Source organism: Lupinus angustifolius, chromosome LG14 (genome assembly GCF_001865875.1).
Source record: "Lupinus angustifolius cultivar Tanjil chromosome LG14, LupAngTanjil_v1.0, whole genome shotgun sequence".
In the NCBI taxonomy this organism is placed as follows: domain Eukaryota; kingdom Viridiplantae; phylum Streptophyta; class Magnoliopsida; order Fabales; family Fabaceae; genus Lupinus; species Lupinus angustifolius.
In genome coordinates, this window is record NC_032022.1 from 9320557 (window position 1) to 9392645 (window position 72089).

General features: G+C 32.3%; 4 protein-coding genes across 6 annotated transcripts; 3 read left to right on the forward strand and 1 right to left on the reverse strand.

Moving 5' to 3' along the window:
* On the forward strand, window positions 13274–13594 carry LOC109326363 (auxin-induced protein 6B-like). The gene has a single exon (XM_019559052.1). It carries the CDS (start codon window positions 13274–13276, stop codon window positions 13592–13594), a length of 321 nt encoding a protein of 106 aa, XP_019414597.1.
* On the forward strand, window positions 25939–34570 carry LOC109326965 (protein HESO1-like). The gene is made up of 10 exons (XM_019559916.1): window positions 25939–26044; window positions 26341–26379; window positions 28201–28401; window positions 28764–28937; window positions 29498–29682; window positions 30291–30386; window positions 31279–31324; window positions 32196–32302; window positions 33134–33235; window positions 33317–34570. The coding sequence occupies exons 2-10, from the start codon at window positions 26355–26357 to the stop codon at window positions 34016–34018; spliced, it is 1638 nt and encodes a 545-aa protein (XP_019415461.1). The 5' UTR covers window positions 25939–26044; window positions 26341–26354; the 3' UTR covers window positions 34019–34570.
* LOC109326966 (trafficking protein particle complex subunit 2-like) lies at window positions 61998–64731 on the forward strand. Of its 2 annotated transcripts, XM_019559918.1 has the most exons (6): window positions 61998–62016; window positions 62174–62276; window positions 63035–63120; window positions 63252–63313; window positions 63598–63683; window positions 64260–64731. In XM_019559918.1, exons 2-6 carry the CDS (start codon window positions 62196–62198, stop codon window positions 64350–64352), a joined length of 408 nt encoding a protein of 135 aa, XP_019415463.1. In that variant the 5' UTR covers window positions 61998–62016; window positions 62174–62195; the 3' UTR covers window positions 64353–64731. The 2 variants fall into 2 exon arrangements, with proteins under 2 accessions (XP_019415463.1, XP_019415462.1); XM_019559917.1 differs by lacking the exon at window positions 61998–62016 and having other exon boundaries at window positions 62123–62276.
* LOC109327055 (fatty acid amide hydrolase-like) lies at window positions 65418–71683 on the reverse strand. 2 transcript variants are annotated; one of them, XM_019560045.1, is made up of 20 exons: window positions 71306–71679; window positions 70855–70964; window positions 70599–70659; window positions 70259–70446; window positions 69964–70093; window positions 69580–69657; window positions 69328–69475; window positions 69112–69224; window positions 68892–68967; window positions 68738–68809; window positions 68600–68651; window positions 68348–68419; window positions 67853–67933; window positions 67371–67471; window positions 67187–67279; window positions 66661–66729; window positions 66502–66566; window positions 66360–66421; window positions 66134–66229; window positions 65418–65759 (listed from the first exon to the last, which is right to left on the reverse strand). In XM_019560045.1, the coding sequence occupies exons 1-20, from the start codon at window positions 71403–71405 to the stop codon at window positions 65688–65690; spliced, it is 1839 nt and encodes a 612-aa protein (XP_019415590.1). In that variant the 5' UTR covers window positions 71406–71679; the 3' UTR covers window positions 65418–65687. The 2 variants fall into 2 exon arrangements, with proteins under 2 accessions (XP_019415590.1, XP_019415591.1); XM_019560046.1 differs by lacking the exons at window positions 65418–65759; window positions 66134–66229; window positions 66360–66421 and having other exon boundaries at window positions 66501–66583; window positions 71306–71683.

Genomic DNA, 72089 nt, shown 5'->3' on the forward strand with positions numbered 1-72089 from the left:
ATATGACGGTTCAGGTGAACAACGTCCAGGGCCTTTTGCCAAATACCTAGAGGAATGTGGTATAGTCCCACAGTACACCATGCCAGGATCGCCTAGCATGAATGGTGTGTCTGAAAGACGAAACCGGACTCTTAAGGACATGGTAAGGAGTATGATTTGTCACTCTACCTTACCAGAGTCACTCTGGGGAGAGGCACTTAAGACAGCAGCTTATATTCTTAATAGGGTACCAACTAAGGCAACTGCTAAAACACCTTATGAGCATTGGACTGGGCGAAAGCCAAGTCTGAAGCATTTTCATGTGTGGGGATGTCCAGCTGAGGCAAGGCCTTATAGGCCTTATGAGAAGAAATTGGACTCCCGTACAGTAAGCAGTTACTTTATTGGTTACTCTGAAAAATCAAGGGGCTATAAATTTTATGACCCAAATTTAAAATCTATATTTGAGACGGGTTCAGCCACGTTCTTTGAGGATATTGAGTTTGAGGGGGAAGATAAGGTTAGAAACTTTGTCTTAGCGGAAGAATTTGTATCTATTCCAGATACGATTCATATGGCTGCTTTTGATGAGTGTCTTAGAGGAAGAATCTGTATCTATTCCAGATGCGATTCATATGGTTGCTTTTGAAGAAGCAAATTTGGAACCTCCTCAGGACATAGTTGATGAAACCTTCCCTGCTCAAGGTGAGTTAGTAATTCATGAAGGACAAACTCAAAACCCTCAGGAACATGGACAAGAGGTGCAAGAGCCTATAGCTTTGCGTAGATCCACTAGAGAAAGGAGAAATGCAATTCCGGATGATTACATTTGCTTTCTCCTGGAACATGAGGGTGATGGCTTAATGGACAATGATCCATTAAACGTTCGTGAAGCCATCCAAAGTTCCAATTCGGAAAAGTGGATTGAAGCAATGAAAGAGGAGTATAAATCCATGCAAGACAATAAAGTTTGGGAACTTGTCCCATTACCAGAAGGTAAGAAACCCATTGGTTGCAAATGGATTTTTAAGACCAAGCGGGATTCTAATGGTAATGTGGAGAGGTATAAGGCACGTCTTGTAGCTAAGGGTTTTACTCAGAAGGAAGGGATTGACTATAAAGAGACTTTCTCTTCGGTTTCATCGAAAGACTCTCTTAGGACAATCATGGCTCTTGTAGCACATTATGATTTGGAGCTTCATCAGATGGATGTCAAAACAGCTTTTCTAAATGGAAACATTAATGAAAAGATTTATATGGTGCAACCAGAACACTTTGTAACGGGAGACCGAAAGAATATGGTTTGCAAATTGACAAAATCCATCTATGGGCTAAAACAGGCGTCTCGTCAGTGGTACCACAAATTTCATGAGGTGATTCTCTCTTTTGGTTTTGAGATGAATTCAGTTGAAGATTGTGTGTATCACAAGTTCAGTGGGAGCAAGTATATTTTCTTGCTCTTGTATGTGGATGATATACTGCTTGCCACTAATGATGTGGGTACCTTGTTAGAAACCAAGACATTTCTATCCAGTAATTTTGAAATGAAGGATCTTGGTGAAGCTTCGTTTGTATTAGGAATCCAGATACACTGAGACAGATCTCAGGGTATTCTTGGATTATCACAAAAAAGCTATATAGAAAAGTTACTTGAAAGATATGGCATGCAGGACTGTAAAGTAATGGATACTCCAGTTGCTAAGGGAGACAAATTTAGTCTCAATCAGTGCCCTAAAGGAAATCTGGAAATTCAGGAAATGCAAAAAATCCCTTATGCATCAGCTGTAGGGAGTCTTATGTATGCTCAAGTATGTACGCGTCCGGATATAGCGTTCATAGTTGGGGTTTTAGGCAGATATATGAGTAATCCAGGAATGGACCATTGGAAAGCAGCCAAAAGGGTCATGAGGTACTTAAAGAGAACAAAAGACTATATGCTCACATATAGGAGATCAGACCAATTAGAGATCATTGGGTATTCTGACTCCGATTTTGCGGGATGCCAAGATAGTAGACGATCTACTTCAGGCTATGTTTTTCTGTTAGCTGGTGGTGCGGTTTCTTGGCGTTCTGCCAAGCAAAACCTTGTAGCTTCATCCACCATGGCAGCAGAGTATATAGCATGTTATGAGGCATCACTTCAGTCATCATGGTTGAGAAATTTTGTCACTGGGCTGCGGATTGTGGAAAGGATTGAAAGACCACTAAAGTTATACTGTGACAATAAGTCAAACGTGATGTTCTCCAACAACAATAGGAGTTCGGCAAAGTCGAAATACATCGACATTAAGTTCCTAGTTGTTAAGGAGAAGGTACAAAGTGGACAGCTTTCCATAGAACACTTAGGCACTAACTCCATGATTGCGGATCTTCTTACAAAGGCTATCACACCCAAGGTCTTTCATGAGCATACTACTCACATGGGTGTTCTACAGTGTGAGGATTCTTTGGTTTAGTGGGAGTTAGAAAGTGCACACTTTTATTATGTTCTATGTAATTTCAGTACTATGTATGGATACTTTGTATTCAGACTTCAGTTGATTAATCATTCAGTTTGGTATTCTGTCATTATAATTTGTACAATAAGATTTTATGTTATTGTTAAGGATCTCACTAAAGTTAAGTAGGACCAGTTGAAAATTGACATGTACAGATCATATTCATGTAATTTTCATGCTACACATTTCATGATGTATCTATGTCATTTAGTTGTGTCAATGTTGGTGATCATTGTTGAATTAGCCATGATTGATATGGCGAAGTTCACTGTGGTTCGATATGGAGACAGGACTAATGGACGGGATAATTTGGATATGCCTAAGTCATAATGGCAATTAAGCGCGCAATAAGGATAACACGTACGGAGAATCATATGTGTGACCAGTGGGAGATTGTTGGAATTTCTGACAATTTATGGGTCACAAATATAATTCTATAATTGTGTTATGGCCATTATGTAATTAGCCAAAATATAAAATGATCTTAAGTAATTAATTTGGTGGCTAAGGGCATATGTGTCATGAAATAATAATAAGTGTAGATACCTTCAGGCAATTTCTGATTTGATGAAGGGACTGAATCAGAATTATTGCAACTAAAGTAGTAACCACTACGGGGTTACTTTTATGGGTTATGGTCCCCATTTGTAGAGCAACAGGTTTTCAAGTGTAAAGGTGGAGGAGAATAAGGTAGGATGAGAATAGTGTTATCCAGGATAGGATAACACTATCCACTCATCCATAAGGGCTTATAAGGCATAAGGATAAGCCTCCTCCAACTAACCTCAACACAACACTTTTAAGAAACTAAGGTATTCTCTCATTCCCCTCTAGAGAGAACTAAAGGAAAACCATTCAGCGCTCTATCATCTGGAAGATCACTCATACCTTCGAGATTCCGGAAATGGCTCAACAAGGTATGTTTTTCATCTTCATCATGAACTCATTTGGGGTTTCTTCGGTCTGGACTATGGTTGTTCCATCTGGGTTTATGTATGGGCATAAACATTAGGTTGTGGGAACAAAGTCATGATCATAAGGATTTTCGCGTTTAATCTATGGATTTCGGATGGAGATATTCTCCAACATCCTACTCTATCAACTCATAAAGTGTTGTCATTTATAAATTAAAAAAGAACTGGTAGGATAAAATGGATGCAAAACCATGGAATGCCTAGATTAGTTATATGTCACCGAAGTAGTTTATTAACTATATATGAGCTTAAAAGCTAATATCTTACTAAATAAGATTCTTAATCGAACTTATCATGTAGCATATTTTTTGGTTAAATAGATTAATTGAATCGATGCCAAACACATTCAACATTATTAATTTGATTTTCGATTGATGATTATCCTGTTTGTGTTGGATGAAAAGAAGTCAATGTGTACTTTGGCTATCAACAATGTGTTTTTAGAATAGACGTTGACATTAATTGTTGACCCTTCTATTTTTGTGATATATATTTTAGATGCATGTTTTAGAAAAATAAGTTGAAGAAACAAATAAATGTATATAAAATTAAATATGATATTAAAAAATATACGTTCTAGAAAAATGATAAGTAGACATTTAATAATAGATTTTGATTTATTGTTGTGTAATGTAGGTTAAAAGGTTAATTTAAATTCACATTTATAATATATATGCCAATTGTCATCTTCATAAGTTCATATAACTTTCTCTAGAGATCCTTTTATTTATTATATAGAGAACATATTACAAGTTTTTAGTTTTATAATATATAGCATGCATTATTTATTTTATTGTTTTGAAAAGAAATAGATGGCATAGTGCCTTAGGATTTCATGTTGAGGTATTTAAATGTCAAATCCTTATTATTGATTCTTTGATGGAACACTATCAAAATAAGATTGCCTTGAAGTGTAACTTGCTATATATAAATCGTGATTTATATTGATAATCAAATAATAAAAACTATATATAAATCGTGATTTATATTGATAATCAAATAATTAAAACTATATATAAATCGTGATTTATATTGATAATCAAATAATTAAAACTTTTACTTTTAGTACAATTATGATTTAAATATTTAAAAGAATAAAGAATAACACTTTAAATCAACATACATTTTTTATTTTAATTATTTCATTGTTAACTTGAAAATTTGATACAATTATATATATTTTCTTATATTTTATATTTTATTGTTATTTAATGAACTTTGATTATAAATTTTAATTAAATTTAGTTGTATGAAGAAAATATGACATTACTTGATACCTAACTCACCAAGTTTTTACTCTTTTATTTTACCTTACAGTTTCTTAAACAAGAGGTATGTATAATCTCCAAGAGAAAATAAAATATCTTGTGTTTTATTGATGTACCCAAATACTATTCTTTTTATTTACTGACCACTATCACTCATATTTTATGAGTACTTTAAGTTTAAATAAGACTAGAATTATATAATGACTAAATGGCATCAGAATATTTAAAAATAAAAATAATTACAAAAGTTAAATGTTAAATTTAGAATTAAAATTAAAATTTTAATTAATAATAAGACATTTTTAATTTTTTCTTCAAAGAGGTTAAATAAGATTCTAAGCAAAATAATAGGTTAAAATATATTTTATATTTTGGGTTAATATTATATTGGGCTAATAATTAGTTTAAATGCAGTTACTTTTTAGTTGATTAGTTAGTTTTGATTGTTAGGTTAGTTAATTTTTCTTCCGGTTCATTCTCATTCATTCAATATCATTCTATTAATTGAATTCATTCAATAAATGAAATATACAATTCTTTTCCTCCTCTTATTGATTTCTAATATGATACGAGAGCAAAGTAATTATGTCTTCCATACTATGGTGTATTCTTTATCCATCAAGCTTTCAATATCCAAGTCAATGATGTTTGAAGCTTCACCACCTTAACATCATTTAAGTAACAACATCGACCTCCTCTTCTTCATCAACAACCACATTTCAATGTATTTTTCTCTTATTATTCATGAACAAAAATTACTCATATTTTATCATTTTTTTTTGTTATTCTTGAGCAAAACAAATTATCATATTTCATCAAATTCTTCTTGTATTATTCCTGAGCAAAAATTGCTCATATTTCGTCATATTTTTTCCCAATAAACCAACATAATATTCTTGAGCATTGTTATTCTTAAACAAATATTGTTCATATTTTATCACATTATAGATATCTCTCATTTTTTGACGAAGAAATTAGGATGATATTCTTGAGCCATGATATTATTTGATCTTCTTTCAATTGTGTTGGTTCTAGATAAGTAACATTATTACTTTCAGTTTTAGTTCATTTTCTTTCAAGAATTTCCATATATCTTCTATTAATTCTCTTAGCACAACCTTGCTAATTTCATGTACTATATTTTGAAGAATTTTTCTTTCTCTTAAAATTTCTTCTATTCAAAAGTTTTCTTTGATTATCATTCACTTGCATATAAAAAAAGTATTGCATTCTTGGAGTGAAAGAAAATGTAGAGACTGCATCAGGTGTTGTACAATGCCAAATGATGGACATGACATTTCCTTAGGTTGTTCCAATGCACAAGACCTTGGAAGAAAGGTTTTAGAGTCTTCTCTATTTAATTATCTTTTGTTCAAGTTGAAAGTTGTCAATATTCACTCTTCAGTTTGAGGAGATGTTAAAATATATTTTGATATTTATGTTAATATTATATTGAACTAGTGATTAGTTTAAACACACTTTATCTTTTTAGTTAATAAATTAGTTTTGATTGTTAGGTTAATTAGTTAATTTTTCTTCTATTTATATAAAGCCTTTATTATAACCGTTATTCATTCTATTCATTGGATTGATTCAATCAATCAAATATACAATTCTTTGTTTAATCATTGATCTCTAAAAAAAATATTATATTGTTTTCTGAAGCCATTTTAATTTGTAAAATATACATTGCCTTACATGTTACAATGCTGTCCTCATTTGAAATGCTAGTTGAGTGTTTGAAACAAACATATCTAATCATACATAATCATATCAAAAACGATAAGTCATACCATCATTTCATCACGAATATTACTCTTAGAACCCTTTTCCAGTGCATGACTTGATGGATTTGGCAAGCATGTTTAATTGTGTGGTGTTTGTGTCAGAACTTTCAGAAAATCATTTCTAGCTTTTTGACTAACGTGTAACTGAATGACACATATATTACTGAATAAGCAGTTTTGAAAATCGTGCCGCACACTATCATTTAAAGCTTAACGGGTTATATCAGAAAAAGAGAACCAACTGGTATCACTCCATTATTTACCACTCATTTTTAATTATATTTGATTTTTCACAAAAAAAATAATCCAAATTAATGGTGAATGATACATTGATTGTACATAATTCTTTACACTGTCAATACATCAATATTACACTCATCAGAAAATTCATTTTCTCATTATTCAACTTTTTGATGCAACTAATCAGTGATCACTTTGTTACAACAAACAGTTGATAGTGCCCAAATATGGTTGTTTCGCCCCTGGTGCAATATCACAATATAATTGTGTTGTGATTATGTATTACGTGATGCAGTCTTTAATTTATAATAATTGTGAGGATGGATATATTATATCGGAGATGAGAAAACATTTGAGGAAGTAGAGGAAAATTCTGGTAGGTGGTTTCTAATTTGAAAATGGACAAAAGAAAAACAAGAAGGGTAAGTGAAAAGAAAAAGAAAATCTAACTCCATTGATCTGTGTCATATATGAAAATAACGTAGTCACAAAAATAAGGATTGTCCTAAGACCAAGAAGAAAGGTTAAGATATACACTAGATTTTGGTTGCTCTTATCATATGTGACTAAACAGAAGTTGGTGAGGGATAAAGTAAATGTTTTATTTTGGGTAATAATGGGCCTTGAAAAATAGTTGGAGTGGGATCTATACAGAAATTAGTGGAATTATGGGGTAGTCTATATCTTACAGATGTCCACCACATATAGATTTGAAAAAGAATGTGATTTTGTGGGAATCATGGACTTCAAAGGTTTTGATTTTACTATTCATGATGGAGTTATGTAGATTAAAAAGGGTGCTTCTATTGTGATGAGGAGAAAGAAGAGGGGAAATTTTTACTTCCTACTTGGATTCGGAGTAGTAAATGTTGTTTCATTGACATCTTAGATGGAGCAGACGGTAGGAGATGACCTAAGTTATGGCCTATGCACTTATAAGTTATAGGATTTTGAAACAAGTTTAATCATATATCACATAAGATTAATTTTTAGTGTAGAATTTAAGAAATGAGTCGATTTGAAATAGGTCCATAAAATTGGTTTTAGGGTTTTTGTAGTGTTGATTTAGATAGTCGTCATTAATCGTCTTCTTCAAGATAAGAAAGTTGTGTTTTCTTCCACAACAACAAAAAATTTCATTTCAACAAACGTTACTCCTTATTCTTCCTCTTCAACCATCACCATCTATTACCATTTTATGGGTTTTCCATTGACATGTGAACATATATACTGTAAATCGTGAATCGATACATGTGAACATGTTCGTAATTTGTATGAGGAAAGTGAATTTTGTGATTATGATATCATGAGATCATTGCATGAGGAATAATGTCGAATCACCACCAAATTGGTGAGTTACTCAAACAAAACTTGAGAAGATCCAAAACCTGATGCAAGATAGAAAGGTGATAAAGCGCAAATCAGTGACATGAATGTTGAAATGTTAAATTTAACATTTTAAATAATGATTTTGGAAACTTTTAAAACCTTAAAATTTCAGACAATTGAGAATGATGCGGTCATAGTTGTGACTATGATATGATTTCAACTGTTAAAACTTTAGCATATCTACATATTTAGTGGTTGGAAACCCAAAATTAAGACCCTGATTAAAGTTGAAGATAATAAAAAGGGAATTTCAAAATTGAGTTGGGGATATAATGAGGATATTAAAAGTAAAGCATCACTCAGTATCAAACACAAATTCATGAGTCAGTATACTATCCAACGGCATAGTTTTTATGAAAACCATGGGTAGCGTAACATGAACTCCGCATGAAATCAAAAGTGAGCGCAACTAACCATCTCAATGGTCCACTGTCGTTAAGGGTAATGCTAGTTTGAAAAAAGTGGTGATTATGAAAAGAATCAAAGTATCAATGGAATAGTACAAATGGTACAAACCATATCTTCACCGACTTCATCATCTCAACCTGACACACTTCTTTTTTAATGCCTTCCCAAATGACTCACCCTGCTTTATATTCTTCAAAATATTTTATTACTCCAATAGTTGGATGCTTGGGTGGGACATTTGAGATGTCGCATGTGTCTCATTTTATTATCATTTAGAATGTTATTTTTTATTTTTTATTTTTATTTTAAATATTTCTTTTCATTCATATGATAATATTTGATTAGCTTAAGATAAGAATGTGATATCCTTAAAAATAGGTGAATTCTCTTTTATTTAGATACTTGACTATTTTCTAAATTATACTTTTGCCATTAAAGTTTTGTTAAAAAATAATTATTCAATTTTCTGATATCATGATGGTAGTAGTTAATTATTATTTTTGGTGATATCAAAGATATAATCAACAGAAATTTAAGACTAATTTATTTTGAGACATATAAAGTTCAATGGTGTAGGCTGTAGTTAATATAATTCAAGCTTATAGGATTATGATAAGGATGACTAGCTTTTCCCACCAAATATTTCAAGTTGTTATATTTCGGGACTCCAATATAATATTATATCAATATCGATCACTGTAATTAATTGAAATAAAGAGTGAAAACTAATCACTTCTATAATTCTGAGCAGTATTATTATTAGAGTTTTTGGTTTTACCTTACATGTGAAAATCCTTTATATATAATATTTTTTTGTAGACTTCCACTTAATTTTCTTTACTATATTATTTTAGATAAATGATGATGGACACATAAGGCGTGATTGTAGAAGTAAAAGCCAATCCGTGCTCATAGTACATGATACTATGATAGGATCTAGAAACTTTAATTTATGAAAAATGTGATATATAATATGTATATGGAATGTAGAGAGAATAGTAGCTTTGTTGTCCGGTTTAAATCACTCACTTTAGGTGCTACCACTTGATATGCTATGGTCAATGTTGGGTTTAAAGTTTTGGCCCAACAGAATCATTAAATTTTATTTCTTTATTAGTGAGATAAAGAAAAAATATATATGTACTCACAGCAGTGTATGAGTTTTTAAGTGTATATTATTCACCATTTATATTTAATTATTATTGTCCCTTAAACAAAAGTAATGTAAATGAATGGCGAATGATTCATTGAATGTGTATAAATCTTTTACGTGCATAAATATTACCTTATAAAGAAAATACGCATGTATTGATAGTGTAATATTTTTTATATTGTAAGTGTATTATCTACCATCAAAATTTAATTATCATTGCCTATTAATTATAATTAATATAAAGAATGATAGATAGTATACAACTATATATAAATCTTTACACGCACAACTAAACTATATATAAATATTGCACTAAAAAATCATTTACATACATGTATAATGAGGAAATGACCTAAGTGATGTCAATTTTATCCTCCGGTCCATAAGTTGTGTGACATGAATCATGAGTGAGAGAAAGTTCAAACCTCTCGTAGTAGACTTCCTACCCCTCCCATGAAAATGTTTGCTTAGATAACAAATTCACTTGTTTTATTGTAAGATTTGTCATTTTAGTTGTCTATATGTGTTGTAATTATCAAGGTTATGAAATTCGGATGAGACAGTCTGATTGCTCGTCTATTATTGTAATGATCTCGTTTTCAGCTGCTAATCATATTCTCGCTTAACGATTGAATTGAGTTGGACCGATGAAAACAAGAATAACAAAAAAATGGGGTGACTTCTGGTTTATTTGGGAATTGGATTTTAAAAATTGATAAGCGGAATGAGAAGACTAATATATTTGTAAGATAACTATAAATCTTCCATTTTTACTTCTTCCCTCTCAATGCAACTTGCAAACGAAAAGTACCCGTGGAGGTAATACGCATGCATGGGGCTTTGGAGTACGATGAAGGAGTGAAGACAAAGTTTTAGTGGTACCGTGGTGGTGAGAAGAATGGGGTGGCCATGCTACTAGCAGTGGAAGTGATGCAGGGCCTAAGAGATGAGAAGAGATAAAAAAGAATTTGGTACTAACAAAAATATTTCTTTTAAGGATGCAACTATGATGTTATAGGTTTTTGGCTATGGTGAACATTGGAGGATAAAGAATGAACGATTTGCGTAAGATCTCATTACTCGTATGTTATTTTATAACCAACTGTTAAGGTTGAATGTAGTTGAAGTCGTTGGTGATTTAACAAATCTATTGTAAATATGGTGGAGTTGGGCATGTTTGTCATGTGTTTGATAGAATATCTGGGAGATATATTGTTTTATTTAGAAAGTAGATATTTAATCGCGCTTGCTTCAGTGAGCACTGTTAAATGTCTACTTTCTATAGCACTACAAAAAACGTTGTTGAATATAACCTTATGTACTACTGCGCTCACATAGAAAACACCACAAAAGCACTATTAAATGACAAATTTTAAGCGTTGTTGTTTTGCTATTCTGACGTAATGTGGACAATTAAGGATATGCAAGTTATTAATTATATATCTCTTCTCTATTTTGTGTAGCTCATCACTTTAAATTTTTCTATTTGGGTGGCCCATTTTTTCAAATTTCTTTTTCTCTACGGAATTGATACATAATTATTAATTATATATATAGTCTTATAAGGCCAAATAATTTTACTAGTTAGATCTTATATAACATCCAAATAAATTTGTTAGTGTTAGGGAGCTTTAAAGCCAAATATAACTTGTTAGGGTTAGAGAGATATGAACAAATAGGTTAAAGAATAAAGAATAATCATTATAAGTGGATTATACACTATTTATATTAATTTAAAATCTGAAGTCATTAGATTTATAGGTCTACCAACTTACTTCCAAACTAGTTAAACTAAATCAATGTATGCGTCTATATCACATCCAACTAGGGATGGCAACCGGTACGGGCAGGCACGGGTAGTAGTTATCCGTTACCCATTTCAAAATATATTTGTTCGTATCTGTATGGGTACTCGTGTGCAGGTATTTGTGGGTATTTCTAGGTACCTGTGGGTTTCCTATATTATAAATGAATTTTTAATTTTTTACTTCTATTATGTTTCAAATGAGATGAAACTTAATTATTTTTTTACCTTTTCATTGAATATTTGGCAAAATTGCTAAATTTATTGGTGTTTTCTATTTGTGTGATTTTTTATTCTCATTTCCTTAACAAAAAGTATATATTTTCTTTGTAAAACATGTGTGTTTCTACACATGTAATAATATTTGTAGGGTGTTTCACCACCAAACTCAATAAAATATGTAAACAAAGTAAAAGGAAAAAATATACATAGTGTAATGCATGGTAGAATAATGTACTTTTTATTTTAATTAAATATAATATATTAATCATATAAATAACGGGTACCCGCGGGCACGTGTACCATAATACCCGTACCCGCCTGTATGTACTACGAATATTTTTAAAAACTCATTTATAATACCCGCAGGTACCCGTTTGTGACTCGTGCCCGTACGGGTTTTACCCGCGGGTATCCACGGGTACGGATTTTTTTGCCATCCCTACATCCAACTCACACTTTGAATTGCCAATAATCTTCATGACAAGTAGGTCTTTCACAAACGAACACCTCTCGACTAGAAACATTTTCAACTATTTGACAATAGTAAAGAGCCATGTCATACTGACTATCCCAAGAGCTTAACAAACCAAAGACAACACTACCGAATTGGGTCACAAATGCTCTTGTTCAAAGGTCTATTATTAGGGTGGACATCTGCTGTCCCATAAAAGTGTACCACACCATGTGTCATTATTATTGTCAATCATCTCCAACATTATATGCCATGTATCCTCAATATCTCATTAGAAAGATTTTTAACACAAGGGATCACACATATAGATTCTCAAACAATGAGTGAAAGAATAAAGATGGAGAACTATAAGCAGACCAAACATTATATCTTTACCCAAAACATTAAGATATGATGTTTACTAATTCATTCACTTATAAGGCTGTGAAATACTCAAGGTGGCCCAATATGAAACTTCTCAACCACATTTTACCCACTTGGAACTTCCAATATATTAAGTATATATGAAGAATATTTAATGTGATTTTTCCTAATCAATATGATATTCACGCTGAATAATCTAAGTTAATGCAAAAAACTCTCCCCCTACGCTCTCAACATGTAAAATCTACAAGATACTCACCATTTCCCTATTCCAATCTGGCCTACATGATTAATCTCTGTTTCCATCTCACACCTATTGAGTAGATTGATTTCTATATCTTTCTTTTCCTATTGTCCTACCAATTATTCGATCTTCCACACTTACAAAAGGGTCATTACAACCACACGTAAGTAGTGTCCACTCTACCCTAGCCCCACCACCACCATTCGATTCCGTATTGCAAACAAACTACACACGCACACACATTATTACATATCTTCTATACCAAAAAGAAAATATAAGCCATTATTAGTTACCCTCTTACCCACCACCTCTTCCTTTGAATCCTAATTTCCATATAAATATATATATAGGCCTTTCACTTAGCCAACATAGTCATGCACATTTAATCAACGACCAATAGTTTTTTTTAAACTATCCCCTCATTTGAGAAGTATAAGACTAATCTCTCGCATCGCGTGCTGCGACAAGAAACATGCAAGAGGAGAAGAAGATGAAGGTGAAGAAGGGTTGGCTTGTAGTTCAGGTAGGTTTAGAAGATGACCAATTTGAAGAAGGTGATTCTACTACTCAAAGATTTGTCATCCCTATCTCATATCTTTATCATCCACTATTCAAGCATCTTCTAGACAAAGCTTATGAGGTTTATGGGTACCACACTGATGGTCCACTCAAGCTACCTTGTTCTGTGGATGACTTTCTTCATCTTCGATGGAGAATTGAGAAAGAATCTGGTCACTATCGACATAACCATCATCATTCACTTCATCATGCTTTGTACTTCCACTCTTGTTAATTATTCTCTCATGTTCTCGATGCTCCAATATTGGAGAAGATCCTAACTGATAGTAGTTGGCTACTTTGGTATAGAGAATTGTCACCACTATGTATTTTGTGTGGAAACTTTGAAAAGGAGAAATACTATGCTTAGAAGACAAATATTTTTACGCTGAAAACTTGTCTAGTCTTGTGTGTTTTGTGCTTTGTGCTTTGATTGAGAGAATATTGGAATCAACAATTTTCTCTTTTTCATTTTTTTTACATATATGCCATCTGAATTCTACATTTTTTCTCCCCCACAATTTATGGAAGAGGTAAATAATTGTTTTTACTCACATTTTCAATGACAAAAAAGTGATCTTATAATAAGCAAAATGATAAAAGTGTTATTAGATATTACATTTTGTATATTAATATGTAACATTTGCCTCTCCATTAATAAAGAATATCCCTATTCCATTTTATGTGTATCAAAGTTGTTGTCCAATTAATAACTAACATTATAGGCCACAGAAAAAAAGTACATGAAGTTGGTTTTTAATCCATTTTGGGGTAGGCTTATTACTGATATTCTGATATCCCGCTTGAGAAAGGCAACATGGTTCATGCACTGTGTCTATGTGCATCAAATTCTAACTAGAGTTCTTTTATTTTCACATCAATTTTTAAATATTATATGTATCTATCTTTGATTCTTATTTGCTTTATATATTATATCTCTAATATTAGAAAGTGCAGTATTTTATTTTATTTTTTATTAAAAATTAACTTAAAATTATGGTCGTTAAATAATTTTTTTTAACATATCACAATCACATCTAATGTTAAAATATTCCCGAGAGGATCCCATCCATTATATGTACTTTGTCAACTCATCTAGTGGGTTAAGGATTGATCATTTTATATAATATATATATATATATGACAAGTTAACAACACTGTTTTCTCTTTAATAATTTCAGTGTAATGCATCCATCAAGCTACAATTGGTATCGGTGAATGTGTTGCTCCTGTTATCTGGAGAGCAATTCCAAGTGGCAACAAGTATTTAGTAGTGTGGTTGGTATTATTGTCTGGAAACAAAAGTCCGATGCAAAATGGAGATTAAAATATATAATTAAATGAACGAGAGAATACAAGTATAATTCAATCATAAGGCCTATTGAATTTCAAGGTATGATGTATAATGTAGGTAAATTGAATATATTATTCTTTAGATTTTTCCAATACATATCTCGTTAGACTTTATTATTAAATATGTTTTTTTAGGAGTCAAAAAAACTGTAAATTCATTTGTTTCTTTCAGCCAGTCTCTATTAACCACTATACCAAATATATAACCTTCATGATTGACGTGCCATCATAAAACTAAATTGTTTTTTTAGTGATACTTATCTTCTGTTTCAGTTATTGCTCAATTATCTTATCTCATAGCTCTGTGGTATACCTCATAAGTTTAATCTCCTTATAATTTGCACAATTTGTATGTAGTCCTTCTTCTAACAAAATATGGATTAAAATCATTCTCCTCCACTCATGTGACATCTTCTTAGACTCCATGATATATTTAAATAACTTTATAAGCCAACTAATGATCTTCTCTCCTTAAACCTTTCATACATCAATATGTATATTATTTAGCCCATTTGTTTTATAATTCTTCATCGTCTTCAAAGTTTCTTTCATCTTCAATTCCTTAATTCTACAATAAAATGTATAGATTTGATCTTCCTCTTTCATGATTAGTCTATTAGAACATAATGAATCATGTATATCATTAAAAAACTTGTGAAAAAAGTTATCTCATCTTTCTTTAACATATTTATCATTGATCAAAACATTTTCATCTCCATCTTTAATGTATTTCACTTTGTTGAAGTCTCTTGCGGTTCTTTCCCAACCATTTGCAAGCATGTAGACATTTTGTTATCCTCCCTTTGATACTTAGAGATTTTTACGACTCATTATACGCTCTAACTTTTTTGCTTTGTTCACCCTTTCTTGGTATTTTTATAAGGAGTAAGGATCTTCTCCATTAATGGAGAGACAAGTACCACAAAATAACACACAAAACATAATATGTAATGACATTTTTACCCTTTTAGTATTTTTAGACAATGGTTAAGCTTTATAACATTCCATTTTCTCTTAACTTTGTCATCGACACCTTTCTCCCACAATTATGATTCTTTACCCATAGATCCAAAGCCTCTTGATTCACCTAGTCTATGATTTGATACCTATCTAATTCCTTTGGATATCTTATCTCATATATCTTATCCCAAACCCCATTAATCGAAGCTCCTACATCCCCCCCCCCCTTCAATTTCTACAATTTCATTATTATGATTATATGTTGTTTGTGTAGCTCACAACAATTATGCACAAAATAATCTTTATTGACTGAGTCACAACCAGTCTTTATTGATTGAGTCACAACCAGATCGCTCTCTTTAAGATGTTTCGTGGTATTGCTAAATTGTGCAAGCAGACTATCAACTATGTCGTCCCCAAGATAAAACAGTTCAGTTCTCTATTATACGATTTCTTACTGCACTATAAGAATTATTCTTGAATACACCCACAATATGGCTACTAGTGTCAATTCTCAAATTCTCACCGTATGGCTACCCGTGTCAATTCTTTTCCCACAATACTGACTACTAGTGTTAGTTCTCGAAATTCTCACTTTGGCTGCTTGTGCTAAATCTCAAGTGTCACGGAAAGAAAGGGAGAGAAGGTGCCAGAAATGCATCAACATAATATTATGGGGGAGAAAGAAGAAGTTGAGAGGTAAACACCTTCAACTTGGGATGAGACTTATGAAGGGAGGAGGCCTCTATTTATAGCCTGAGGCCTCCAACAACTCCCTCATACGGCGACCCAAAAAGGTTGCCAAATCCCAAATAGCTACATAATCTATCTCTTGACCGAGATCTTCTCCCCCCACTCTCCACTCTCCAACTGTGTGGACTTAGTCTCACACGTGTGACATGTGTGTGTTGACTTGATCAACACACGGTCCAAGCCCAAAATAAAAAATAAATAAATAAAAGTTTATTTAAAAAGAATGTTGGGCCCAAGCCCGAACACAAACCGAGGGGTAAGAGGTGCGCGTGCACGTGTTTATGGAGGGGTTTTGTTTGTGTGAGTCCTCACCCACTCACAAAACCCATTTACCCATTGGGGCACACCCCAAGGTTACAACTTAAGGCTTATAAAGCCTTTTGACTTCCCTCCTTCAAGTAATATGAGACTAATGAGTTTTTCACTTTACAAACCCAAAATTAAGTCACCATAAATGACCATATTAATGTGCATTAAAACCACTTCAAAACCTTCATTTTTCAAACAATTTCCAACAATCCCTCACTTGAAATTAAAAAAAACGATTTCCGAGAATTTATGTGGTCTCAATAAGATTGTGCATAAACAAAGGTGTCATACAACTTGAATCTTTGCATGGTTAATAAGATCTAGATGTTACTAGAGTAACTCAGAGTCTTAAACTCTATCTCCGGTATCAAACCACACACAACCTTTTCAAAGGTGTATTCTCTAAAGCTTGTACGTTAAAGGTCATGCACGTCTATCCTAGTATAGTGAAAGCTTTAGAAATTTATGCCCCAAAATTTTATAGGAAGCGGCCCCCACTTCCACATTCACATATGTGAATCTATCAAGAGTACTCATGTAGCCTAGGTACTCCACTCCAATTGGAGTATAGAAATCATTAAGAGTTCAACTCATCCTTATATATGTTGCATGAATCGAGCTTCTCGAAATTTTGTAGTATGTTCATTCTCATATCAGTTCACAACTTGTTATTACCCATTGAACATATTTCTTGGGATCTTGAGTTAGTTAGGTCGAATTACCTTCACGAGTGATCCTCATTCTAAGGTCAATAGTTTCATACTCTTATAAGTATTATGGACTTTCTCTCAAGCTAGTCCTTTCATCAAAGGATCTACTAAGTTATTCTTAGTGCGTACATGATCCACTATAACAACTCCTATAGAGAGTAACTCTCTAATGGTACTATACTTACGAAGAATTTGTCGTTTCTTCCTGTTATAAAAGTGGTTTTCAATTTTTACAATAGTCGCGGTACTATCACACTGGATCAACATAGTTGGAATCAGTTTTTACCGTAGGAGAATCTCTACAAGCAAGCTTCTCAACCAACTTGTTTTTTTACTAGTTATTGGTAGTGCTATCATCTCAACTTCCATAGTGGATTGAGCCAAAAGAGTTTATTTCTTTGAATTTTAAGAAACAACCCCACCAGCTATGCTAAATATATAGCCACTGGTTGCTTTGGAATCATCTGAAAGAGTGTTCCAATCAGCATTGTTGAATCCTTCTAGGACAGCTTGAAACCTTTGGTAATATAATTCAAGATTTATTGTTTTCTTAAGGTATCTCATTACCCTTTTTATAGCATGTCAATGCTCCATACTAGGTATATTGGTAAACCTGCGTAATAATCCCACAACATAGACAATGTCGGGTCTAGTGCAATCAATGGCATATTGCATGTTGCCAATGATGCTACCATACTCAGCTTGTCTTACACCTTCACCAGTGTTCCTAAAAAGTTTTACACTTGGATCATATGGTGTGCTAGCAGGTTTACAGTCAAAGTATTTATATTTCTTTAAGATATTTTCCACATAATAAGATTGATCTAAAGAAATTCCTTCTTTTGACCTAATAATTTTTATATCAAGGATTACACTTGCCTCTCCAAAGTCTTTCATATCAAAGTTGTTACACAATAATGATTTCATATTATTCACTACATGAATGTTGGAACCAAATATGAGTAGGTCGTCTACATAAAGACATATGATAGTGCGAATGTCATTTTCTAATTTGTAATAAATGCATTTGTCACTTTCATTGACCTTAAACTCTATTGTGTGTTATTCTAGTAACATGTCAAAATGTGTCGAAGAAATCTACAATCTCCCTTTGCCTGAAACCCTTAGCTAGAAGGCGAACCTTGTATTTATCCATTATGCCATCAGATTTCAGTTTTTTTTTCAGTACCCACTTACAACCAATAGGTTTACGACCATGAGGCAAGTCAGCTAAATGTCAGGTCTTGTCAGACTCTAGAGAATTCATCTCATCATTTATGATCTCTTGTCACAAATTAACACCCAGAGAAGTCAAAGCTTCTTCAAGTGTTGACGGATCCTCTTCCAATGTATAGACCATATAATCAGATCCATACTTTCTAGCAGTCTTTACTCTCTTACTTCTTCTAGGTTCTATTTCTAACCCACTATTATTATCATTATTGTTAATCATAGATATGTGAATAGTTGATGTGCCCCCATTATTCCTCAATTTAAAAGGAAATTTTGTTTCATTGAAGTCAACATCGTTAGACTCAACGATCACTTTAGCATTAAGGTCATATAACTTGTACGCCTTGATGTTTACAACATACTCAATGAATACACATTCATAGGCTCTACTTGCAAGTTTAACTCTATTGGGATCTGGTATCCGGACATAAGCTAGACAACCTCAAATTCTCAAATAAGACAAGTTTGGTTCTCTATTCTTAAAAATTTCATAAGGTGAAAATTTTATTTTAGCATTGGGGACTCTATTTAGCACATAGTATATAGTTAATAAATTTTACCCCACCAAGATGGTGTTGCACCAAAACTTAACATAATAGCTACAACTAATTAAGTTAAAGTTCTATTTTTCTTTTAGCTTTACCATTCATTTCAGGTGAATATGATGCAATTGTTTCATGAATAATGTCATTTAATTTATAAAAATTATTAAACATGTTAGAGTCATATTCAGTGCCTCCATTGCTTCTGAGTTTCTTTATTTTCTTGTTGAGTTGATTTTCAATTTCAATTATATATAACTTAAACATTTCAAACGCTTCACTCTTATTTTTCATAAGATATGCATAAGTAAAATCAGAGCAGTCATCAATAAAAGTGATAAATAACGTTTACCATTTCTAGTTAACATTCCATCTAATTCACATAAATCTGAGTGTATTAAATCTAAAGGCTCGTATTCTCTTACTAGTAATTTATGTGTTTTTATTTTATTTTTGCGTGACTACATGATTCACAAATTTTAAAATCATTTTTAGATAACTTTGGAATTAAACCTAAGCTAACCAAATTTGGAATTGTATGTTTATTAATATGACAAAGTCTAGAATGACAAATATTAAAATCACACAACATGTAAACCGAATCATAAATTTTATTAATAGAAACATCAACATTTAATTTAAACATGTCATCAGTGGTGTACCATTTCCCAACAAATGCCATATTCCTAGTAAGAGTGTACAAATCTACTCCAATGGTTTGGGTAAAACCAACCTTATTAAGAAGAAAACCAGAAACCAAATCTTTCCTCATCTCTGGAGTGCGCATCACATCTTTGAAAATCAGAGTTACCTATATGTAAACTTCAGCTCCACATCACTAATTCCAGCAACAATAATGGTGTAGGAGTCACCCAACAACACCTTTTTTGTCGTCCGTATATGTTTTGAACATAACATGATCATAGTAGACATGGCGGGATGCACCAGTATCTACTCACCACCTATCAGTTCCTCCAATCATAGTGACCTCAGATAACAAAGCCACAAATGACTCATCAATAATATTGGCATGTGGAGGGCAGTCCATTGGTTTATTTCTACACTGCCATATGACCTAGCTTCCCATATTTGAAGTAGACGAATAGGTTACTAGAGTCATTCTTAGCGGGTGGCTTAGCATATTGGACCTTTTGGGGTTCCAATTCTTGTTGCGACTAGTATTCTTAGCCTTATTCTCACTATGGTTATGATTCTTGAAGTTAGTGCCAGAAGGCTTCAGAACCACACATGAGAATCTCTTCTTAGTGCTATTGTTAGAGACAATAAACACCTCATCTCTCTGATCTTGCTTACGAGCCTCTTCTTCAATACGAAGACGAGTGATTATAGATTCCAAAGATATTTCTTTGGTTTTATGTCTCAGAAGGTTTTTAAAGTCCTTCCAACTAGGAGGCAATTAGTCAATTATGACAACCACTTGGAATTGCTCATCTAGGGGCATACCCTTAGAAATGATCTCATGAGCAATGTTTTTTATCTCGTGGGACTAAGACTCTACTGATTTATCATCAGTCATTTGATACTTGAGGTAGCGGCTAACAACATATTTTTTAGTCTCAACTTCCTCAGTATCATATTTCTTTAAAAGTGTATACCAAATTAATTTGACAGACTTGTATGGATTATAGTAGTCATAGAGATCATGAGACAACCTATTTAGAATGATGTTCTTACATAAGTAATCACTTTCATTCCAGAGAGTTATTTCAATAGCCAGTTTATTCCTTTCCTCTTTTCAGCCTCATCTGACGCCACTAGGATGTTGGTTTTCAGAACATGGGCAACATTTCTCATAGTGAGGAAAAATTTCATCTTATATTGCTAACATTTGAAATTTGTCTCATCAAATCGAAATGGTTTGTTCAACTCATAGATGTTCGGTCCAATAATATTATCTGCGAATGTTATTGCAGTAGAAATGTCATAAAATTGTTGCTTGCATAGGTCACAAAATTTTGAATGACACGAGATAATATTTACTCACTGAGTCACAACCAAGTCATTCTCTTTGAGACGTTTCGTGGTATTGCTAAAATTGTGCAAGCAGACTATCAACTATGTCGTCCCCAGGATAAAACAGTCCAGTACTCTATTATACGATTTCTTTCTACACTGTAAGAATCATTCTTGAATACACCCACAATATGGCTACTAATGCCAATTTTCAAATTCTCATAGTATGACTACCCTTGCCAATTCTTTTCCTACAATACTGACTACCAATATCATTTCTCGGAATTCCCACTTTGGTAGCTTGTACCAATTCTCAAGTTGCATAGAAAGAAAGGGAAAGAAGGTGTAAGAATTGCGTCGGCAAAATATTATGGGGGAGAAAGAAGAAGTTGTAAGTAAACACCTTCAACTTGGGGCGAGAGTTATAAAGGGAATGAGGCCTTTATTTATAACTTGAGGGCTCCAACGGCTCCCTCATCTGATGGGTCTCTATCTCTTGAGCGAGATCTTTTCCCCCACTCTCAACTCTCCAACCGTGTGGACTTAGTCTCACACGTTGGCATGCGTGTGTTGACTTGGTCAAAACACGCACCAAGCCCAAAAACAAAAATAAATAAGTGTTGGACCCAAGCCCAACCACGAACCAAACCGATCCGGACGACCGGACGACGAAAACGGTGGTGGTGCGCACGCGCGTGTATGTGAAGGGGTTTTGTTTGTATGAGTCATCACCTACTCACAAAACTCATTATATCTCTTGGGGCATACCCCAAGGTTGCAACTTAATGCTGGTAAAGCCTTTCAACTTCACTCCTTCAAGTAATGTGTGACTAGTGAGTTTTTTCATTTCACAAACCTAAAAGTCACCATTAATGATCTTATTAATGTGCATTAAAATCACTTCAAAACCATCATTTTTTCAAACAATTTCCAACATTCTATCTTCACCTTTTCTCTCCATTGTACTCATAATTCTTGCATCCATAACAAAAACTTTATGTTCTATTGTTAAGCACAGCTCTTTCCAAGTATGATTTTGTAGTTCAAGCAAAACTTTATATCTAATTTCCTTATAAAAAAGAAATCGATTTAAGAATGTGCAACTCAACTCTTATGTGTGATAAAATACTTCTCCCCCTTCTCAAAACATGTGTTTGCTATTGCAAATCAAAAGTCGAGGAGAAATATAAAATAGTCATATCTTCCAAATTTTCTTCCCATGTGTCAACCCCCATGAAAGCCTTCAAATCTTCTAGTAATTCTCATTCTTGTTCATTAAGATACATTTTTTTGTTACAAACCTCATGATTGTGATCATATATCTTATTCTTTTTACATATATCATATCCTTCTTCCATTCTCTATGTATAATTATACACATTTTATTTATCAATCTTGTCTTATTGGTGTACCACATATAATTATTGGATCTAGAATTTCCACTGTTTATATATAAGAGTATCTATATTTCATATTTTGTTTTATATTGTTAAATATATTTTTAGCTAGTTTTAGTTAGTTAGTCTTTATTTTCCATGTATAAATAGTTTACTTTTATTGTAAACTATCATTCACATAATTCACTCAATACTCAAACCTAATTATTCAATGAATGAAATTCATATTCTCTTTAGGCTCTTGATTCTTAATACTTATCCTAGAATGTTGAACCAACATCTTTACCCGAAAATCATAGCTTATTTTTATTTACATCCACATGCCCATGCAGTTGTCATTGATCTTTTGACACTGTACTTAGACGATACATTGAATTGCTTTTAGACAACGACTTAACATTATCACATTATTGGTCCATATCATAGATATCCGACAAATTTTTATGTTGGTTGTTGACTGAATACTACAACTTTCATATTTAATTCAGGCTTAAAATTGATTATGTATAATATCGAACATGTTGGTAGATTTAAGAGATAACAATTGATTAGAACAAATTAATTGGAATTAATACTTTTCTTTGTGGGATGATAAGGACTTCAGTGTAGTGGTGAGAACCAGCCTATGCCTTGATAAATTGTACCAGAATTGGATTCACTTTTTGGAATGTTTATAACTAGAGATGCCAAAATGGGCAGCCCGGCCTATTTTGTCTGCGACCGCAAAAATTTAAGTGGGTTTGGGTATGCCTAGATTGGTTTAATGGACAAGACTCAATGCCCTCCCCATATTAAAACAGACTTGCGGGCGGCCTGTGGGCATCGATGAATAATTAAAAAAATAAAAATTCATATAATAAATAAAATTAAATAAAGTAATTGAAAATAAAAAAATTAACAAAAACTTTGATATTTTATATGAAATTTAACGAATCACATTAAATTATAATTTTTTAGGGATTAAAAATCACATTACATTATAATTTATTTAAAATTGTCTTAATTTTTCCTTAAATTATACTTGTGGGCCGCCTACATTGCCCAAAGGAAACGTTTATAGGCTTGACGAACGAAATGGACAAATGAGCAAAATTTGTATATACTACCTGCAAAAAATGTGAGCTACGTAGCGCGCTAGCTGACATTGTTCATTTTACCATCTATATTTACAACTCGTCACCGCTGCAACGAATAGAAAGTGCTTGTCTCATTTAATTATGGCCAAAATTTTTTTGGATAATATCTATATCTATACTATATATAAAGCCAAAACTTGAAATAACTTCCTTCATGGTGTAATTTTCATTTCCTATATTGCCCTTAACATTATTTAATTTTTACAAAAAAAACTATATAATCTTAAGCAACTACCACCAATATATTAATTAACCACATATCTCACCTTAAATTAAATATTATCATAAACACAAAAAAATAATATAAAAAAATTGAATATGTAGTATTACACAATATTCGCCGGCAGGCACGAAGTGCATGTACACAATAGTGTAGATAAAGTGGATTACCATTGTGGTATAGGCATATGAAAAAGTTCATGAAAATATGAGTTTTTGACATATTCAAATGAGTGTAAAATGTATACACTGACAGTGTAAAGATTTATACACATGCACTTCATCATCCACTGTTCATTTAGATTACCTTTTCTAAAAAATCAACAATAATAAAAAATCAATGGTGATGATATAATGATAGTGTATAAAATTCAATGGATATCTTTTTCTCTATTCAAATACTCAAAAGGTCTTTACAATTCAAACTTGTGAGGCGGTTATTGAGATTCCAAATGTAAGTAATGAAGGGAAGATAAACAATATTACAATATATGAAAGTATTGTAGTATTTGAATGTGAGGAATATCATTAATATAACTTATATTTGTTAGAGTATTTTAGAAATATCTTGAAATTAAGATTACCTCATTTTATTATTTATTTTATTATTTAATTAGGAATTTGTACAAATAAAGGTTAATGTTATATCTTTTTTATCAAAATAATCACAATATTACTGACATAATTTATTATTTTAATCATTTTCTTTTTCAACTTATATACATTAACCTTAATACATCCATGTGGGATGATTCAACTCATGATAAAGTTGACAGATTATGGGGTCATTTTTTCGGTCTAAACAAAATTAATAAATAAACAATGTACATCATCCAAGATATAAATAAACAATGTATATTATTTTTTACATAAATGTAAAAATCATGTTGTAGGGGTGAGCTGAACCCGATCTTATATGTTTACCTAGTTTTGTTTGATTATTATCGGCCACAAATATTCATATAAGGTTGATATATAGAAAGAGAAAATGGAATAGTTAAAATAGTAAATTGTATTAATAATATTTGAATGATGTGATTATTTTGATGTGAAAGATATGACATCAACCCTTATTTATACTCATATTAAACCCCTAATTAAACAATAAAGCAAATTATAAAATAAGATAATCTCAAATCTCAGTCCTAATAGATTTTCTAATATACTATAACAAATTTAAGATATAGTAATAATATCATATCAATATCCAAATATCTTCTACATATTCTTTATAAGATAAATTAAGATATTTTAATATACCTTCATATATTCTAATAAGTGAAAATAAATTTAATTAAATGGTTAAACTTATATAAATATGAAGTTATATGAATGTGTGTATAACATTATTCGTAATAGATTGCCTATGCATGAACAACATAGATTACTCTTGATAATATATAGTTGTAGAATTTGCTATCCCTCATATGAACTACTTTGCACATACTAGTTCATGGTACGTTGACCTCTTGGCAAAGGAAGAATAATAAAGATGACCACATTGTTGCTGCTCAATAGGAAATTTGTCTTGTTCACGAAGAAAACATAACCCTTTTTTTATATTGATGAAGACTTTTTTATATTCATGCCAACAAGAAATAATCACAAAAATCCTGTAATCCAACATTATGAGTTTATATCAAATTGTCTCATTTATTAAATTTTCCCAAAAATTAATCTTATGTGCTTATTTTAAATTGGTTTATTTATTAAAATATTTCTTAATCAATCATCTAAATATAATTATTAAATCATATTATATCATAATATCATAAACTACTCAAATCAGATATTTGATGTATTATATTGTAGAAGATGCATATTATGTTTCTATTAAGTAAGACCAAAATGATATAAAGAGGAACTAAAATATTTAAAAAAAATAGAGAAGCAAACTAAATAAATAAAAAGACAGGGTGAAACTGAAAAATCAAGTACTGAATTGTGACGATATTGAACGAAAGAAGAAAGAAGAAAGTAAGCATAATAAGGTCACGCCCAATCCAACAGTAAATTAAACCCATCATCCTACACAGTGCTTATTTACTACTCTTACTTCGACGCAAACACGCACTTCATCTCTTCTCTTCTCTTCGTAAGTATTCATTCTCTCTCACCACATATTCAATTACCTAATGTTAGGTTATTTTTCTCTGATCTGGATGTTATGAGTTCAGGTTCTGGAAATAGCATATTTGTTCCCGAGGTAAGACTTATTACATCTATCCTTTCCGAGCCTAATTGGATGTGAGTCTCGTGCACTGGGCTGCCTTTTTTGTTTTGCATCTTCAACAATCCCTATTCCTTCTCAATCTCACAACTACTCTATCCATATTAATCACTTATTCATTGAAGCTAAAACAGCTTTTTAATTCGTTGTTCTTAAATGTATTAGGTTTTGAAGCAATTATGTATTCGGCTTCGGATGTGGAAGGTATGCAAATTCCACCTACTTAACCTTCACGCTTTTTTTTCGTTATGATTTAATTTTACATGTTTGTTTCATGGCCATAGTCATTTAGAAATTTTGGAAGTACTGATTATCATTGATTCAATTTGTGTGGATTGATTGAAACAGAGTTAAATTGATGTGAATTACAGTACTGATTAGGGCATTGAAAGGGTTTTCATTGTAGTTCTTCGAGTTTGAATACATACACTTGGGTTTGAAAACTTTATACAATGGGGTTTGTTATGCTTCTTGGTACGGGGGCAGCGAGGTAGTAGTTCCGTGAGGTCGACCTTGCTTTCCCAAGCTCTAGGTATGGGTCGTTAGACCTGGTATTTGATCATTGCAGTTTACGAAAACGCCAAAAGAGCATAACTAGGTTTAAATTGTCATGCTCTCGTGTTAGGATTTTATAACGGTTATATGTATTTATCACAATGTTACACACTATGGGGAAAACAGGGTTGTCCTTCAATGTGTGTCACTCCATATGCCATTATATCTGGTTGGTAAAAATATATTATAAAATTTACATCAAGTAATTGTAAATTCAATTTTCTTGATCAGTTAGATGCAATGACACATGGGGTGATTCTATTATAGGACAGTAGATGTTTTCTCCTTTATGTGACTTTTGTGAATTATACCATCGACCATTATAGAATTCTAACATGTGAGCGCAAACATTTAAACCTTGTTCTGCTTTTGTTGTTTTCGTCAAATCCATGACTTAAGTCTATATGGTCAGAGAAGTAAATTTTTTGGGTTCAAAGACGATGCTTGGTGAGGGGAAGGCCCAAATAAGGTAATAGCACGACCATGGCTATCTATCATAGCCTGTGACCACATCTTAAAGTGGTAAAGGCGTCTTGGGTTTGATTTGCATGATTTGGGCTTGGCCATATTTGGCAAATATAGGATGAAAACAATTCTTATTCATTGAAAAAATAATTTTTCAACGTTCTGTTTCCTTTCATTATTTGTGGAAAAATAAATTAAAAGCTCATTAAGCATCATATAAATTGAAGGGAAGCCTTGGCACAACATTTGGAGTTGTCACCATGTGATTTGATGATGACGGGATTGATTCATGGAATAAACCTTTTGCAAATGCTAAGGCTGCCTACTATACACTCACATGGTGGATCCAACTTTTCTTACTCCCTGCACTTTGCTGGAGCTTTGTAGCAATAGATGGTTCCTTTTATACCTTTAACCGCTGTGAAATCCTAATTCCACCCTCTACACATTTAAACCTATTTTTGCTCCTGGCGACTTGGTCCACTGACTCCACTCCAATGCTTCAGTCGTTAGGACCTGACAACTTTGGTAAAGTTTGGTGAAATTGTGTCTGTTCTAATGACCATATGGCCATACCTGCTGTGGTAATGGCCTTTTTGGTTATACAGGTAATTGTTGGCCATGACAATCTATTTAGGTGTGACTGCTTCTTCAGTGTTTTAGGCGGCTGAATTTGCATGACTTGGGCTTGGCCATATTTGACCAATACAGTATAAAAAGAAAACTTCCTCCCCTTTTTCATTTGGACAAATGAATTGTAATATGTTTCTATTTTTTTATTGTTGGCAGAAATGTTTTAGAAGTTCATTAACTATCATTTAGATTTTTCCATTCTCTCTGCCTTGCCAGAAATTTTAGACATAACTAAATGACTGAAGAAATTACCCTTCTATGGATGTCTCACGTTCCTTTAACTTATATATATATATCTGTGTGTGTATAAAATTGGTGTCTCAAATATGCCAATTACTGCATTAATTTTTGAAGTAGTGACTTATTCTGTAGTTGCTATGCCAGACCTTCTAAAAGAGGTAGAGAAGTTCCAGGCAGAGGAATTAGCTAAGATCAAGTTTACTCCTGCATGTGTCACTGAGCTAGATGGACTCCTTTGTAATGCTTATGTTATACAATGTCCAAAACCAATTGATTATCACAATAGGAGAGATTTGATCCGCATCTTCAATGTTATAGCAAAGGAAATATATGGTAACCTTTTATTCCATGCTTCTATGAAAGTTATACTTGGAAATTTTGCATAAATAAGAATGTAAGAAGTCAGCGACACATATTTGCAAGTGACTTCATATAATGGCATTAATTATTTAGTCTTTATTTAACATTTTTATGTACTAGTTCTTTCATTAGTTGTAGAGACTAAAGTAGAGTAGGGTTTTCCCAATTCTGATTTTTTATTATAGAGACAAGTCAATACTACACTAAGAAGTTCTTTGGGTCATTTCATGGATCATTGGATCAAACTGTCACAAGTTTATACTATTTTGAATGGACTAAAGGAACATCTTGGGACTTAAACTTGCTATTTTAATCGTTTGCTATTTTGCTTACAGGCAATAATGATTCCTCCCCTGTTGTGGAAGGATATGGATCATTTGTAATGGATATGTTCAACCAAAAAAGTGATCTTGACATGTCTGTTAATTTCAATCATTCAATTGAAGTTCCTCGGATGAAGATGATTGAAACCCTTCGGAAGTTCAGTAAAAAGTTATTTAAACTTCAAAGTAAGTTTAACATTTGCATAGTCATTTCTTAGCAGTTAGCTTTTGATAGGTCGAAGTTCTGCAATGCACACATTTCAGCTTGCTCTAAAATTCTATCTGTGATATCCGATATCCTTTGCTTAGACCTGGTCAAACACTGTGATTTTTGGCACCACCTACCAACACGCTTGTTTGCAACTGATACATGGTGGAAGGATGTGATATAAATTGACAGGAACCTTGGGAGAACCACATCATAGAAATTGGCCATTGTGGTGGTAGAGCCTAAGGCCATATAAATTCATCCCATACTTCTGATGTGGGACTCAAGTCCCCTACCTTACAATTGGGGGGGTTCTAACATGGACCAACTTGATTTTTATTATTACAAAAGGATTAAGGACTTGTAGACAGAAAAGTTAGTTTTATGGCATTCTCTTTACTATAATAGTATAATATTGTTGAAATGATTGTGACATTGGAATTGATTTAGTTTCTTTTTGTGGGGCGTTGACATGTTATGAATACGTAGATTGGGTGATGTTGTTGGAATTATAACACAGATGGTGTTTGCGTTGTAGGAAGTGGACATGTTACTGGTGTACAATCTATCCTTTCTGCCAAGGTACCGATTGTCAAAGTTACGGATCGTGGTACAGGCATTGAATGTGATTTATCAGTTGATAACAGGGATGGCATTGCAAAATCCCATATTATCCATGCAGTTACTGCCATTGATGAAAGATTTCGGATGCTAAGCTTTCTGGTAATTGAAGATGCGTTTGTTGTTTTGATGAGATGTTAATGACTCTTGGCACCATGATGTGTGTTTTATTTTTAATATTTTAGCAGCATTTTATGTTATTGGCCATTTTTGCTGTGTTTTTTAGTTAATATATTATTTAAAACAAAATTGAAATGAAAACAATGCAAATGAAAAGTTGTTAGTAAATTTGAGAGTTGTCATAAGTCATCAAATCCTCTAGGTAAATATTGTTTTTAACACGATGAATTGATTGTGACAAGGCATGTGCATGGCCGTCTGCAATCGAATAGAACTTTTTTCCCTAATTTCTGGTCTGAAGTTCGTAAAGGGCGTGCTGTAGAAGAATGTGGAAGTCAAGCCAAATTTGAGCCATCATTGTTTAAATTAATTTGTTATAAAGCTTCCACAATTGGTAATTAACAATCGAGTGGGTTTCATTAAATGATGATTTTGGCCAAACCCTTCTTTGCTTGTAGGGTGGTTTGTAGTTTACTTGATTTACTTTCTCTGTTCTGAGTGTCAAAACTGAAACCTACTGTCCAGGATACCCGTTTTTGTATGATTGTTATAAGTGGTGTTCTTGTTAACATAATTTTTGCGTACTGTAGATGAAATCCTGGGCACAAGAACATAATATCAACAGTTCCAAGGACCGCACTTTGAATTCTTTATCTATTGTATCATTGGTTGCTTTTCATTTGCAGGTATTTAAACATTTAAAATATTCAGTTTTAGCCCATATCTATTATGAAGCATTGCTTTTTATATTTGAATTTGATTTGGGATTTGGAGCACATATCTGTTATGAAGCATTGCTTTTAAAAACATATGAAAAGTACTTTTTTTTTGTTAAAGGAGGGTATTCTTTTTATATTTAGTGTGTTTGCTTTATGTTTTTAGTAGCTTGAGTACTAAAAGAAGCTTATATTTTACATTTTTCTCTTGCACCTAAACTTCCGAGCTTCTTAAAAAAAACGTTCTGAGAACCTGGAGAAGTTTTCATTCTTAGTAAGTACTTTCAAATATTACATTCTTATTATGTACTTTCAAATATTGCTAAGTCCTAACTGAAAAGCTCTTTCAAACCAACCCTTTACTTATTGCTGCTTCAACTTCAGTTGTATTTATTAATTGTGACATTTTAGAAGCTATAGGACTGATTAGGACAACAGTAGTTGTAATATACTGAAGTTTTCAAGGTTTTTAAATTGATAAAATAGTGTTTGTTAAACATGATTTTAAATTGTTTGTGGCCAAATTTTTTTATAAAGATGAATCATATTTGGAAGACAATTTATGAACGATACGCCAGGAATTGTTTTTGAGATATTGCAAATTTTGCATGGTCGGAACATTTCTTGTTTAGATAAAAAGAAAATTTTGATAAGAAATGTTTAGATAAAAATAGTCAGAATATTTTCATGCAAGTTTAGAAGACTGCTTAGGAACAGATTTATTCAACTTAAAGTTGTGGCTTTGATGTTAAAAAAACAACTACTTAGTGATACTATTAGCATGTTTATGATGCCATGTCTATATGTTATTCTTTCTTTTAGTACAAGTCTAATATTTTTCTTTCCTTTATTTCTTATGCAGACATGCAACCCTCCTATATTACCTCCATTCGCTGCTTTACTTAAAGGTAAAACTGCTGATAAAAGTTTTCAGATTTTGAGCTAATCTTTTATAGGATAACCCTTTGCCTCCACAAAGGATTGGGAATTGGAGATGTTGAGAGAGTATTTAAGAGAAATGGTGTTTGTTAGGTGCTAACCGACAACACATTTTCACTAATAATCTAGGTCTATTACTGGTATGGTACAAGTAGTACGGTCCACCCTAATAAAACTACTATTACTGTAAGAATCCTAAGGTATTAAGATAACATGTCAAAACCAGGCATCCCAAAAACTGCTAGAGACATCATAAATTCATAATAAAATGACAGATTAAGTGGACAACCAGAACAGTGGTAGATGGCTGGAATGATACATTGACATGGATGCTGTAGATGGATGGGATGATGCATAGTGTATCCTCCTTGATATGGCTCAAAAAAACTTGAATTGACTCAATCTACTACTTGCGGCTCAAAGTGAGGACTCCAAACTAAGCATGAGCAATCAATACCAGTGACCTCAGTCACGTACTAGTATAGTACAACTAGAAGCCTAGCCTGATAAAACTGCTACATTACTACATTGGAAGACTTATAAAAGACTCAGAATTTCACTATAAGTACATTTGTGACATTTTGTGGCCACTCTCACATTGGATATGGTGTCTTATGCATGTGGTGCATTTGGGTTGTACATAATTGTTTTTCCCAATGACTTGTAGCGGACGTTTTGGCACCTTGCTTGGGTTATACTGTTGAATTACCAATTTAATATGCTTAATCTTCTATAGCCAGGATTTTACTAGAGTCATGACATTTTTTTCTTGTCATTTAGTTAGCCGGAAGGATTTTTTTAACTTTGACATTTGTGTCTACTCTGTATTTTATGTTCCAGAAGGAGCTGATCTTGCGTATGTGACTAACTTTGTTCAGACTTATTCCAACTATGGGAATAAGAATCAAGATTCATTGGCTAAGCTTTTCATTACACTTTTTGTCAAGGTAATTTTTATGTTTACATGAATGAGAAAACTACTTGCCAAAAATAAAACAAAAAATAAGGCAAAGAAGAATTCATCCTAATAAATGTTCAATCTAGAATAACTACATAACAATTCTATTTTGACTCAAGTCTTGACTTGTGACCGTCACAAAATGTTTTTTCTATTGTTTGAGAACTATGTTTTAATCTTATGTGTCATCTTTTTAAAGATAATAGTTACATGCTGTGCACCCTAAATTAAGGGCATGTGTCATTTTGTAGTCATACTATTAGTATGATTACGCAATATGATATCCACTCATTCATAATATTATTCAAATCTTAAGTTTTCATCATTTTCCATCTAGTTATAATCCAAAGTTCTTAACATAGCATAAGAGTGGTAACATCCTTTTGTCCTAAGACTGTTTATGATAGTAATTGTTGTTGTTAAGACACTACAGAGACCCTCACATCTGATCACCAATTCTGTACTCTGTCTTAACAATCTTTTGCTTCCAAGTCACTATTTGGCAACAGGGTTCAATGATATTATACTTTCTGGATGTATTCCGTTGCTGAAATGTAATCTTTGTAGCGTTCTTCATTGTTAATTTTGGTTCTTGTTAGAATATCTAGGTGTTTCAGAATATCTTGAACATATCTTTTGCATATAATATATTGTTGAATAAATTAGCCATCTAATTTGAGAAGCAATCCTAGGATTTGTTTCCTGTTTTCATTACGTTCCTTGATTTGCTCCTTTATTTAGTTTGGGTTAGTATTCTTATTCAATCAGTAAGATGTTTCACTTTAACTAAACTCATTTGGTAATTTCATTCCTATTGCAGCTAGCATTAGTTGAAAATTATTGGCAGAAAGGATTCTGTGCAAGCTTATATGAAGGATCGTGGATTTTAAAATCATGGGGCCGTCGTTCTTACTCTATAAGTGTAATTCTATTCATCTCTGTCATCGCCTTTTTTAATTGGATATTGGAAATGATGTTATGTTGATGATATTTTCTTTACCAGATTGAAGATTTCACAGATCGATCTGAAAATGTTGCCAGAGCAGTTGGAACTGAAGAGCAAAAAACGATCTACACATGTATCCATAACTCTCTTAACCAAATTAAAGCATTTCTAAATGGCCAGATGCAGGGAATTAAGTTGATGAGTCTTTTGTTTGGGAAGCATACTGTTTCTACTCTAGGCATTGGTAGTGCTGGCAACACCAATGAAAATATGCATAACCTTCCTATTATGCAAAATCCTCCTCTTCCTCCTCCTAAAAGGAGGCGCTTAGGGGAACGTTTTGAAGAGAGCCAGGCTCAGCAACCTAGTGAAAGAAATAATTTTGTTCAAGGTTTGCAAGGAACAGGACCACAGGGTGTAGGTGGGGTACAGCGTGAGACTCTGTTTAACACGCTTGCTTCTTTTGCTCCCTCATACATGCCTCCTACTTCTATTCCTAGTACAAATCACAGTTACGGCCCAAGGACGGTTCCTTCTCCTTATGCCATAAACCCAGTAGCTTTTGGAGGTTCTTATAATCCTTCAATACAATCTCATTTTGTTCCCTCCCGAAGTTCTCTCGGTTCCATTGGGACATCTCGTCAACAAGCAGTTGCCCCCAATATCTTTCTCGCGGATCAAGTTCATTCACAGCTTGCTCATGTAAACCACAATCAATATAGAGGAGACCCTACCTTTTACAATCATAGGAATCATTAGTTTCAACCTTCTCATACAGGTTGTTTCTTGTCTATATATTTATCTTCTCATACTAGCTTTACATTAGCAGATAATTGACATATAACCACCAATACCTTTCTCTTTTCTTTCTGCTCTTGTTCAGAATTGAAATTTCCATATTTCTTAGTTTTTTCTGGTAAAATTGGAACTTATAGAGCCAGAATAGAAAGTTCCCTTTCTTGTACTGTACAGGGCGACCGAGGAAAGCCGTAGTGTAAAGTTATGTAGCATATTTTCTGTGATGGCTGAACGTGGATTGGAAAGCAATCATTGTTGAGGTAATTTCTGGACTAGCATATGTAGAATTTATAATCCAGAGGCTAGAGATGTTAAGAATAGCTCATTGTAATTTAGTGATATATTACAATTTTTATTTGGGAAACATCAAACTGTGGAATGTAATTTAATGGTATGTTGTGGTATATTTAAAATTAAACTAGGTATTGAAACACTGAAGTGAGAACATTTTAGTCCTCATCCTCTGTCTAATGTGCGTTGTAACCATTTGAAGTTATAAACTGAGTCTCTAGTTGGTTTTTGTTCAGATGGATGAATGTGTGAACTTTGACAAAGATGATAGTTATTTTGTTCATGTGGTGTCCTAGGCTCCATGTTTGTATTAGGAGAAAAACAGTTTTTGGAAAAAGGAATGTTACATACGCTCTTGCTAAAACAACATTCATGGCTAAATTTTTGAATGATGGTTTTTCAGAAGTATGAGTTTTTGGTTGTTCAGAAATAACAAATAAGAGTTAATAGGGGTAAGACTGGAAGTGTTTTTTTTTGGGGTAAAACAGTAAATCTAATCTGTGAGAAGCTGATTCAACCCCTGGATCAATTGTACAAATTTGGTTCATAAAGGAAATATGCAAAAATTGAAAAAACAAATTACAAAAAAAAATTGAAAATTTGGCCGGTTAGTTATTCATAGAGCTAATTTGTGCTTTTAAAAATGAATAACGATATAATTAGCTTAGTTTAAAGCACAATATTTTGTTATGTATAATGTGGATGCAAATTAAAAACACAATATTGCAAATATATTGCAATAGCCTTTAGACACAATGATAATGGTGAGAGTAATATTGGCAATGGTAATGAAATGGTGATAGTGACAATGATGATGATGTGAACAATAGTTTTGGTCCATATTGATAATAGCAATGGTGTCGTTGCTGAAAGTGGTGGTGATGTTCGTGGTGGCTATAGTTATTGTGGAAATGATGATGATAGTAGTGACAATTGAAGTAATGGTGGAGCCAAAACTTAGACATTAGCAAATAGACACAAGAAAATTGTATAAACCAAAAAATATTTCATTTAAAATATATATCATTAAAAAATAAAATAATTATATTCTATGAACTATCAGTATAACGATTTATACACAATCAGTTATTCATTTATGTTAATTTTTTGAAAAGTAAAAAATTATTACATATGAATGTGAATAATACAATAACAATATATAAAATAAATTTTTGGTAACCTTAGCATAGCCAGCGAGCTCCTTTTGCCTCGGAATGGACGTGGTGGTGGCTATTAGTGGTGGTAGAGCCTAAGTTGGCAAATAGTGGTGGTAGAGCCTAAGTTGGCAAATAGTGGTGGTAATGTTGGAAAGAAAACAAGAGATAAATAATAGATTTTATATTTTTATTACCTTAGTGATATGGAGTCTGAGCAAAGTTTTGAAATCAAACAAAGATAACTTTTTTGTCGTCTTATTTTAGCGAATTAAACGCATCCTTAGGTACTAATCAAATTCAAGAAAAATTTGAAAAAATAATGCTATGGATATTGAGCTTTTGGTTTGTTGGTAATTTAAATATTTATCTTGAGACGAAATGCATTTGAATAATAAGTTTAAAAAATCTATATGTGACAATATATTTTTTTTACATGTATTTTTGTATACATCGACCATCGATTAAATTATAATGTTATTTGTACTCTGTGTATTTTCATTTTTAAAAAAATGCATTTTTAATAAACTTTTAACTTTGTTCATATTCCTTGTTTGATGTAATATATTTAATTTAAAAAAATAATCTTTTCGATCTTTGCATGTTCAATGAAATGCATCTTGTAAAAATGTTTAATTGTGAATGACAAAATGCTAACATTTTGTCTACCTTCACTCATTTATTCTGTAACGTTTAATTTTTATGAGGAAGGTAAATAAAATGTTAAGTTGTGACAAAAAGTAAAACGAGCGATTGAAAAAAAAATAAGTTATTCACTTACTCCTGACTATTAGAAATCTATAACAATGGTTTAAATTAATGAATAAATCTAAACAATTAGATATCTCTTATTTTAATTTAACATATGCTAAATTATTTACTACATGTATTAATTAGTTTATTTATGTATTAAATAGTTTAGATCATAAGAAATAAATTGCAATCTCTAAAATTGAAAAACAATTAATATAAATTAGTGGTTGAAATTGATATTAGATTTTCAACCACAAATTAGACTCTGTATTGTATAATAAGGGTCCAAAAGTTAATTTCAAATGATTAATTCTAAATTTATGTTGATGTTATTATGTTACTGCATATTGCTAAATTTATAGTATTATTATGTATACTTTATTTTTTTAAGTTACTGCTTTAATTCTTATTAAAGTAGTGTAAAATATGCTAAATTTCTTACATGTATTAATTTAATTAAGGTATATTAATTTAATTTACTATATATCATCATTTCAGAAGCCACATAGTTTTGTAGTAATTTGAAAACGAAAATCATTTCAATAAAAATTAAGAATTAAAAACTTTATTTATCATTCGATGTTATAGAACAATTTGATATATAATATCAACTTGAAAATTCAAATAATGATTTATTAAGGTATATTCATATATTGTAATTTTATGTTATTATATATGCCAAATCTCAACTAATTGTATATGGAGCAAATCTTTATACATTCATTGTGCTCGTTATTAGTCAAATCATAGTGTTCCTCCTTCTTTTTTTATATTTATGACATAATGATTTTATTATACAAATTAGATATACATGTATCTTTATTATTTGCTAATTATAGATATACATGTATATATATATTTTATTTTTTAGAATTAGAATGTATTTCTTATATTTTGTATACTTTATATTATAACTTTTTTGTATTTATGATAATGTTTACTTTAAGGTGAAAGATATGGTTAATTATTAGGTTGGTGGTGGTTATTTAAGATTATATGTTTTTTTTGTAAAAATTAAACAATGTTAAGGGTGAAATAGGAAGTAAAAGTTATACCATGGTGGAAGTTACACAATGTTTTGACTTTATATATAGTATAGATAATAGTTGTTGCGTGCATGTTTGAAATATAATTGAGGGGATTCAAAAATTACTTAGGAAGGTCAACAATGCTTATTAATTTTATTTGAAATTAAATTATAATTAACATGTATTTTATTAATTGAATTAATTTCATCAAATATTTTTCCTCTTTTTTCCATCTTCCATCTCTTACATTATCACGCCTCTTTCTCCAACTTCATAAAATTTCACACTCAATTTCTTATGCGTAAGATTTTCTAACATTTTTCCTCATTCAGTCACTTGTTTTATTAGTTGTCACAAGCAATGTTATTAAAACTGGACCGGTCGTAAAACCGGTGAATAACCAGTGGTTCAGTAATTAAACCGCATGGGACTAAACCAGTTAAACCGGTTAAACCAGACATACATGTTTATATATATGTGTAAACCTGTAACAAAAATTATCTAATATGTAGATACTCAAATTTATAATTCATATTTATAGTCAAAGTAAGAATTATCATAAACATACAACTTTAATAAATCCAAAGTCTAAATTACAATACAAATAGTAATCCACAAGTACTTGTCTTACTTAACAAACTCGAAACATATGACGCAAGTTCATAACTTAGTCTACAAAACATATTATATATTTAAAACTTTAACACCAAAGAGTCAAAGTTGTTTCTTATTGAGGTTCCATTTCTTCACCATTTAAGTCCAAAGCTTGACTAATGTTGTCTTCAACTAGGTTCACATTCTCCACATGGTTGAGTTATGCATCATCATCATCTTCTAAATTTAATTGATCTACAACAATATCATTTTTTCATACATCAATTTTCATACAAGTTAACAATAAAATAAATTAGTTATTAGAACCAAAACTGATAATGCAATAAAAAACATTACATGTATGGAAAAAATAAAAAATAAAATAGTTATTAGTTGTGTATCATCATCATCTTCTAATTCTATGTGGTATGTGCCTATGTGGGGTTTTTTAAAATTACATGTATGAACCGGCCAGTTCAATCAAATTTCGGCCGGTTCACCGGTTTAAACCGGTTTTGATGCTTAGCCGGCACAACACTTGTTTCGTACCGGTTATGGGATCGGTTGACCGGTTCTCCGGTTGAACCGCCCGGTCCGAACCGGTTTTAATAACATTGGTCACAAGGTAATATTTTATCTACTTTCGCTGCAACTTTTCCATGTTGAAATTTTCATAGGTAAATTTTTTACAAATTGAACAACTCAAGATAAGACTTTTCTAACATATTTTTATTTTAGCGGGATCCACTTACTCTAAAAGTAAGTTTTTTAAATTTATTCATAGTCATCAATTTTAGGGATATCTAATGGTTTACATCTACTCTTAATTCAAACCATTAAACTTCCCTAGAATTTTAGGGATATGGATTGGTTCGGTTCGAAACTCGACTCGAGTTCGATACGAGTTATTTTTTTAGCTCGAGTTCGGTTCGGTTAAAGTTCGCGAACTGTTCAGCTCAGTTCAATTGGTTCATTTGGACAACTTAAATAGTTAATTAATTTTTTTTTAAAATACTACAACTTTTTTTATACATATAATGTACGAGTCATAATAAACATAAAAATTAGTTTTTATTTATATATATATATATATCGAGCTAGCTCATGAACCTAACGAGTTGAACTGTATCCAACTCGAGTTTGGTTCATTAATTTAACGAGCTCAATTTCCAGCTCAAGTTTGGCTCTTTTGGTTCATGAACCAAGTTTATTGAGCTAAATAACGAATCAAATTTCGAACAAATACCGAGTTGGTTTGGTTCATTGACAAACCTAACTGTGACTATTCATAAAAATAATATAACAAATGGTACATAATATATTGAATAAGTATAAATTTTTACACTTACGACAATAATAATAATAATCATAATAATAATAATAATAATAAATGAATAAAGTAAGTCAATAAAGTAGTTAAGATATGAGATATTTATAGTTATTTTGAGTGAGACTCTCCTCCTGAATTCAAAATTTATGACAATATGACAAGTACTCTAGAAGAATATGATGCAATTATGAGAACAGAAATATCATACTATGAAGAAGAGCCACAATTACATCAGTTTTAAAGCACATGATTCATAGACCTTGCAGTATTCTCAATCCAAATGCCTCGTGTATGAAGGATGGACGCTGCAAAAAAAGTTCCAACAAAATTTACATCTCAAACATGTCAAGGTAGTGACTCTTATCCAGAGTACAAAAGACAAAGTGACGAACCTGTGACTCTCAACACACGTGTCACTATTGATAATCGTTGGGTTGTTCGTTACAACTTTTGGTTGTTGCTAAAGTATGATTGCGATATAAATGTCGAGGTGTGTAGTAGCATCAAAAACATAAAATATCTATATAAATATGTTTATAAAGGTCCAGATCGAGTAGCAATGGAAGTTCATAGAGGGATAAATACTGATGAAATACAATAATATGTTGATGCAAGATGGATTTGTAGGCCTTATGAAAAATATTTGGATTTAATCTTTACCAATTGTATCATTCGGTTATAAGATTACAAATCCACTTGCCAAATCGCCAACAAGTACGGTTTTATGATCATCAAATGATCAATGACATTCTAAATCATGATCATAACTCAAAAACACATAGTATCTCCATCAGAAGGAGATAAATTCTACCTACGTGTTTTGTTGAATCATGTTAAAGGTCCAACCTTCTGGGTAGACCTACTTACAGTAAATGGCACTTGCTTCCCTACTTTCAAGCAATCAGCTCATGAACGAGGTCTTTTAGAGGGAGACAATAGTATTCGTCAATGCTTAGTTGAAGCTTCATGCATACTTAGATTACACATTTTGGTTCCTAACATTCGTGTGTAATCTTAGTGACATTTGTGTAATCTTGGAGTGTCTGAAGATAGGATTTAGTGCAAAAATATAATATCGGTATGAGACATCTTTCACACATTGGTGTTAAATGTTAAAACTCTAAATTTATTTGTTTTGTAGAGTGAGTTGTGAACTTGTGTCATTTATTTATATTTTGCGGTTGTTAAGTTATACTTTTGGATTGATATATGTTTTGTAATTTAGACTTTGGATTTATTAAAGACTTAAAGTTGTTTGTTTATGTGAATTTTGAGTAGATTATAAATATGGATTATAAATTTGAGTATCTACCTATTTGAATTTTTTTATTATAGATTTTTATATATATAACTATAAGCAAATATATCTGGTTTAACCAGTATGTGATTTAATTGTTGAACCATTGATTGAACCAATGTACCACTATACTAATACCCTAACAGGTATGATTTTAACAAAAATATAATGAGCCTATAATTGAAAAGGTGGTCCCGACACTTGTTTATAGTGGTCCCTACACTTGTTTATAGTGGTCCCACACATTTCACTAAACCTAGTTTACACGTGCTCTTGTCCTCTCATAGGGAGGCCCACCATTCGCTGTGAGCATTCAATGGAATCACGTTGAGGTGCCTAGTGCTTACCACTTATCCTACCCACCTCAAAAATTAGATTCGATCAATATTTAAAGTTGAGTAGAGATTAAACATGATCAGTCTTAGTTCATCTCAACCTGTTTCATGGTCACACCCATATATAATGTTTGTATGTATTCAAATAAATGTGTAGAGAGTAATGTCACTTTTTTGGTCGAAAGTATCATTGATTCTCTAATTTTTTTCATCATATATACATGATTAATAATAAATACATATATCATTTTATATATCAAATTACATGTTCATAATAATAAATAATATTGAGAATGCTTTATTTAAAATGAGTATCCATTATATTTAATCAGATATAGGGTTGGATTCATGTTTAACGGTTGACCTGATCGATATTTAGGGTCGGGTTAGCTTTGGATCTAGGGTCGGATCTAGATTTAAAAAATGTTTCGTCCAACATTTAGGGTTGGGTAATGAGAAATTTTAACTCATCCTAACTTGGCCCATGCCCACCCTTACTACACCATATCATAAGAGACTCTAATATATATATATATATATATATATATATATATAAACATTTATTGTGATCGTAAAGATTTATATATAATTAGTATATCAATTAGTATTCATTCGAATTATATTTTATTAAAGTGTTAATAAAAGTTAAATATAAATAGTGAATAATATAATAATTATAATGTATAAAACTTTTATATTGTGAGTATGTTAATTTTTTTCTCATCACCTTATGAGAGGGCCATGAATGTTTAGTCCACAAAATTTTTACATTTGGTAGACCTTTAGATGAGTAGATACATAATGTTTTTTTAATAAAATTGAAGTTAAATTATATTGTTATTGTATTATCCACTATTTAAATTTAATTTTATTGACTCTCTAATAATTGCAATATAAATAAGTGGTAGATAATATAATGATTATGTATAACTATGCATAGATATTACACTAAATTATAAATCTCTTCTCTTAAAATATGAATCATGCTTGTATGTAAACTTTCAAAAATGTTATTCATTCTTAGTTCTAACTATATATTCAGCCTTCATTATTATAAATTTATAATCTCCAACATATACTCACTCTTCACTATTATCATTCTCATCATATATTAACTCTTCAACATCTAACTCCACATAACCACATGCCTTTCCATTTTTGTTTTCTTTTACATATTAGTTATTTTTTACTTTTCACTATCTTGTTACTTTATGAATAATGAACTAATTATTTTTAAGATGTGATAATACGGCTTTCAACAAGTATTATGTCTATGAATCAAATATTGCACATTTGGTCTATTATAATACTTTGAGATCAGGTAAAATCAGTTTTATATCATTATACCAATACTATATTATTAATAAGTAACAACATTAATTTTTTAATTAAATATTTATGCATAGTGGTTAATATAATATTTATTAATTATATGTATTATTTTTAATAAAGAGTTAATAACAAATCATATATGAATGTAGTACGTATACAAATCAGTGAATCACAATGTATTTATTTGATTCTTATTATTAATTCAAATTCAATAATTTAATCATACGACCATGCATATTCACATTAACACCATTATCTCTTCCATACAATGAAGTGTCATCATTTTCAAACAAAGATTATATTCTCTATGTCCAAAGTCAATCATATTATATAAAATAATATAAAAAATTATTTTCTGTTTTAATAATTTTTTATTTTAATTAAGGGATAACTTTTATTTAGATTGGGGCAACATTTTGGACACAAAAAAAGATATATGATCTTCCTTCATTATTTCCTTATATTAACCCTCCTTTTAATGTCCATTAAATCCTGTCTTAAAACACAACCAGCCTTAGAAATTATTCATTTATGTGGACTCTGAACTTTCCAGACACGCAATTGATGCTGTTTTATTAATGGCTAAGAATTAAGACTTGTTTTAGTGAACCTTTTTTTACATGTACAAAATAATATTAGTTTGTATGCATATATTATATTGATTTTGAAAGAAGTGATAAATGTAATTAAGTTAAACTTCAAGTGATATTGATGAATTTGTTCATAATTAATTAAGTATACATTAGCTAAGATAAACTGATCATTTCTAAATTTGCATATAGAAATTAATTATGAAAATTTCTCTACTTTTTGTGTATTTACAAAACATCTTGTAAGAATTATTGATACATTTTGTAATGAGCCAAAAATAATGAAGATACATTGACTCTTATTCTATTTCGAATTGGTTCCACAATATAACATATATTATGGAAATCTTGTATGAAATTAAACAAAATTGTATCATTTCGTCGCATATCATTAGCAAATATATTTGTTTGTAAAATAAATATTGGTTCATAAGTACTCAGAAACTCAAAGTTAAAGTCAATTTTAATATAGTTTATCTTATTCTTAATACATAAATTAGTTATTGCTAACAATATAAGGTTAGAATTAATAAATAATTTAAAGGAAAAATAATGCATTAATTGTCTATATATATATGTATATATGTATGTTTGTATGTGTGTGTGACTAAAGATAAGATAGACAATTCAAGATCAAATACAAAATTCATATTTTATATAAAAACCAATAATATTGTAAATATACTGGAATTGTCTATTTTTATATTAAATTGTCATTACAAAAAATATATAAAGCAATAACACATGAATGATATGCCAATAATGATTGTGCCATACATGGCTAGCATGTCCATTAGGGGTAATCATGACACGACCTTACACGTTCATCCGATTTGGTTCAGATTAAACTCAAATATGGTCGTGTTTTTTCGATTATAGAATCGAGTTCAAGTTCAAAAACTAGACCCGCTCAATATTTAAATTCATGTAAGAGACATGATCTGACTCAACTTGTCTCATGGTCTATTATTCATCATATTTGTAAGTATACATATTAAATGATGTACAAAGTAATGACACTATTTTGATTTTTTAAATTTTTATTAATATACATAATTAATATTTTATATACATTTCATGTATCAAAATAGATATTGATAATAATAAGTAATATTAATAAGATTTTAGCTAAAAGGAGTATGTATTGTAGTTAACAAGGTCTAGAGTCAGATTCAAAAGCTAATTAATACAGTCAAAATTTAGGATTTGAATACCTTTAGGTTTTAAGTCGAATTTGTATTCAAAAAAGATATTTCGACCAACATTTAAAGTCATATAAGAGAACTTTAACCGACCCAACCTAATTTATATTCACCCCTAATGTGCATGTTCACACCCAAGAATAAGAGAGATGAAAAATTAAAATAAGAATAAGATGATAGAGGAAAATATGAGATGATGTTGATAAGGTGTGATCGTGGTTCATGGACTGATGGTGTGGACGTGCATGTATGTGATCCTACAGGAGAGTTTGAAAGTAGGGATAGGAAAAGGCTAGAAATAATAAGGTAATGATGAAAGAATCGCATTAAAGCTGAGTACCAATTTTGTCTTTTTCTGTGTGTTTGACTAGGAGGCAACTGGTAGAACCAGGTAGCAGGTCGCTTGGTTGACCGGCAGCAGCAGGTCGCTTAGGAAATGAAAGAAAAATGTTGCCTTTTAAGTGTACATACTAAAGGGGAAACGATAGAAGGTTCACAACCATTTAACACATCATTGATTACTCATTTTATGAACTATTGAGGGTGAGAATACAATTATATCTTTATATTTAATTAATATATTATTTATATTTATTTGAAGAGTTAATAATAATTGAATATAAAGTAATAATAATTGAATATAAAGTGAATAATATGATAATAATGTTTAAAATTTATACACTATTTGTAAGTATTATTTTAGTTAAAATAAAAAATATGAAAATAAATTAAAAATTAAATCAATACTATTACTATTTATTTGTCCTTTAAGGTCGTAAATTAAGAAATATAATAAATATATTTATTTGTATTAAATTTGTTACTACATTATTAATACTAGTGTGTATAGACACTTCGTGTCTGCCAGCGAATATTGTGTGATACTACATATTCAATTTTTATATATTTCATTTTTTTGAATTAAAATATATTTATTGTGTTCGGTGTACTTTATATTATATTTTTTTGTGCTTATAATAATATTTAATTTAAGATGAGATATGTGGTTAATTAATGTATTGGCGGTAGTTGCGTAGGATTATATAGTTTTTTTTGTAAAAATTAAATAATGTTAAGGGCAATATAGGAAATAAAAATTACACCATGAGGATGTTATTTCAAGTTTTGGCTTTATATATAGTATAGATGTCATTTATGTCTATCTATACTATATATAAAGCTAAAATATGGTGTAACTTCAACCATGATTCTAATTTTCATTTTCTATTTTATCTTTCACATTATTTAATTTTTACAAAAAACCATATAATCCTAATTAACTACTATCAACACATTAATTAACCACATTTCTCACCTTAAACTAAATATTATCATAAACACATAAAAATTATAATATAAAGTACACTGAATACAACAAATATATTTGAATTATAAAAAATGAAATATATAAAAATTAAATATGTAGTATCATATAATATTGACCGAGAGACATGAAGTACATGTACCTAGTACTAATTATAGTCATGCATTTCCACCTTTTATTATTTATTAATTAGGTAAAGATAAAATTGTAGAAATAGTTAGTTTCTTTAGTTATCTAAAAATATAAATAAAAACATATTTGTTTTTCTACACTTTAATTAAAAATGAGTTTGGTATTTATTTTTAAATAATAAAGGACGGTAAAAGTGATTTTTGTTTATGTTATCCTAGACCATAGTAGTTAATTTAAAGAGTGTAAAATTTATGCACTAATAGTTTAAAATTTTATATATATGTACTCCATCATTTATCATTCATTTGAACTACTTTTTTAAAAAGTCAATAATAATTAAATATTAATTGTGGATGATATATTATCAATGCATACATTTTTTTACTATAATTTAAATGCTATTTTGCAAAAGCTAATTGGGGAACAATGGAGCATCCGATCATTACTGTAGTCTAGTGTATGAGTCAGTTCTCTCTCTTGTTTCCCTATTTATAAGCTATAGGTTGGTTTAGGGTTTTCAGAATGAGGGAGCAACAAACAACAGAAACATTCAGATGAGGTTTAATTTATTGGGTTGAGGGGAATGTTGGCTTTGGAGGCTTTTCACAAAGAGTGGGTCTTATGGTTCTTAGTTCGAAGAACTAAAAGGCTTTAGATCAGGTTTCATCCCCTCAAAACTCGTATTTTTTATGAATATGTTCCGGCAAATGTTGGGTTGAGAGGAATATTGTCTGGCTCGAGGTCATCGACGAGTATATTGAAGAAATCTTTCGGTATTTAATGGAAATTTATTATACCCTCTGACCCTAAATGATTCTCGGACCAGGCTTTATTCCTTCCAGCCAACATTTGCTAATTTAAGTCTCTTTATAAAGATCTTAATTAGATCATCATCTTCAACGTTTGGTTATTGGTAAGGCTTTCTGTTTCACCTATTAAGATTTTATATATGCTGCATTTTAGATTTGAATCTTTCTATCAGGTACCATAAAAAGAAAGCTCTTTTGAGGTTACAAAATTTCCATCTCTAATTATGATTGTTTTCTCATACAATATGACTTGTTGTCATTTCTGTAAAGATTGATATACACTTAAGTTTAATTTTACTACCTTATCTTCTATCCTTGTTTCCACTATATCCGACCTTATGATTAAGCTTCTCCCAAGTTTCAAGCTTTGAAGAGTATTATAAATGAGTCTGTATTATATTCTGTTACAAGGCTGGATCAATCTTTTTATTTCTACAGATTCAGATGATACACAAACTAAGGATGTTCAGATCCGCCGTAACGATAATGTTGTTTTTCTTTTTTACTCAAAATATTTTTTTTGCCATCTACCATTCAACGAGACTCCAGTAATGAGAGCATGTTCTGGGCCGCCTTTTTTTCTACCATAATCGTATAATGCTTTAGTATTTATTTTATTTTATTTTTTATGAAATACTCAAAGAATTAGCACATCTTCTTCACCAACCCATTTGATTTGTGCATCTGGCCCCTTTTCTTTATCTCACAGAGTCAGAGAGAGGTTAGGTTATAGACACGCATGCACCACCAACCCTAATTCCAACTATCTCTAGTTTTCTGCAATATTCATTTAAGATAAGTATCTTCCTCTGAACAGGAATATTATATTATTATTAAATATAATTTTCTAATCACCTCTTGAATTTTCATTTCTAGTGGACAAGAAAGCTGAACAGTGAAAACCTATCAGATGTGAAATTCTATCTTTATCTGCAGTACTCTTACTTAGCCAGCACCTTTGCCTCTAGGTCTTTCTAGGGCTTAATTCAAATCACATATAACATCCCTATTCTAAGGTCCTTTCAGCTTTTTTTTGAATTAACCCGTTTTCAGACTGGTGAAAATTATAGGGAAGGGCACCTGTGTGAGATAAAGGGCATCGTTTTCATGAATATGAATGAAAATTGTACTATACAGGTAAAATAACAGTAAATACTTCAATAAACTTGAAGGGCAAGTTTTACCCCTAAGTTTTTTTAATATTAAATTATTCAAAAATGTTTCCTGTACAAAAGATATGTTCACAGCAATTTCACAAATAAAAAGGTGTTCTTTAGATTATAAGTTGAGATTATTTAAACTTCTAATTACACTATTTAATAAAATTAATAGGCTTAGAAGTAGCATCATCGGGAAAAAACGAAGTTTCTGGGCTCATTAAGACCATAGAAGGTTCTAAAACTCCAAAAATAGATTCAAAATTGTCTATTAACTGCAAGATTCAAACTCACGTATTTGTAGATTCAGACTCGTCTTTATATCAACAATGCATTGGTTTACTGTTATGAGGTCTCACTAGATCCATAGATATATCAAAATATCAAATATTCAATTTTGAATAGGAATGCATATTAATTAGGATAGACACACATCTTGAAATGATTAATTCCTTACTAATGATTGAGGATACAGTTTATTATACCAAAAAAACTCATATTTACATGACATGGACTAAAACTTTAGGAACCGAACCAACCTTCAAATAAATCCTTAATCTATTTAAAATAAGATCATTAAATATATATGTACATATTCAAATATTGATTTATATAGTATATATATCACATGATGTGAGGTGCCAAGGTTTGAAACGTAACTGTTGGAATTTATTACATTTTGTTGTGTAGTGAATTGCCAGCAATGAGTAATAAATTCATGCGCTAGTTGCCGATGCTTCTGTCTGTGAATGAAAGAATGGTGAAGTAAGTAGTGAGAAAGATAAGATTTTATGTGCTGGAACAGTTAACGAGAAATAGTGAGATAGATTGAAGAAAGTAGCTATGGATTCTTTCTCTGACACTCTTCTTTTTCTAGAGACTAGAAATGTTTTCCATTATCATGACCACCCAGATTTCTGTATGCAGAAGCTGATGCAAACTTAACCTGGAAAATAGAGAAAGAGAACATTTTCTCTCTCTTATAATATAATATACTAACTCTTCTATAAATGTACGTGTGTCTGAGATGTGTTTTTTAGTGTAATGTATTTATGGAGCTTTTAAAGTTGTTGAAAATTCAGAGTCCATCTTTGGAAAAAGCTTGGATCAGCAAAATCAGTAGTTTCCTCCTGGCTCCTGCTTTTCATGGGGGTCATAGTAATACTAATAGGGATCTTTCAGCATTTGAAATAAATGTTTTGATGGCATTAATAAATATTTGGTCGTAAGAAGAATACAAAAGAGGGAAGACAAAAATTAATTACAAATCAATATTGAGATAAAAATTTGGGTTATAAACTTAGTTCGAATAAGTAAATTAAATAATTCTTCACCCATCTCACAACTAATCCAAAGCTAAAATTTGACCCTGCATCCATCCATACAAGGTATAAGCATTAATTAAAAGATATAATATTGACAATATTATAATTTTAGGAGTACCATAATAATATATGATCATAATTGGAATCGCCCCAAGCCCTCAACCATATCTTCTTCAGTTGGGATAAACACAATATAACTTTAGGCACAAATGTAACCACAATTTAAAACATAATTATTCTTCTTTCTTCCCCATTTTCCCCATTATTTTACCTTATTATTTTCTCCATAAAATCAGTATCTACCCCACAACTACCTCACTCATCTACGTTTCATTTTACCCCTCCTAACTCCTTGGCCTTAGTGCTAAATACTAATGAATATTTGCTTAAATTATTTCGATCACTACGCCAGAGTTGTAATTCAACATCATGTATTTTAGATGTATAACATTACTTTTATGTATTTTCTGTTTGACCACACTAGTATATTGTTATAATTAATAACGTTTCTACTACGCTGTTGTATTGAATATATACAACAACACATCAAACAAAAAGCACTGTCATATATTTAATACATACAATAGTGTATGCGTCGTACACAAAACACTATCATAGATTTCATACATAAACAACGCATAATATAACAAACATTGTATCAAACACGTAACAAACATGTCCAATTTCACCACATTTACTAAAGATTTTAAAATATAAACATCATTATGAAAACTCAATTCATAAACTATTGCATGAACTGATTTCATTTAGTTCAAATCCATTAATGCAAAAGATTATATGCAGTAATAAAAGGGACGAAGGTGATGAAGATGTAAAAGACAAATTTATGAATTTCTTTTCTTTCTTAACTGAATAAATAAGAAGACAGAAATACATAGTTTAGATTCAACATCATAAGAATCAAATTAAAAATTATATAGAAAATATGGATGAAAAAATAATAGTCAAATGCAAGAAATACATACAGATCTGATTGAAGTTTGGTAAATCACCAACAGCTCCACCCAGCTTCAACCTTGACATTTCCTATATTATAAAATAAGCAGTTAACATAGATATAAATGCGAGCAACAAGAGTACTAAATAAGATAAAATAAGATAAAATAAGATAATGATTCACATTGTACTCGAAAATATAAACCAAAAGCTAATAACTTACTTGAAAAGAGAAACTAAGAGGAATAATAATATAACATTTTGCGATAATCGATCAAAACAAGTAATCGAGCAGTCTGGCTATCCGTAAAGAAGAACTGAAATCATGTCGCTATTAAGATTTATTACTAGAGTTTCAACACTCAATGAAGTTGGAACTTCAGGTTGTAAGGATACTCAAAAGCAAATGCAATGGTGACAGACTTGTAAAATAAAAATAATCATGATTTTGTTAATAATGATGCAAACATTGCAAGAAAAACCACTTACTTCGTACTACATATGCACAAACTAAAAAACATCTCATTCATATCATGCATCCCTTCATGAAATTCATTGCAAAAAAATTATTTTAGGCCTCAACGGGTAGAAAATAGGCTAGCTCAAGCCAACCCAATCCCTCCCAACCTACCAATAGGCGAGTTGTAGCAGTACCCGACTTGCGTTCTCGCTTTACCTTTATATCCTATCGAGTTCTAGAAGTACCTGACCTGTGTTCTCGCGTTACCCATTTATCTTATCGAGTTCTGCCAGTACCCAACCTGCGTTCTCACTTTACCTTTTTATCCTATCGAGTTCTGGCAGTACCCGACCTGCGTTCTCGCTTTACCTATTTATCTTATCGAGTTCCGACAGTATCCGACCTGCATTTTCGCTTTACCTTTTTATCCTATCGAGTTCCAGCAGTACCCGACCTACGTTCTCACTTTACCTTTTTATCCTATCGAGTTCTAGCAGTACCCGACCTACGTTCTCGCTTTACCTATTTATCCTATCGAGTTTCGACAATACCCGACCTGCGTTCTCACTTTACCTGTTTATCTTATCGATTTCCAGCAGTACCCGACCTACGTTCTCGCTTTACCTTTTTATCCTATCGAGTTCCGGTAGTACCCGATCTGCGTTCTCGCTTTACCTGTTTATTTTATCGAGTTCTGGTAATACCCGACTTGTGTTCTCGCTTTACCTTTTTATCTTATCGAGTTCCGGCAGTACCCAACCTACTTTCTCGCGTTACCTTTTTATCCTATCGAGTTCCAGCAGTACCCGACTTGCATTCTCACGTTACCTTTTTATCTTATCGAGTTCCGGTAGTACTCGACCTGCATTCTCGCTTTACCTTTTTATCCTATTGAGTTCTGGAAGTACGTGACCTGCGTTCTCGCTATACCTTTTTATCCTATCAAGTTCTGACAGTACCCGACCCGCGTTCTCGCTTTACCTTTTTATCCTATCGAGTTTCGGCAGTACCCGACTAGCATACTCACCTTTACCTTTTATTGTCTCGATTCCTAAAATTTATCTTATTTAAGGTTGTGTAGTAATCGTTGCTTTCGCTTAGTTTTACCAAAATTGGCATTCATTTCTTTACTAACTAGTAAGTTATCCGTGCATTTGCACGGGGCAATAATTTTTTGGCACATGGTTAAAAACAAAATGTTATCCATGTATTCGTATGTTTAATAACATGATCAGCAATTTCACCTTGATCAGAAAGAATGGAGTCATCAACCTTTAAAAGTGACAAAGCCATAGTTTTTTGTCTGATTGAAGTTACCTTGTGAAAGAAGGCAGTGTTCCTATCTCCATAAGTGTGCCAATTAATCCTAGCCTTTTTCCTTCCAAAAGACTTCTTCCACCATAAGGGCTTTCAATAACTCATCTTGAGCAAGAGCCTCTTGGTCCAACAGAGTCTCATCAACACCAAAGTCATTAATGCTATTTTGAATTGTGTCCATATTAGCCTGAACCAACTTAACCCTTTGGTGAATGTTGCCAAAGACATTGTGGTTCCAATTCTTAAGCTCCCTCTTAAGAATTTTAAGCTTTTGAGTCATAATGAACATGTGACAACCTATAACTTCAGTATACCAAATATCATTGACTAGTCTTTTGCAGTCTACGTTTTGCAACCACATTTTGTGAAATCTAAAAGTAGATAGCCTTGGAGTAGTGGAAGACACTAAGCTGAGCAGCAAGGGGTGGTGATCAGAGGCTATTCTAGGCAAAGTGCATTAAGAAACCTGGCACTAGAGGTTTAGCCATTCCTCATTACAGAGAGACATGTCAAGCCTCTTCTCAATTAAAGCATTCCCTCTTCTCTTATTTGAAAGAGTAAGCAAATTAGAGTTATTGATGAAAGCTAGAAACTCATTGGTGGAAGCTCTGGAAGGAAGGGTAGCACTTCTACACTCATCAACACCAATAATAGCATTGAAATCACCAATACAACACCAAGGCCCCGACTTAGACATCAAATCAGCTTGAACATCCAACCACAAGGATCTACTATTTAAGTGATTGGTGTGAGCAAACACCGCACAAACATTGAAATTCTTATTCTCCAAAGACAAAGAAATTGAGATATGTTGATTTGAGATGGTCAAAACAGAGGGAGCCAAAGCAGGGCTACAAAGACCCCAAAGAGAAGGGATTTGGTTTTCCCTATTATTAACAACAAATAACTTGAGATTTAGATCAGACCATAATCTATTTTGAATTACCTCTAAGATAATAATTGGCTCAAATATGAAAACTAAGTCAAGATTATGAGACAAACACATATTTTTTAGAGTTAACTTAGATTTCAAGTTACCCAATCCTCTGTAATTCCAAAAAAGGATTTTTCATTTAGGAATGTTTAGATAACCACCTTTTCGGGTATGGTACACCTTTTCAGATTGTTCTTTCTTTCTCAACTTTCTCTTTTGAGATTTACAAAGGACTATGGTGAAGTCCTCCTCAACTTCCTCGAGGGCCTCATCATCAACCTATAGTCTACCAACAATGTGAATATCCTTGGCAGCAACTTGATCCAATTCAGCTGTTTCTTGTACAATTATGTTGTCATTGGAAGAGTCCTCAACATCCTCCTCTTGAATAGACTTTTCCACTCTTATGGCCAATAACTCATCCTCCAACTGGCTTTCCAAGTTCCCCCTTGGTTCTTGTGAAAGGATTAACCTTTCCATGTTCTGCAGATTATTTTCATCTCCCTTATCAATATCTAGATTAATGACCAAATCACTAATCTCCTTTTCCTTTGCATGTTTGTCCACCAATTTTGGTTTTTTGTCACATTTTTTGTGATGACTTCTGCCTCAGGTTTCTTAGTGGCTTTTCGACATTGATGCAACATTTGCCCAATCACATGACACCCTTGGAAAATATCAGGAAGATTTTCATATTCAATAGAAACAAAGAAAGCAAACCCTTCTCTCTCAACAAGGATCTGATCGGGTAGATCAACTTTAAGGTTAATTTCCACCATTACTTTAGCAAAATGACCAAAGGATCTGCTATGAGTGGCTTCATCCATGGAGATTGGAGTGCCTATACCTCCTGCTATGGAAAATATAATTTATGGGCTCCAATACTCTTGAGGGAGGTTATGAATCTTAATTCAACATTGAGTGTGAGATTGCTTCTGTAAGTTTGGATACAAATCTTGGGACCAGAGGAAAAGTCTAAGAAAACCAGGTTTAAGATTCTAAGAACCCACCGAGCAAATACTTCTCATGTCTTCCAAAGAAGAGAAAGAGAACTCATAAAATCTTTTCCCAAGGGATATCATTAACCATTTTCACAGTGATGTGAGCTTATTCTTTAGATTTGCAAACTTTAGGGGTGTATCACCCTTGGACAGAATGATTCTACCGTGAAGATGGCTTTTGCATCTTAAAAAGCCTACTTGGTACTCTTCTTCGGGGATTTCGATTGCAATGACATCCCCTTTGATGCAGGGTTAGGGCAACTGAGAGGTGGCTATGTCAGAGGATGACTTCAAAGCTTGTGCAAGTGACTTCTTATTTATGGTTGTTGGAGGGACGAACCTCGTTGCCTTCTCAACGTGAGGGTCCTTGTCCAAGTCACCCAAGAAGCTCCAAGGAATGAGAGGGTCCTTGCCTTCTCCTCCCTATAAATTTATATTCATTCATCATTCATTTAAATTATAGTTATATTTGTGTCTCAAATTAATCTTACTTATAATTAAACTTCATTTTAATAATATACTCCATTAAGAACAATAATAATAATAATAATGTGACTTAAAAAAAATCAGTAAATTGTAAAGTTTTTATGGTTTATTACAATATTTACTATTCATATATATTACTTTCATACCAAAGTAAATGATGATTAGAGTTATGTATAATATATTGACAATATAATTTTTTTATATTGTCAATACATAAATATTAATTTTTTTTATCAATTTAATATATGTCTCATAACCTTACCCATGTAATAGATTCCTAACATTTAATTCAAGACATAACATTATAAAAGAACATTTAACTCATAATACACTTTTCACTACTTCAAAAGATCCCTAATTGTTAGGTATTAGTGGCCTAAACACACCTAGAAGGGGGGGGGGGGGTTGAATAGGTGTAGCAGTTATCAATTACTGCTTCTCGCACCAAAACCCAGTTCTAGAAAATAGCTTAGTTTATCGATTAACCAGTGAGCTTAATCAATTAACACACAACAGAAACAGAATGATCAGAGCAGCTAATGACATAGTTATTTAACAACAGATAAGCAGAGATACAACAGATATCTTTATGCAATATTAACAAGGATATAACAAGGTATAAGCATGCAAAATATTAGCTTCAAACTCGAATTAAAACGGTAAGAATTATAAAGGAGATTAAGAGAGAACAGCTTGCACAAATGGATTTTTATCTAGGTTCGTTTGCAGTCCACTACAAAATACATCCAGGCCTCCCCTTCTGGTCTTGGGAGATTTTCTTCTTCACTATATTGAAAAATTAGTATAATCACATACACCAATTCAATTTACAAAACTCAAGATACTTCTTTCTTGAATTCCAAGAACCTCTAATCCTTGGATTGACTATCCCTATCACCTGAGAAAACCTTTCTCGCGATCCAGCCCCAGCCAAGATCCTCGTTCTCAATTCAAGACCTCATAGTCTTGGTGAAGAATCACTCTATCTCAATGGTGGTAAGACACCAAAAGACTAACCCAAAGTACAAAACAAAATATAAAAAACAGAGTTGTACCAAGCACAAAAATGCTCAAATTATAACTATGAGAAAACTTCAAGGATTAACTCACTCTCAAGAAACACAAGCCATCATGCATATGTGAGTTAATACAAAACAGTAAACACAAAATATTTCTCTTAAAATCTCTAGCAAGAATGCATGAACACGCAAGAAAGAATAGATGAGATTAAGCATATGAAAACAACATGCAATACACCATGAACAACTTCAACAAAGTATGTTAATCTCTCTTCCTCGCACATGCATTTCTCTCTGCCAATTACGCAATTACAAAGTAAATCATGAAAATATGCTCTCTAATCAAATATAAACAAATAGTATGCAATGCTATGTGTTTCTGCAATTTGCCTAAACTTATACAAAATAGATTTGACCCTTCAAACTGTTGCATTCAGTTAAGCAGTTAAAACAGAAAACAGTTATAACATAAAACAGATATGTTAATCGATTAAGTTACCAAGTTAATCGAATAACCAGTATAACGTGATTAAACAGAAAACGGTTGTAACAGAAAAACAAATATAACATAAAACAGTTGAGTTAATCGATCAAGTCACCATGTTAATCGATTAACCAGCATATTAAAAAACGTGAATAAAAAGGCAAACTAACTCATATGTTATGCTTAACTCCTATACATGTTTTAGAAATTATATTATGCCTAATATGCACATATAACATGTAATATTAATGCATGAACATACAATAAACTAGATGATATGTCTCATGAATATGATATGACAATTATAATGGCTTGTGAGACTTGCATCTAGGTTTACCTCACCTATACTCACTCACTAAGGCACACATCTCAGACTACTTAGAATTATGACTATATTGATATAACCTAGTCTAGATATGACCAATAAGATCTAGGTATGTTGATTGTTGAGCTATCTTGACGCTTTAATAAAACTTTGTCTTCATCAAAACATAGGCAAGATATTGCTTGTGCAATCCTTGACACTTTCCACTTTCACTAATAACTATCATATAACTCTCAAACTTCAATTAAATTCGACCTTTATAACCATAATTCTTCTTTTCAGTCGAACCATTCAAGTCTTATATAACTCTACAACATCAATACTAATCAAGACAATCTGTTCAATTCTCAAATTATTAAAGCTCTATCCATCAACGTGTAAATTTAAACTCTATAAAGTGAAATAAATCAATTTACCATTGATTAAGAGCAACACACAAAACAATTCATAACAACACTTATAATCATATTCTCATTTATTAACTACTACATGTTCAAACTAATTAAAATAACCATGTCATATGTTAAAGAACATGGTATCCCATTGCAAGTGAGGCTGAAATAACTTCTTAATTCTTCTTGATTTTATTTTCTTGATATTTGAAGAAGAAAGAGTACAAGCTATTTATAGCAAGTTAGCCTAACTAACTAAACCAACAGAAAACTAAAAATAATAACAAATAACTCAAAATTCATCTTTCTTCTTCATTTCTATAGTTCCAGCATGAATTCCTTCTTCATTTATCTCTTCATGAGGATAATGGCTCAACTTCAACATCCCCCCACAAGCTGGAATGTGTATGTTTAATATTCCAAGCTTGGAGTGAAGCTTCTGGAAAAGAGATGGAGGCAATGCCTTGGTTAGAATGTCGGCGGTTTGAGAAGAACTTGGAATTGAGAGTAGGTGAATGAGGCCTGATTGTATCTTCTCCCTCACAGAGTGACAGTCAACTTCGATATGCTTGGTTCTATCATGGAAGATAGGATTCGCAACTATGTGAACGACAGACTCATTGTCAAAAAACAAGACAATTGGTGTTGGATGAACAATCTTCAAGTCTTTCATGAGATAAACCAACCACTGAGCTTCATAGGTGGCCAAAGCTATGGCCCTGTATTCGGCCTCAGCAGAGGATCTTGCCATGACCTGCTGCTTCTTGCTTTTCCATGAGATAAGGACATTTCCAAGATAAAAGCAATATCCTAAACAGATTTTCTAGAGTTAGGGCATCCTGCCCAATCTGAATCAGTATATCCTCTTATTTTGAAATCAGAATCTGCATGAAAGAAAACTCCAAAACTGATTGAGCCTTTGAGGTACCTTAGCACTCTTTTGGCTCCTTCATAATGGAGGTTAGTAGGCTTGGAAATAAATTGGCTTAAATGACCAACACAAAAACTAATATTTGGCCTAGTGTGAGTTAAATATAGAAGTTTACCCATTAGCCTTCTGTAGGTGGTTGGGTCATCCAAAGGAACTCCATTCTCTATGCTAATTAACTTTCTTGTGTATTCCATTGGGGTAGAGTAGGGCTTGCAAGCCAGCATACCAGTTTCTTCAAGTAGGTCAAGTGTGTACTTCTGTTGATATAGGATAATCCCTGGACCTGGAAATCTCCATCCCTAGAAAGTACTTCAATTGTCTAAGATCCTTTATGCTAAATTCATCATCAAGTAGGTGCTTAATTCTATTAATCTCAGTTATGCTATTTCCTGCAAGAACAAGGTCATCAACGTATACAAGTATAGAAGTAAAACTGAATTTAGTGGACTTAATGAACAAAGATTGATCAACAAAGGATTTTTCATAACCTGTTTGTAGGAGAAAACCCGTCAACTTGGCATGCCATTGCCTACTGGCTTGTTTAAGCGCATAGAGTGATTTCTCAAGTTTGCACACAAGGTTGGGGTTGTCAATTGATAGTCCTTGAGGGACTTTCATGTAAACCTCTTCCTTCAATTCACCATGAAGGAAGACTGTATTGACATCTAATTGGTGTAAGTGCCATTTGTTGGCTGAAGATAAGGCAAGAGTTGCCTTGATGGTGGTCATCTTGACCACTAGGCTAAAGGTTTCCATATAGTCCACTCCCTCAGTTTGGGAAAATCCCTTGGCAACAAGTCTTGCCTTGTGCCTCTCAAAAGATCCATCAGGTCTATACTTTAGTTTGAAGACCCATTTGCATCCTATTGCTCTTTTATTGCTAGGTAAAGCAGTTAATATCCAAGTGTTGTTTTGATCAAGGGCTCTCAATTCTTGCTGAATAGAATTCTTCTAGTAAGTGTGCTTGATAGCATCATTATAAGTTTTAGGCTCAACATTAGAAGATATACTAAGAGAAAAATGTTTGTGTGCCAAAGATAAATGTTCATAAGATATACTATTGCACAAAGGATACCTTTCCTTTGAAGACTTTGATGAGGTTGAATGAGAAGTGGAAGCAATTAGGCTGCAATGGTAGTCTTGCAAATAATGAGGTTGAATGAGAAGTGGAAGCAATTAGGCTGCAATGGTAGTCTTGCAAATAATGAGGTCTATGCCTACTCCTAACAGACTTTCTATGGTCATTGGAGTCAATAGGAGTAGCAATGTCCTTATTGGCATTATCAGTAGGTTGAGCATTAAAACTAGGATCACTTGTTATACTCTCACAAGTCTCACTAGACTGAATATGGTCCTGAGAATGGTGTGTGATTGATTCTACATTAATAGTCTCAAGATGCCTTGAATCAGAACCAAGATTGTTAGGTAGGATCAATTTCGGATCCTGATCAGTATCATCAGTTCCCTCAAAAGGGAAAACATGCTCATAAAATGATACATTCCTATAGACAAAAATCTCATGAGTCTTGGTGTTCAAAATCAAATGTCCTTTTACCCCCCTTTTGTCCGCCCCCCCATTTTTGTCCCTAAGTAAACACCCCTTCTTGATTTAAGGTCTAATTTCTTTCTGTGAGAAGTGATAGTGGTAGCATAGCATAAGCATCCAAAAACCTTTAGGTTCATAACGCTAGGGAGTTTCTCATACAATACATAAAAGGGGCTCTTATTTGATAGATACTTACTTGGTTGCCTATTGATTAAGTAAACAACATGTGTCATCACATAGTTCCAAAAACAGTGAGGAATCTTGGATTGAAAGATTAAAGACCTTGCAACACCAAGTATGTGTTGGTGTTTTCTCTCAACCACCCCATTCTGTTGGGGTGTTTCAACACAACTAGTCCGGTGCTCTATTCCTTTGCTAGCATAGAATTCAAGAAGGGAAAACTCCCTTCCATGTCACTTCTCACACACTTTACTGTCACACTAAATTGAGTTTGAATAAGGCAAATAAAATCTCTAATGAGTCCAGGCACCTCATATTTGAGTTTTAAAAAATAAAGCCGGGTGAATCTAGATCTATCATCAATTATTATAAAAAAGTATCTAGGTTCAAGAGTACTTGGAGTAGCAAAGGGGCCCCATATGTCCATATGAAGTAAATCAAAATTGCAAAAAGGCTTAGAGATCCTATTGTCATATGGTAAATTTCTTTGCTTAGTCAAATGGAAAATGTGATAGGGATCAATAGTTTAAGTACAGGAAATTGTAGGAAAAGTTTTCTGCATTTCTAACATTTTGCTATGGGAAGGATGTCCTAACCTACTATGCCAAACATTAGTATCATAGGTATTGAAGCTATTAACAGAATTACTAGGATCAGTCTTGTGTATGATTGGTAAAGTCTTCACATGATCCCTCATTGCATATAATCCACTCCTCAATTCAGCACCAATCATCTTCAATGATGGGAGATCCTGAATATGGCAAACATTGTTCAAAGAGGTTAGCTGACACGGAGATGTTTCAATCAGTTTTGATATGGACATCAGGTTGTAAGTAAAACAAGGAATATATAATACATCAACTAAGTAAAGATGATAGGAAAACATGACACTTCCTGATATATTGGTAGATATCTTACTGCCATTAGGCAAGGTCACAAAAACGGTGTTGATTTTCTTGTATGTTTGAAATTATGAGAGAGTGTGGCATATGTGATCAGTTGCCCCTGTATCAAGAAACCAGTCAAGATTTTTGGCATTGCAACTTAATATATTCACTATACCTTTATCGTTTTCATTTTGATCTGCATAGTGTGTAGCAAATTGGTTTGTGCTGTGTGTGATCCCATATGCTGTTAGGGAGTGATATTAACCCCTGATGCTGCTCTATTGGTCTTATTGCTCAATGTCTGGTCCTTTGCCTGATCTTGAGAGGCAGAGTCACAAGCTTGAACCTCATTTGTTCCAATGTTGTTAACAACATAGTTTTTGAAATTGCCAGGGGAAATCCATATTTCTTGAAGCATTGATCAACAATGTGACCATTTTTGTTACAGAAGGTGCAAGTCTTGGTTCCTCTTCTAGTTGAGGATCTGCCAATGCCTCTTCCTGCTTGGTATGCTCTCCCCCTACCTCTTCCTCTATTGATTCTTGTATCTCTCCCAATCTCATTTTCATAATTCTTATTATTGGAAGTATTCATCAGGATTCTTGGTTCACCAAGTTGAGAGTTGATGTGTCTCTCTTGTTGAGTTAACAAGTAGAAGGCCTTGTTAATAGTAGGGAGTGGGTCCATTAACATAATTTGTGACCTAACTCCTTCATATTGATCATTAAGACCATTGAGAAAGCAAATGACATAGTCATTTTCTTTATATCCCTTTATGGTAGGTATTAGACCACATATGCATTTGTGTGTGCAAGTACATCCAGGAATTGGCCTAAAGTTATCCAATTCCTGTCATAGCCCCTTAATATGATTATGATAAGCAACTATGCTAAGATTACCTTGCTTGTAGGTATAGATTTCTCGTAGAAGCTCTGCAATTCTGAATACATCACCCTAGTAGTATCTTTCACGCAAATCTTGTCAAATCTCTAGAGTTGTGTCCATCCAAAGGATGCTTTGAACAATTGAAGCATCAATTGATTGGGTTAGCCAGGAAACCACCAAAGTGTTGCATCTGTCCCACACATTGAAGTTTGGATCTTCGACTGAAGGTTTAGGGAGTGATCCATCAATGAAATGAAGCTTGTTCTTTGTTTTGATTGACATCCGTATTGTACAAGACCAGGAATGGTAATTCTCACCTTTGAGAGGTTTGGAGATAAGGACCGCACCTGGGTTCTCATTAGGGCTCATGTAGTAAGGAGAACAAGGATCTTGCAGGGGATTGAGCATTTGAATGGCTCTATTTTCCATGATGATGTGAGCTTGAAGAAGAAGGAGATGAAGAAGAAGCTCTTATAGTTCTTGATATATTGGCAGTGGAAGAATGGAGTATCAGGACTAGAAGCTCTGATACCATGTTAAAGAACATGGTATCCCATTGCAAGTGAGGCTGAAATGACTTCTTGATTCTTCTTGATTTTATTTTCTTGATATTTGAAGAAGAAAAAGTACAAGCTATTTATAGCAAGTTGGCCTAACTAACTAAGCCAACAGAAAACTAAAAATAGTAACTAAACTTAAAAGACTAAAAACTGGGCCTAAAGAAATAAAAGCAATAAAAGCCCAAAAGAAACAAATAACTCAAAATTCATCTTTCTTCTTCATTTCTATAGTTCCAACATGAATTCCTTCTTCATTTATCTCTTCATGAGGATCATGGCTCAACTTCAACATCAGACAAAGTAATCTACCAAAAATATCCTACTAACTAAAAATGGGCCCAAGAGCAACTAACTTCATGCCCAAATGAAATCTATAGGTTTAAGAATAATTTGAAAACAAATTTAAACAATATTCAACTTGTCTTCTTCCATTATCATGGCATTATTGTTGAGTCCATTATCCAACTTTTTTTTTGTATCAACATTCTGTTAATATATTAGTTGTTAGTATGTTAGTATTGTGATCACCTTGATTAATTCAAATTGTTCATTTCATCAATCTTGTATTAAAATTGGGAAAATCTAATTCTATTCTCTGAGTTTAAGTTTAAAATTGGCAACTCAATATAAGTTATCAATGATATTTTCAACTTATTTATAACATTTTGTATGCTTTAAAATTATAGTATAAAATTATTAAACAATTTTAACTAATTTTATGATTTTTTTAGAATTTTAATTTAAAATAAATATATCTATCTTATGGATAATAAATTAATTTCATCAATACTTTTTATTGTATTCATTGACCAGCCAAACATCATAATAGTGTGATTAGCATTTTGTTAAGAAATAATTTCAGGTTTAGTTCATTATTTTCACTTCTTAATCATTCCTCTCGTTTCATATCACTGGTTCAATTTCCTTTTCTTTCATATCACGGTACGATACCATGTTCCTCAATCGCCTCTAACTGTTCTATGTTCTATTTCACTTTACATCTCTTTTCAATTTTATGTTTTTCCTCTCTCATTTTTATTCTTTATAATGCGCAAAATTAAATCTTTATATATTCACCTTTTTGTGGTTTTGGATGCAGTTTTGGAAGCTTCTAGATAATAATGGCAACTAATGCTTGTTTTATCATTGTTAGTAGGAATGATATTCCTATATATGAAGCTGAAGTTGGAGTAGCTGCTAAAGTATCATTCTTTTTTCTTTAACTTCATTTTCTTTTGTGAAGCTTAAGTTTTTAAAATAGTGAATAATCAATGATGAAATGAGAGAAAATCTATTATTTAATTTAGTTAAATGAAAAGTTCTGTCTTTATCCATAAAAGTATCAAATGTTAGTGGTAATAGCACCTAATAGAGAAGTGTATTTTTAGGGACCGTTTGTGAGTTAAGTTTCAGGGGAAGACAGGAAAATGGAAGACTTTAGAATCATTTCACAAGTGTATTGTATGACTCTCAAACCTTCTTTTTTCCTTCATTCCCTCCAAAATTTAACTTTGCTAACAGACCATTGCAAGTTCATTTTTAGCGGGGAAAAAAAGGAAAGGGAAGATTTGACAATCATCTTACAAATGTATTTCATAACTCCTAAGCCTTTCACTTCCCGCTAAAAATCAACTCGCAAATAAACCCTTAGGACATGTGAAAATTTCCGTTTCTCTGGGACTAATGTAGTCTAATTCAAACTATGTTAGGAAAAAAAATCAGTTCTTAGTAGCTATTGGTTTTTCTGGCTGTTGAAATGGATTATATGACTTTAGAGGCTAATTGATGTCTGGAAATGTCATGGAGGATTCAATTCATGCTATGATTTGTTCTTTAGATCAATGCAAAAGCTTATTTGAGTCTCTTGCACTAGCTTGTTTTTTGTGGCTTTGGAAATAAGGGATTCTTGTTTTCTTCACTAAATTTAAATATTTCGCAATTTTCTGCTGCCCTGTGACAGAGGGAGGAGGCTGCACAGCTGCATCAATTTATACTGCATGCTGCTCTCGATGTTGTTCAGGACATGGCATGGACTACTAGTGCTATGTGAGTTAGTACATTCTATATAATCCAATTCTAAATAAGAAAATTTTCAGTTGTGATCCTATTTTTGTGCCACTGGTCTATTTGTTATGTTCTTTTTCTCAGCATCTTGTTCCTTAACATTCTTGATGCAGGTACTTGAAATCGGTAGACAGGTTTAATGAACTGGTCGTCTCAGTGTATGTCACAGCGGGTCATATCCTCTTTATGTTGGAATTATTTTAAAGTTGAGTTACAAAGTATATTGATCTTGGTTTGTTTGTATGATTGAAGCACCGAGTACCGAACTTTAAGGACCATTTGATTTGATTTGATTTCCTTCTGTGATGTTATGATTATGCCATTGTTCCTGCCTTTAACTCCTTTCTTTGTAGACAACAAAATTAAAGAGTCAAGAGTTGAAAACTCTTAGATCTTGCATGCACCATATATCTCTTTATGCATTTTCACTTCTTGTGATATTTCCTTGACTAATCATACATACCCGATTGATGTTGCTTCATGACTCTCGTAATGATGATGGTATTAAGAGCTTCTTCCAAGAGGTGCATGAGCTTTACATAAAGGTAACTTGCTTTTTCTTGCACTCTATGACATTTTTCATATTAATTGAATGATTTCATAATATCAAAACTTTTTCACAAGTGTTCTTGTTCTCTGATAGACTACTACTCTTGAAATGGGATTATGAAAATGTTCATGTGTACCAGTTCTTAAAGTATGCTTTGCTGACTATAACATATCAATATCTCTTAGAATACTTTTTCTGGTTTTGTTGATGTTGAATTAGCCACATTCTACATTTACCTTTAATCAGCATTTAACTTGTTAGACATTCCTACTTTCCTAGTACATGATTTATGTGCGAGAAATCAAATAAATACCGTTCAGGAGTTGGGTTTTCAGCTACTGCTTTATTTTCTATGTTAAATATAGATTGGAAATTCTACCAAAAGTAAAAACAAGTTGAAGTTTCTAACAGTTCTTGATTTTTTGGTATTAACCTTCCTCCCTATTTAGTTTTGGAGATAATATGCAGATACTAAAAGTTAATTTTGTTTGTAAACTTCATTTATTTTATGGATAATGAAATATCGCCTACAAGAACTAGTAACTTTTCCTGTATGTTTGGGAAATTGCAGACTCTTCTTAATCCCCTATACCTGCCTGGCTCTCGGATCACATCATCACATTTTGATACAAAAGTTCGTGCTCTTGCCCGAAAATATTTGTAGAAACCACAAGCTAGTTCCTGATGGTCTTTGGGTTACAAGTTTCTAGTTCATACAGCACTGAGGTTTGACTCCTACCATATTTGTTTTTCTGTTTGTCCCTTCATGATTTGGTGACAAGGGTAGGTTTGCTCTATAATGTTTTGTGGCATTGGCAAAAGATGGCTAAATTTGTAATACATTCTGATCTTCACTTTATGCTCAGCTATTTGTTTGATTTTGAATGAGAAAGAATGATTTTTTATTCTTTTGTGCTTCAAAGTTATTATAGGCCAAGGCTTCAGAGGTATTGAAATTGGAAGTTTATGTTATGGTGCTCTCTGTCCCCTTGTATATACCAACAGAATAGGATATTTTACCATGATCCTTGTATATACCAACATAATAGGGTATTTATTTTACCATGATTTCCACATTAAGGATTGTAATCTCAACTTTGCAATGGTGACCACCAGAAGAGTGCAAATCATGTCTTCCTACACTATCTTATCCAAACACATTGTGATTGTTCTGATTGTTACCTCGAATGTAGAAGCCATCAATGCAAGTATCACCATTAAGGCCTCCATTTGGGTCACTTAATTCTCCTTCTGCCACAGTTTAAAGACTGCAGCTGATACACATTACTCTTGGATACTGGTATGCAATACGCTACCCATCAAATACATGGGAAGCTAGTTAACTTCGTGCACATTTTAGTTGTTACACTCTTTTTTTATATTTTTGATCTACTAGATAAACGGACACTTATCATATTTTTTAAAAATTTAAAAATTAATTAACTAAATAAACTCATTTACTTTTAAACAAGCCCAAATATGAGGCCTATTTAGAATTTGTGGTTTCCTTTTCTCCTCCTCTATCTATGTTTGTGTTTCTGTCTTCCGCCTCCTCTTTTCTCCTTCCCTCCGGTCTGTTTTTTGTTAGGGCTATCAAACTTGAAGTCTAGGAATGAGGAAGATGACATGGAGGGAAAAAAGAGAGGAGAGAACTTGATGCTGTCATTGAAAATGCTTAGTTGACCCAAGGCTCAAGAATATAAGAGAAAAGTTATGATAGTTTGTAGTATCTACGCAAGGGAAAAACAATGTCCATTGCTTGGTCTTCAGACAATACATGGAACTCTTGCTTTTCTAAATCATGTAGATTATAGACTATTAATTATGTACTCCTTTTTAAAAACATCTCAAAGCGAAAGGTATGGGCAAACACTGAAACTTGTCATTTGAATCAAATTTTGTAATAATAATTGAAATGGACCAAAGAGAATAAAATACAATAGCTCAGACAAGAATACAAGGCAATCTTCCTTTGTCTGGAAAGGGCGTAGTACTGGTTCTATTCTTCCTTTTGTCCTCTGAGCATATCATAGTAAAGCTCTGGCTTTCTGTATTCTGACATGCACATGACCTAATATCACAACAATACCATATCTTTTAAAAGGGTAGAAGAATTATGAACTTTAAAAACTCACTAGTTACTATAGTATAGTATATACACAAAAATCATATGACTTCTAGTAGTTTTTATATTGGGTCACATTAATTGTTGTTAATTATTCTTATTCAACAAAATCTCCAAACAGCTTCTCTCCTTATAGGATAAGATTGTATACATCTACCATCATCAGATCCTACTAAGTGGGAGTTGAGTACATTGAACCACCCTTATAATAAATCATCCAAACAAATATATTATCACACACTAAACTCAATATCGAAGACCCCAAAAACACATAATGATGCTCTAGTGGTGATTTCAACTGAAATGGATGAGGCATTTACCTGCACTGCATATGCCAAGTGGATTAGTGTTGCTTCAGACCAAGGCCTTCCAATAAATTGAAGACCAATAGGTAAACCCAATTTATCATATCCAACCTGTGTAGTGTGAACAATAAATATATATACATACATATAAATATATATATAGAATACAGTTAGCAACTTAGGTCTCCTATATAAAATTATAGCATAAGGTGTATCTAAGTAAAAGATAATATAGCCATACTGGAACAGTGACAGCAGGAAGTCCTAGAAAATTTCCTGCTATGGAATACCGAACAAGTGCAGCTGAAAATGGTAGCAAACATATCAGATTTTGATAATATTCAGAGCTCAATGTCACTGAACAAATGAATTTTGATCTATACCTCCATTGACATAGTCAAGTTCACCAGTCTTCAATGCATCATCTTGAATTGGATAAGCTGTTACACTGTTATAAATATCATACTTTTGTGTTATCTAAGAGTAAACTGCTACCAATAAGAAGAAATTATTCTGTGAAGTTTGACAGTAACAGAACAAACCCTGTTGTTGGTGAAACAATGACATCTGCCTCATCAAATATCTTCATGTGAAATTGTAGTTGGCGATTTCTGTTCATGTTATAACAAGATGAGTAATGATATATGTTAGAGATATTATACATTCATTTGTATAACTTCACCTAAATAACTTAAGCTTTTAGAGTATTTCATGAAACTAAAAAAAACTAAAACACTAGTTCTGGAAAACAATTCAGCAAATTCCTGATATGACCAAATCCAAATATCGAGTGCCTACTACTGGTAACATATTAACTAATAAAATGGCATTCGATTTAATCGATAGATGCCACAATTGTCTAGTTAAACTTGCAATGGCCAAGTAAGTAGTACATGTCAATTCGTAATGTCTGGCTTGTAAGACAATTAGGAAACGATGATAATAGTAGATTTGACATCATATTTTGACCAAACATAATATTATGGCTTCACTCTTATAAAATTATCGTATTATCTAAAATGTTTCGCCTCGTATCACTTAGATCGAGAGAACTATGTCATAGCATACCTAATTCTTTGAGCTTTAAGATACTCCAAGCTGCTGAAAGAACCATATATGCTTTGTGCTACCCTTACATCCCATCCTAATTCTGCAAAACTCCTTTGGTAGTAATTTTGTGATGTCAGGAATCATAATCTTCAATCCAAAGGCAACAAGGAGAAAAGTATAGATTTTATAAAAAGTAGCATACTTTTCTTTAAAGGAATCAAGTGAAGTGGAACACTCAGATCCAATTGTTATGTAATGTGCCAGGCGCATTGCTTCTATCTCTGGTATGGTGACATCTATAATCTGGTATGTTTGTAGAAACAATAAGTAGCTGGTTAGTAAGTAATGGCTATGATTTTTCTTAATGATTGTTCGAGTAATTTTATTATAGGTGCTTTGGAGAATTTCTATCATTTAAGGGTCTTTCTGGGAGTTGGGTTTTGCACGGGAAAGAAGGGAAATTGAAGGCTTTAAAGTCATCTCACAAGTGTATTTTATGGCTTTGAAGCCTTCATTTTCCCTGCATTCCTCTCCAAAATCCAACTCGGAAACAGACCCTAAAGATTGCTTCTTCGAAATTCACATCAAATAGTCAAATCACCTAAGGTTTGTTAAACCTTGGAAAATAGCAGCCATGATAATATATAGTCACCATTTCAAAGAATTTCTTATATTTTGCAGTACCTTCCAGGCATAACTATCCTGAAGCTTGTGCAAAGCTTTGGAGCAGCATGTTCTGACATCATCACTGCAATCATTAAACCACTAATTGATGGAAGTAGTGGTTTTAGGAAGATAAATCATGTTAGAACAACCAACTTTTTTAATATATGGGAATGCATAATGCATATATTTATGTGTAAATAGGCATTTTAGTCTCACATGTTTTTCGACCTTACCAATATAGTCCCTCAAAAATTGAAAACCCAAAATGGTGTCCAAAAATTTCAAATGTTTATTAAATTATTTATTTTTAGCATGTTTTATAACACTGGACTACTTTGATCATAAAAAGGACTAATTTGATCATAAAAAGAACTAATTTGATATACAATTGAATTTTTTAGGGACTATTTTGGATTTTTCAATTTTTGATAGACCAAACTGGTAAAGTCGAAAAACACGATAGACTGAGATGATATTTACTCTATATTTATATAAGGGAAACAAGTTTCTAACCTTCCCATATTTGGCCAACCTGATGCTAGATATGGACTTTGTTAAGCTTAGGAGTGGAAGATTTATCTTGGTCTGAAGTATTGCTCAATAATTTCAGAAGTTCCAAAAGACAAGAAAAAGGTTAAACTCAGAATCAGTATTCAACATGAAAGTTGAAAATGTAAATCTAATTAGAATCATGTGTGATGTTTGGAACATTGAAGGACTAATAGATGATTAAAATCATTAGTAATTTCACAAACAATTTCTTACTGGTGTCCCTGAGGACTGATAGCACGGAGTTTCGCCACTAATAGCTGCATAACTATAAACATTGGAACAATAGAAGCTTTAAAACCAATCTTAAAACTTCCTGGAAGAAACAAAATATCATAGGTAAGGACTACTAACGTGATCAAAGCATCTTCAACAGTGCCTGCTAGTATTCCAACCATCCCTACTGTCCAGTTTAGGGGAAGAACTCTGAATGTAGCCGAACATCATTCTCCTCAATCGTTACAGTCATCTCAGTATTCAAACATCACAAATAAAAATGAATACTCACCCGGCATGAGGAATACGTGCAAAAGTTGGTTTTAGACCAACAACACCACAAAGAGCTGCAGGCATCCTTACAGATCCTAAACAGGTATGCAAATATCAGTGCAATTCACCAATTTTTGGTTAATATATATATATATATATATATATATATATGCAATTCTACTAAGCAGAACTGAACGCGCGTTTCTCTGGCCTTCGATGTGCAAATATAAATAAATTACCTCCGCCATCAACACCAAGGGAAATAGGACACAGTCCTGCAGACACCACAGAAGCTGATCCACTAGAGGAACCTCCTGCAATCTTATTTCTATCATATGGGTTTCTAGTAGGCCTACAGAAGCAAGTAAAAAGACATGCTATTGTCACTAACTAATTCAGATTGCACCAAAGATGTAACAGAATGTTAATATGAGAATAACAGATAGTGCTCTTACCCATAATGTGGGTTGATCCCACTAGTTCCAGACCCAAGTTCATGCATATTGGTTTTCCCGACAAGTATGGCACCGCATAATCTCAGACGGTTAACACAACAAGCGTCATCCGTACAACGCCTTTCATCTTGCAGCCACTTTGTACCTCCTTGGGGACAATATTTCTATTTGCTTTAGTGAATTATAAAATCAGAAACTTCAATCATTTTAATAGAAGACACCTTAGAAAGAAAAGGAAACACATTACAGTACCTGTTGTTGGATATGGTAAACAATCTATTTCATCCTTGACAGCAACAAGAATTCCATCTAGCACAGAGATAGGTTTCCCTGCAAACATAGTATGCCCATCAAATTGGTATCGAACAAGGACGAGTACACATCAATATATAGTCATGAATAAGAAGATTATAAAATAGTATTCATGGAACCTTTACCAGGAACAAATATAACTTAGAAAATGGGATAGCATGAATGTTACATCTGGATGCTAAGAGCAACTGAGCATAAAACTAGTATCTAGGATTATAAGCTTTCGATAACATTATCAGGTGTCATCATTTAAAGTTCCATGTGTTTGAAAATAAGTCTTCTGATTTTTGAAGTTTGATTGACATTTAAGTTGCCGCAAAATACCTTTTCGATATCGCGTAGTCGATTCATTTGCTTGTCTTAGTATATCATCGGCATTATAGTGAATGAAGAACCCCATTTGTAGTGGAGATTTTGTAGATTCATCAACAGCAGTTATAAATCGTTCTGCAACCTGTGAAATGGAAAAGGAAAAGTTGTGATTGGAAAACTACTTCCTGATTCAGAACAACTGCAAAAGGACTTGTGACTGCAAAAACATATTAAATGTAAAATTTTGAACCATAATACTTTATGCTTGCTAAGTTCTAAGCTTCAACGAGTAAACGCTATGCGATACCTGGCGTGGCGTCATACACCCTGAGTTGTAGGCGTTGGAATAATCCATTATTCTCCAGCGAGATAATGAAGGTGTTTTTTCATCAAGTTTTTCTTCTGCGGATATAGGCATGCAATCTATTGCAAATTGAACTTTCTCTTGAGGAGATAAAGAAGAATCTAAGCTTTTGACTTCTTTTTCTTCTATGTCTGCAACAGAAAACTGAAATCAGAAATCCATTTTCTAATAAAGCTACCTTGAGATATGGCCAAAACTCCGCAATCCAAATAATGGCTATGTCCATAATCTCTCACTTTTGCATATGCATCTGTTGCAACGAAATTTGCGAAAAACAACAAACCTTCAAAAGGATGTAAGGGAACATAGAGAGGTGACTCTTTTAAATCTGCATCTGTAATAAGCTGCAGAAATTTAGAAATAAAAAAAAATTGCTAAGAATTTGGATAAGAAACCTGCTATTATAGTTTTATACACAAGGCTAGCTTCTTACAAAACAAGACATGCAAATTTTGTAGAAAACTATATAAACTAGAAATATAAAAAAAAAATCTGAAGCTTGAACCTTGATTTGGAGCAGACATGGACTAAGAGCATACCTTGTGAATAAGATTGTTTCCTTTCAGTATGTACAATAGCAAGGTTCCTAATACTGGGCACTCCAAGAAAAGAGTGAAAATCTTTATCCAAATTCCACACATGCGAGGAGCTGTGTTAGAAAAGAACAAAAAAAAGATCATTAGCAATTTATGGGTGTGAAGATTCTCATCTATTAAGATTAAGACTTTCTTACAACCCAAGATTCTGTTTTAAATATCTACCAGTTTCTAACTTCAGAAACCAATGGCATTAAAAGCAACTACTCTTTTTCCTCAAAACTTGAAAACATATTATTCTTCAAACACATTATCATATTAAGTAGTTACATTCCTGTGCTTGTAACCACAGATTCATAAATGTCACAATTATGAAAGTGAACCATTATAGAATCACAAAACCAATAAGCTATAAATGGAAAACCAAGAACAAAAAAACAAATGCATTAGGAACCTTTGACATTGGCTTGGAGATAGAATTCAGTGCTAAAGGGTCCTAAGTCCACATCTTTCACAGGTGTGTAAACTGTACCCTTATGTTTGAACAAACCCATTATGGTGGAACAGAAAAAAAGGAGATAAAACAAGATGCTATGAAAGGAATATACTACTGCAAATTATAGTAAAGGGTAGGCGGAGATTGCAAGAGGAATCAATGTAGTGGAGTGGTTCAATGTGTTCTTGACTATATAGTCATAATTGTCATGTTGATGGATAGGATATGGTAAGATAAGTAGTAAGCAAGTTTCTGGTAAGACAAGTAGTGAGAAAGTTAAGTGCTTTTATGACCAAGCTTAGAAGTTCATACTTACTACATATGTTAAGTATAACTACTACCAACTTAGTTTGTTCATTTCTTAGTGTCTGCCCAGGTTTATTTCGACAACCGTAATGTTATTATTTAGTAAACATAAGGTTAAAGATTCAAATCCTAGAAATAGTTTTTTGGTTTGTTGAAATAAGATTGTATACATCTATTTTCTCGAAGACTCAAATAAATGTGAGCCTCATATGCTGCTGGGCCTCCTCTTTCACCATTTTCAATTTATCTCTCCCATATACTCTCAACAATATAAGGATGATAAGGATATAATTGATAAATGAATAATTAATATTCAATTAAATAGGAACATATTTTTTCTAAAAAAGAAAGTTATAAAATAAGAGACCGACTAATATATAAAAGCTTAGGGCAACATTTATGTTAGGTATGAAAATTTAAACAATAAAATATTTTG

Coding starts and splice junctions, on each gene's coding strand:
- LOC109326363 (XM_019559052.1), top strand. CDS start 13,274: ATGCAAGAGGAGAAGAAGATGAAGGTGAAGAAGGGTTGGCTTGTAGTT.
- LOC109326965 (XM_019559916.1), top strand. CDS start 26,355: ATGTATTCGGCTTCGGATGTGGAAG. Junction 30,387..31,278: donor TGGTTGCTTTTCATTTGCAG/GTATTTAAACAT, acceptor TTTCTTATGCAG/ACATGCAACCCTCCTATATT. Junction 31,325..32,195: donor ATTCGCTGCTTTACTTAAAG/GTAAAACTGCTG, acceptor TTTATGTTCCAG/AAGGAGCTGATCTTGCGTAT.
- LOC109326966 (XM_019559918.1), top strand. CDS start 62,196: ATGGCAACTAATGCTTGTTTTATCATTGTTAGTAGGAATGATATTCCT. Junction 63,121..63,251: donor GCATGGACTACTAGTGCTAT/GTGAGTTAGTAC, acceptor TTCTTGATGCAG/GTACTTGAAATCGGTAGACA. Junction 63,314..63,597: donor AGTGTATGTCACAGCGGGTC/ATATCCTCTTTA, acceptor GACTAATCATAC/ATACCCGATTGATGTTGCTT.
- LOC109327055 (XM_019560045.1), bottom strand. CDS start 71,405: ATGGGTTTGTTCAAACATAAGGGTACAGTTTACACACCTGTGAAAGAT. Junction 69,658..69,963: donor GACTACGCGATATCGAAAAG/GTATTTTGCGGC, acceptor CTATGTTTGCAG/GGAAACCTATCTCTGTGCTA. Junction 69,476..69,579: donor TTTACCATATCCAACAACAG/GTACTGTAATGT, acceptor ATTGTCCCCAAG/GAGGTACAAAGTGGCTGCAA.